Source organism: Apodemus sylvaticus, chromosome 1 (genome assembly GCF_947179515.1).
Source record: "Apodemus sylvaticus chromosome 1, mApoSyl1.1, whole genome shotgun sequence".
Classification (NCBI taxonomy): Eukaryota; Metazoa; Chordata; class Mammalia; order Rodentia; family Muridae; genus Apodemus; species Apodemus sylvaticus.
The window spans coordinates 102996989-103069077 of NC_067472.1; the positions used below are offsets into that span (position 1 = coordinate 102996989).

Sequence of the window (72089 nt, forward strand, 5' to 3'; positions counted from 1 at the left end):
ACAGGATTACAGAGACAGCTTGACTCTGAGGAGTTCTGACACAACCAGGGTAACAGAAAAGATGGGCTCCAGTCAGATGTAGCAAGGGGAGGTAACACTAGAGATAACCAGATGGTAGGAGACAAAAGTAAGAACATAAGCAACAGAAACCAAGGTTACTTGGCATCAACAGAACCCAAGCAAGTCCACCATAGCAAGTCCTGTATACACCATCACACTGGAAAAGCAAGAATCAGATCTAAAATCACTTCTCATGATGATGATAGAGGACTTTAAGAAGGACATAAATAACTCCCTTAAAGAATACAGAAGAACACAGGTAAACCGAGAGAATCCCTTAAAGAGGAAACACAAAAATCCCTTAAAGAAATACAGGAAAACACAAACAGGCAAATGAACAAAACTATCCAGGATCTAAAAATGGAACTAGAAACAATAAAGAAATCAGAGTGAGACAACCCTGGAGCTAGAAAACCTAGAAAAGAGATAAGAAGACATAGATGCAAGCATCGTCAACACAATACAAAAAATAGAAGAGAGAATCTCAGGTGCAGAAGATACCATAGAAAACATTGATACAAAAGTCAAAGAAAACACAAAAAGCAAAAAGCTTCTAACCCAAAACATTCAGGAAATCCAGGACACAATGAGAAGGCCAAACCTAAGGTAAATAGGTATAGAAGAGAGTGAGGATTCCCAACTTAAAGGGCCAGTAAATATCTTCAAATTTTGTAAATTTCTACAAAATTATAGTAGAAAACTTCCCTAACCTAAAGAGAGAGGTGCCCATGAACGTACAAGAAGCCTACAGAAATCCAAATAGACAGGATCAGAAAAGAAATTTCTCCTGTCACATAATAATCAAAGCACCAAATGCACTAAACAAAGAAAGAATATTAAAAGCAGTAAGGGGAAAAGGTCAAGTAACATATAAAAACAGGCCTATCAGAATTGTACAAGACTTCTTTGCAGAGACTATGAAAGCTAGAAGATCCTGGGAAGATGTCATACAGACCCTAAGAGAACGCAAATGCCAGCCCAGACTACTATACCCAGAAAAACTCTCAGACAGAGAAAAACTCACAGACAGAGAAAACAAGATATTCCATGACAAAACCAAATTTACACAGTATCTTTCCACAAATCCAGTCCTACAAAGGATAATAGGTGGAAAGCACAAACACAGGAGGGAAATACAGCCTAGAAAAGGCAAGAAAGTAATCTTATACAAACATAATTCCACTTTTACAACAAAAATAATAGGAAGTAATGATCACTTATTCTTAATATCTCTTTAATATAAAAATTAATATTATCAATATATCCTAATCGATTGAAATTAAAAAATATGAGGAATTAGAAATTTGTTAGCTGTCACCCAGTGGTCTCTCTAATTTGATAATTGGAGACATATGTCCAATATTGTACAATTCATATACATGTTCTGCTTGTTTATATGTGACAGTGTCTTGCTGTGTACTATGTAATGGTCTTGAAATCATGCTTCTCCTATCTTAGCCTCTCTAGTAGTAGGATTGTTTATTTGATGTTTTTACACTATACTATGGCTTTCAAATATGGCTGAAATATTTCAAAATTATTTAGACAGCCAAAACAAATGTAGTCAATTAATTTGGGAGGTGGCTTATAAGAGAACAACAGTGAGACAAAATGTTTTGCATGAAATTTACAATTATTGTATCAATTTTAAGAAATATGACCTTATAAGTTACTCTTTTAAACAAGCAGAAAGTGTATATGAATTGTACAATATTGGGCATATTTCTCCAATTATCAAATTAGAGAGACCACTGGGTGACAACTAACAAATTTCTAACTCCTCATATTTTTGAATTTCAATCGATTAGGATATATTGATAATATTAATTTTCATATTAAAGAGATAAAGAAAAGTGATCACTGTGTTCTTTTTCTGAGATGAATGCTTTTCGAAATCATCACAGCCAATCAACCAGAATCTTACCCTCACTTAATGTCTGTGCCATGTTTCAAGCACAACCATTATTCATTGAAACACTTGATGAATGACTTCACGCACAGACCATCTTAATACACACACCATTTCTTAAATGAATGTAACATGTTACCTCTCGGCTGAGAATGATGACAATCATTCAAGCCAAATAGCTTTGACCACAGCAGGAAATCTGTATCCAAATAATTGTGCCTACAATTCATTTCTTGGAGCCATAGAACTGTCAGCTCTTAGCTTAGTTACTATGGAGGTAAAATCCTTTGGTGATGTGAGAGACATTGAAGTACAGCCTTATTACAATGAACTCTAATGTCTAAAAATTGTTCTTATTCTTGGTTTCTTCCACAGTAAGACCCAAAATATTAGGCTCTACTAAAAATAAAACAAATAAGCAAAAAGACTTCATCTTTTTATGTTCATTTAATAGCATGTCCATTATTTTTATTATTGCTATAAAATATATATTGTGTCGATTATAATAAAAAATAAAAATAACAAAATAACAAAAAAGAGAATACATTTACCTATAAATCGAAAGAAAAAAGAAAAGAAAATGAAGACACAACATACCCGAACATGTGGGACACAATTTAAACCGTGCTAAGAGGAAAGTTCATACCACTAAGTGTCTCCATAAAGAAACTGGAGGAATGCTATGTGAGCAACTTTAACAACACACCTAAAATCTCTAGAGCAAGATGAAGCAAATGCACCCAAGAAGAGTAGACGGCAGGAAATGATCAAACTCAGGGCCAAAATCAATCAATTAGAAACAAAGAGAACTAGACAAAGAATCAACAAAACCAAGAGATGGTTCTTGGAGAAAATCAACAGGATAAACAGATACTTATACAAACTAACTAAAAGACAGAGAAACAGTATCCAAATTAACAAAATCAGAAATTAAAAGGAAGATATAACAACAGACACTGAGGAAATTCAAAAAAAAATCATTAGGTCTTACTTCAAAAGCCTTTATTCTACAAAAAAGCAAACACTCTAAATGAAATGGACTATTTTCTAGATAGAGACAATTTACCAAATTTAAATCAATGACCCCTGTAGTCACTCTGATTACTAAACCACACAAAGACTCAACAAAGAAAGACACTTTCAGACCAGTTTCCCTTATGAACATTGATGCAAAAATACTCAGTAAAATATCCACAAACCAAATTCAAGAACACATCAAAAACATCATCCACATTGGTCAAGTAGGCTTCCGCCCAAGGAAGCAAGAATGGTTCACTATACAAAAAATCATCAATGTAATCCACCATATAAACAAACTGAAAGAAAAAAGCTACATGATCATCTCATTGGGTGCCGACAAGCCTTTGCCAAAATCCAACATCCCTTCATGATAAAAGGTCTTGGAGAGATCAGGGATACAAAGCACATACCTATACATTATACAGCAAGTCAGTAGCCAACATCAGATTAAATGGAGAGAAGATTAAAGCAATTCCACTAAAATCAGGGACAAGGCAAGGCTGTCCATGCTCTTGTATCTCTGCAATAGAGTGCTTGAAATTTTAGCAAGAGTAATAAGACAACTAAAAGAGGTCAAGGAGATGCAAATTGGAAAGGAAAAGTCAAAGTATCATTATTTGCAGATGATATCATAGTATACATGAGCATTCCCAAAAATTCTACCAGAGAATTCCTACAGCTGATTGTAATTTTTAAACCTTGCAAAGTGAAAGAGTTCTGGATGGGGTTTTCATCCATGATCTGCATTTTTGTTGCTTCCCTCTCCCCTCACCGTCCTGGCCTCTTCTTCTGTACCCTTTAGTCTTTCTGCTTTGCTCCACTGTCTTCTCCACTCTGTCCCTTAAAGCAGTTTTTATACAGTCACATGGATTCCCATCACATTTCTTTTCCTTTATCCTTATTTAGATCCACCTGGTTATGCATGCTTAAAAGTTGAAGGCTAGACACACACATGAGGGAGAACGTGCTATTTGTCTTTCTGAGCTGAGGTTACTTCACTTAGTAGGACATTTCCCGATTCCACCCATTTCCTGAAAATTCATAATGTCATTTTTACAGTCTTAAATGTGAAATGAATTAATAACTGTTTATAATTACAGTCTATATTTGTACTAACTATTTTTAATGTTATATTTTAAGTTAACCTAACATATTAACTTCTTCTAGTTTATCCGTTGCTAAGTACTGCTGAGTTTATATTAATCAATTCCTTTAAACTACATAAATTTTTTATAAATAATCTAAAGAATTTACACTGCCTGATGGATTCCTAAAGTCTTCAGTGTTCCTAAACAGTCCCATCAGGCATAGAATTTTCAAAATAGGTCTATGAGGAGAGGAGGAGAGGAGAGGAGAGAAGAAGAGAGGAGAAAGAGACTAATCCCAAAACTTACAGGACAAGAGATTCTTCTAGAAAGGATCAAAACCAGACCTGACTTCTGATACTGGCTCCAAAATGGTTCTGATTTGCTAGAAGCCAAAAAGAAAAATCTTGCACCGGGAACACTATAAGGCTTGAGAAGAGGGGTTTTATGAGGAATCCAGGAGCTGTCTAATGAGAGCACTTCCCAGCAGAAAGCTGAATTCCTAGGAGAGACCTCCACATAGCTGTGTCCTGCTAACCCTTTCTGCTCCAAATGACAAATGGATAATTATATTTGGTTTTAGTTCACTTTATTCTTACTTCTTCCAAGATCCTGTAGGTGAGTTACACTTTCCAGACTCATCAAAACAATGCCATCCCCAAGGAGACAACGGTCTGCATAGGGCCAAAACCTGCAAGAAATGGTTTAATTGACTGTCCATGAGTTTGTTAAGCTTTCATTCACCTGTTTCACAACCATCCTGAGACACAGAACTTGTAAGGGAGAGCAGCTGCTTAGTAACTATGATCACTGAAGCCAAGTGTAGTTATTTGATTCAGATTTCAAATCTCTCCCTGTGTATTCTGTATCCTTTAAAAATTGTGGACCATGTACACAAAGGCAAAGAAGCTAAATATTTACTTAAAAGTAAAAAAACAAAAGAAAACTACAATATTCTGTGAGTTCTTTGTGTATCACTTACCAGTTTATAAAAGATGATCTGATACCTTCTCCTAAACTGTTATTAGGATATTTACCATTATCAATTTGTTGCCCTATATGGCAACAAATACCTCTTATTTAAAAGTGCCTTTGGGGTTTTGTGTTGATAATAAAGCCTCTAACGTTTAATATCAGCTTGTAAATTCAGTAACTTCATAAACTGAAAATATTATTTTGCAAAGACACCTACTATTCAAAAAGATATCTCCATTAAAGTAGTTGCAGATCAGGCATGTTAAATAACCTTCTTCATATCCCCTTTTTGTCTAGATCCCTGGGAAAGACTAGAAAAACATGTTTTATTTATCTAGTTCATCGTGAACCCAAGAAAATATGTTCTCCTTTTTGGGCATCATCTTGACTAGCAGAAACACTCCTTCCCTAGAAAGCACTTCAACAGATGGGAAGGCATTTTCAAGCTTTTGACAAATGTGCCAAGAAATGTATGACACTCCATGGGAAAAATGCACAGTTCAAATAGTTGCTTCCAAGATACCAAAGTAAAAGGAGATGCCTAGACTGTTACAGGCTGTAAATATAAAAATCTTACTGCCCTGCAGGAAGATATTAATCCTGGTCTATTAGCACAGTTGTAGAATATGAGACACAGTTATAAAAATGCCAAGATCTATTTCAATATAAACCACAAAGACAAACTATTTAGAAATTAAAGAAATAACATGAATAGGTACCCAAACAAAGGACACAATGATTAGTATTTATTTTGACAAGATAAGACTCTATTTAACAGCCTGTCTCAGGACTTGAATATTTTTAATATGGCTAGTACATAACAAATTCCTCAGAATCCTTACCTATGGGAAAGTGTAAATCAGAACTAAACTGAGATTCCACCTGACTGTCAGAATGTCTGTCACTTAAAGTCAAACAACAATAAATACTGGCAAGAATACTGAGGAAAATAAAACTTCATACACTGCTAGTGGTGATGTAAATGGGTACAATCAACTATGAAGGTCCTCAAGAAAAATAGAGCTACCACATGATCCAGCTAGCTACATCTCTACAGTGTACACTCAAAGTAACCTAAGTACACATACTGCTGAGACTCCTGCTCTTCCATGATTATCACAGCCCTAAGCACAACAGCTGAGTTGTGCAATTGACTTGGTGTCCTAATTTAACAGAATAAAAGGAACAGAAAATGCTGCATGTATCTATGCACAAAGAAGCTTTATTCTTCCATAAAGAAGAGTGAAATGATGTCCGTTGCTGGAAAATGAATGAAATTGAAGTTTACCTCGTTAAGAAAATAATCTGGGCTAAGAATGATATTCATAGATACAAACTGTATAGAAAGGTGATAAGTAGATAAACAATTAATGGATGGATATGTAGATAAATGATAGATGATAGATGGATAGATAGATAGATAGATAGATAGATAGATAGATAGATAGATAGATAGATAGATAGATGGATAGATAGATAGATAGATAGATGATAGATAGATGGTTGGATGGATAGATAGATAGATAGATAGATAGATAGATAGATAGATAGAATACAGATAAAACATGTAAATAGAAAGGTAGAAGGAAACTGTTTGAGAAATGAAGGAGGACCATTAGAAGGAAGACAGAGACCAGGAGAGGATGGTGGATTAATATGGTCAAAGTTTACAATACCCTTGAACAAAAAAGTCAAGCAATATACAAGATTATAATATGTCATAAACACTGTTTTAAGATAGCAACACAAGCCCCTGGTTCTGGAAAGACTCAGTGTAGCAGTATAAGGCAAAACCAGAACAGGGGAGTGGGAAGGGGTGGGTGGGAGAACAGGGGGAGGGAAGGGGGCTTATATGACTTTCAGGGAGTGGGGGGCCAGAAAAGGGGAAATCATTTGAAATGTAAATAAAAAATATATCGAATAAAAGAAAAAGATAGCAACACAAAATATTTGGAACTAGACAGCCTTTATCTACAATTTATCCCTGGCATCTCTCATATGATTGTGTGCAAACAAGGTATCTTCACTTCTATTTTTATATTCTAATAAAGGGAAATAATTGTATCTGCTTTATAAGTTTCTTTTGTAAAATAAGTGAGATGTTTTAATACTCATGCATGAGAAGGTCGAACACACAGCATATTCAATTCACTCAAAACATTTTACTAAATCACTGTGTATTATTATTTTGTGCCTAAAGCTCTCAATAAGACAATTTAGTAAATTATTATTCATTGCCTATTATGTGCCAGATATTGTGTTCCTGATTTTTGAGGTGAAAGATATAGAATGTACTCTCAAGAGGTACATGATTCCAAGAGATAAAGTCACCATCATATGAAGACAAATAGGGTCTATTCAGGACTGTTTTCAATTCTTTGGCATCCTAGAGTCCTCAAAGTCCTGTCCTTGTAACTTCTCAATCTCTTTTTTGTTTTTGTTTTTGTTTTTGTTTGTTTGTTTGAAACACTGGGGAGGTATCTGTTATGTTCACTTTTATACCCTCTGCATTTTTCAATATAAAACACAAGGAGGGACCAGTATATTTTGGACATCAATAGGGATAAAGTTCAGGGCCCAATAGAAGCTAAGCAAATTCTGTAATGAGAAATAAACTTTGCTACTTGAATACACAAAGTTTGGTCATAAAAGAGAGGAAACAGATGGAAATATTAGGAATACCAATGGAAGGTCATAAGAAGAAGGAAGGCTTTGTTTCTATATACACTAGAATGGCATGGTCACTGCTCAAACAATAAGGTATGATCCTCTAATCATTCATTATGGCCAGACTCAGGAAACAGATACAATGTGGTGCTCTCAGACCATGTATTTAGGAAGGGATATAGAGTTATTAAGTTTTTTTAAATGGCAGACTAAATGGAGAAACTTTTCTTGCAGTAACCATTTTCTATCATTGCTCTTGTTTTAGTCCTATAATCCGGATATGTTAAATTGAGATGGTTCAATTTACTTTAGGAACTCTGAAATATGATCTTTATTTCCTGATCTATCATAGTCATCCACATGAGCAATTACATCCATGAAGCTTAAGGTTGTAAGAGGACTAGCTATAAAGAGTTTATATATCCCATAGACTGAAATTTTTACTTATATTTTACCTACTGTAAATAATACTTCATTCAGTGTTTCTGTGCATAAAATATAGCCTGCAGTTTGGGGTATTTTTCTTTCAATAAATTTTTAGAAATGGAATATATGGGCAATTTAAAACAATAATAAAGACTGGAATATCCCATCTCTTGAAGTTTATACAAGCATTGTAAAACAATGCTTAGCCTACTGTAGCACAGCAACAAAAATATTATGCATTTTAAGTTAAAAATATATATATCACTGACTTGATAGGAAGAATATCTTCCTGCAGGAAAATGTTGACACTAAGTAAATGGGATTTATTTTAGATCCAGACAGAACATTTTTTTCTCATATTAAATTCTGACTTTTCAGTTCAAGTTACCAAATTTAAGAAATACAATATGATGGTGTCTTTTGCTTTTCAGTTTCATGAGGTCCCATTTATCACTTGTTGATCTTAGAGCCTTCTCCACTGGTGTTCTGTTCAGAAAAATGTCCCCTGTGCCAATGAGTTCAAGGCTCTTTCCCATTTTCTCTTCTATGAGATTTAGTGTATCTGGTTTTATGTTGAGGTCCTTGATCCACTAGGTCCTGAACTTTGTGTAAGGTGATAAATATGGATCTATTTTCATTCTCCTACATAAAGACCACCACCGGTTAGACCAGCACCTTTTATTGAAGATGCTTTCTTTTTTCCACTGTTTGTTTTCTGCTTTTTCATCAAAGATCAAGTGTTCATTGGCATATGGGTTTACTGCTGGGTCTTCAGTTCTATTCCATTGATTGACTTATCTCTGTACCAATATCATGCCATTTTTTTATCACTATTTCTTTATAGTACAGTGGTTCCTCGGAAAATTGGAAATAGTTCTACCTGAAGACCCAGGTATACCACTCTTGGGCATATAGCCAAAAGATATCTCACCGTACCACAAGGACATGTGACCCACCACATTTATGGTAGCCTTATTTGTAAGGCAGGCAGAAGCTGAAAACAACCCAGATGTCCCTCAACCAAAGAATGGATGCAGAAAATGTGTTCCATTTACACAATGGAATATGATTCAGCTATTAAAAACGGGGACCTCATGAATTTTGCAGGCAAATGGATGCAACTAGAAAATGTCACCTTGAGGCAACTCAAACTGAAAAGGACATGCATGACTTGTACGCACTGATAAGTGGACATTAGTCAAAAAACACAGAATACCTAGGATACAACATTCAGATTGAAAGAAGTGTAAAAAGCAGGAAGGCCCAAGTGAGGAAGCTTCAACCCCACTTAGAAGTGGGAAGGAAAAAATCGAGGCAGGTAGAGAAAAGGAGAGATCTCAGTGGGAGAAGGAGGGGGAGGGGTAAAAACATGATCAGATATTGGGGAATGGGACAAGAGAGAGGGTCAGAGGGCCAAGAGAATAAATTGTAATAAGCAGTCTCAGAGAGTGGGAAGTGGGGTGGGGGTAGAGAGTAACAGAGACCCAGGAGGTGAGCCACTCTCAAGACTCATTGGCAGTGACCTTAGCCAAAATGTTCAACACTGGAGAAAGGGAACTTGAAGAATCCGTCTCCAGTAGATAGATAGGTCTCAAGTGGAGGGAGAAGGTTACTAACCCACAGTCAAAATTCCTGACCCAGAATTATTCCTTTCTAAAAGAACTGCAGGGACAAAAATGGAGAAGAGATTGAAGGAAAGGCAGTCCAATGACTGGCTCATCTTGAGACCTATCTCATGGGGGACACCAAGGCCTGATACTACTATGCTATGATGTGCTTACAGACAGGAGCCTGGCATGGCTGTCCTCTAAGTGGTTCTTCCAGCAGCTGACTGAGACAGAAGCAGAAACACCAAACCATTGAAGTCAGGGACCACTATAGTTGAATTAGGGAAAGGATTGAAAAAACTGAAAGCAAGAGCAGCCCCAAAGGAAGACTGACAGTCTCAACTAACCCAGATCCCAGGGAGGTCCCCGAAACTGAAACACCAACCAGGAGCATACAGGGGCTGATCTGAGGCCCCTGGTACATATAGCAGAGGTCTACCTGGTCTGTTCTCAGTGGAAGAAGATGGGCTTAATTCTTGAGAGACTTGAGGCCCCAGGTAAAAAGGAGGCTTGGTGGGATAGAGAGCACCCTCTCAGAGGCAAGGGGGAGGAAGAATGGGATTAGGAACTGTGGGAAGGGGGACTGAGGCAGGACAATGACTGGAATGTAAATAAATAAAATAATTTAAATTAAAATAATAGTAATAATAATTATATAAAAAAGAAATACAATATGAAGCCCGAAGATCTTACAGACTTATATGCTTCCCAAATTCAACAATATTGATGCTAATATATTAATAAAATGTTTTCTGGTCATTTTAATTTTTTGATCCATTTTTAGAAATCTTAATAAAATTGCCATTGATGGTTTTGTTAATCTGGTATGAAATTAAGACAAAGAGATGAGCCCTATTTTGAAACCTGTGTACCAAGGTGTGTATGTATATATATTTCCTTTGCCTGTATGTACACCAACGTTCCATGTGGGTGCCACACACTACACTACTATAAGTCCACTGTCCTGGGAGAGAACTTTCAGCCATGAAAACACAAAATAATTTTTCTCAACTTTTTCTGAGACTTGTGGAAAGATAGAGGTCTAGAATCTGCCCAATCTGGTAGAGAAAACATCTTCAAAGTTCCCAAGAAGCTCTCTGTAAGGACACACACACACGCACACACACACACACAATGTGTATATGACACTTTGTTGAGAGAACTAAGAAGGCTACTTAAATAATTTGGTTCTTAGAAACTGATAAATCAAACTAATATTAGATTTTTTCCACCAAATTTGCTATCTTTGGTGTACAGGGAGGGCATAGATTGATAATGAGTGGGTCTCACTGCACTAAAAACAAGGATTCAGCAAGCATCATTCATTCATAAAAGGTATAGGATTTGTCACTACAAAATTGAGTATGGAGGATTCTCAAAAACAAAAACAAAACCAAAAACAAAACCTGGACTTACCGCATGACTCAAATATGCTCCTCCTCCTAAGCTTGTTCCTCACGGATTCTATATCCTACCACAGATACTTTCACACAAATACTCATTGCGCTTCTCTTGAGCGGGTGACAGACATTGATTGGACATTTTGCTATTTACCCTGATGGGGGTTTGATTTTTGCTTTGATGTGATTATGATTGTGCCTTGTTTCTTCTCACTTGAAATATTACAGCATTTAGCTTAATTTTGATTCTTACAAAAGCTCATGGTTGAGAGATTTAGATATTTTAAAGAAACCAGATATTTTAAAGAGAATAAGTTTTTAATGGGTTTGACTTTGTAAAGACTGTGAGACTTTTAATTATTGTTATTTATGTTTTTAATGTAAGATTTTGGGAATGAATAAGAAAGAAAAAGTTTTGGCTTAATGGTGATGTGTTTGTGTGTCAGGTTGACAAGAGGTCAACTGTATTGTATATGTCAACTTCACAGGAGCTAATGTTATCTGAGAATAAGGAAGGTCAATTAAGAAAATGCCTCCAAAAGATTAGGCTGTAGGAAAACCTATAAGGCATTTTCTTAATTAGTGATTGATGCTGGAGGACTCAGTCCATTATTGGTAGTGCCTTTCCTGGGCTGGTGATCCTGGGGTCTGAGCAACACATGGGGCGAAAGCCAGAAAGCACCAACCCTTCATGACTTCTTGATCAGCTCCTACCTCCAGGTTTCTTCCCTGTTCCTGTGTTTTACCACTGTGTTTACAAAGCACCTGCTTCTAAGTTGACTTTGATGTTGATTAGCATGTGAATGTTAGCCTGTCTCTTTTCTAAATTAAAAGTCTAGGCAGTAGGCCTATATTGTGTTCTTTTTTTATTAATCTCTAGCACTTACAGAATAGCTAGAACATAGGGTGTCATTATGAAATGTATATTCGTAGATGAATGTACAAGTTATTTCCTAATCTTAAGAGGTAGCTACTTTGGCATCATTTGATGCCCAAGAAAAAGAAAGAATAAAGTATGGATACTCTGGTCCTTCATAGAAGGAGGAACAAAATACCCACAGAAGGAGATGCAGAAACAAAGTATGGAGCAGAGACTGAGGGAAAGACCATCCAGAGACTGCCCATCTAGTGATCCATCCCATATACAGTTACAAAACCCAGATACTATTATCGATGCCCACAAGTACTTGCTGACCGGGACCAGATACAGCTGTCACCTGGGAGGCTTTGCTACTGCATGATAAATACAGAGGGGGACACTCTCAGTCAGCCATTGAACTGAGCACAGGGTCCCCAATGGGGCAGCTAGAGAAAGGATCCAAGGAGCTGAAGGGGTCTGCAGCACCATAGGAGGAACAATGATATGAGCCACCCAGTACTCCCAGAGCTCCCAAGAACAAAACCATCAACCAGAGAGTACACATGGTGTTACCCATGGCTCCAGAGGCATAGGCAGCAGAGGATGGCCTTGTTGGACATCAAAGAGAGGAGAGGCCCTTGGTCCTGGAAAGGCTCAATGCTGCAGTGTAGGGGAATGCCAGGACAGGGAAGCCGGAGGGGGTTGATTAGGAAACAGGGGGAGGGGAGATGGCTTATGGGATTTTCAGGGGTGGGGGGAACCAGGAAAGGGAAAATCATTTGAAATGTAAATAAAGAATATATCTAATAAAAATAATAATAATAATAAAATAGGTAGCTACTTCACTAGTGCATTCCCAGTAAGGTAATGATGCAGTGTTAATATGAAAAATGCCAAGCTAGGGAGTTAAAACATTACAGAGTGAAGTAAACTTATTATCATATAACAGGAGATGTTTTAAGCATATGGTATTTCATTTTTAAATTCACCGCAAATGGCCTGCTAAAGGTTATAGCATTTTTGAGGTGGTGAAATTTCCCTAAATTGGATTGTGGCGATGGTTCCTGTATAATTCTGTGATTTTTCTCAAAAACTATTAAGTTATACAGTACAAATGAGTCAATTTATAGTATGTGTACTATATCTCAATAAAGCTGTTACTTAAAAAATTTCCAGTGAAATAGCACAAGGACAAAACTTTACATCAGCTCATAAAGCATGTAGGCATAATCACATTCTGGAAGAGATATAAAAAGCTTGTATCAGGCAAGTGAAGTCCTCTGGGAGTGTCCACACCCTAGAGGCACAGTGAATTAGCACTGCCACTGGGAACTGGTCCCTCGGCTCTTGCTTATCTCCAAACAAGCTGAATAAATCTCAACAGAAGCTCGACCCTCCCCTGGAATCTGAAGCTTCCACCACCTTCTGAGTTAGCCTGAGAGGGACTCTTGCTGCTGGATGGGCTCTGTAAGTAAAACTTTGATCAGTGCAAGCCCCTGCCTGCCGCTGGAAGAGCCACACCGTCTTAGCTCTGGGGGAGAATTGCATTGTGGTGTGCAGAATTAGATAAGTTAATGTAATAGAGAACTGAAGAGGATGGGAAATTTTTGAATTATGGATTTCCAGGAAGTCTACAGAGAATGAGCACTTCGTTCTGCCTGCTGGAGGGTTGGGGCAGGGGTGGGGGCAAATCACCTGTCTTTAGTCAAATACTTTAATTGGTGTGCTGATATATTTGTCATGATAAGTTAATTTCATTTCTAATCCAATGATTCACATAAAAGATAAAAGCTTGCAGCTTATCATAGTGATACATGCCTGCAAATACCAGCACTTCGGAGATGAAGGTAGGAAGATTGGAAGCTCAGGGTGACCCTTGGCCACATACTAACCTCAAAGTCAACCTGTGATACATGAGACTCCTGACTCAAAAATGTAAATCAATATACATTTATTTAAAAATAAAAGTAAAAAAGAGAAATTGCTTGTTGTAAACATTTTTTGCATGCCAGAGCTCTATTAGGCAGTTTACATCTAGCCCTATAGATGAGTAAACTATACTGAAAGAAGTTTACATAACTTATAGGTTTCAGTGAAATAAGACATATTTAAGAGTATCAACATTAAAGAAAACTGGGTTTAGAATACTGGCTGCGGTTGTCACTAGCTAGCTGTGATGCTGAGTATGTTTCATAACCTCTCACATTTGGTTGTGATGTTTTTTTCACTAAAAATGTAACTTTAAAGTAAATTTATTAATGCCTGCTATATGTTGTTATAGTGGAAAAAATAAGACTAACACAGTGATACTTGCTGATCTGACAAATGTGTTTTAACAGTATGAATAATTGGTATTACTAACAAGGCTTCCAAAGGATTGTCTGAATACAGATCCAACCCTTGTCTGCTACAAACTATAGACCCTCAGCAATAGCCTGGACCACACTGATGATACCATGTTGGTATAAATCATCAGCTAAAGGCAGACACATGATACAGCTCTCAGTCTTACTGTGAAAAAAACACATTGTCTAAATAAGAGAGTTCACAAAAGAAAGAAGGAAGTTGTCTATGACAAAGAAAGTGAGTCTGACGGTCTGAGAGTAATGGCACACTGAAGAGTGGTCTGAAAAGGGCAGAAATGATGAAGATACTTATAATCTCAGGAGGCCAAGGCAACAGGGTTGTGATTACAGGCCAGCTTGGGCTGTAGTAAAAGCTTGTCTAGATGAAAGGAAAAAAAAGATGCAGAATTATTTCTGGAAAATATCGTGTACTGTTCTCTGATATAAGCATGTAAAAATTTTAATGTAACAAAAAGACGTGATAAACCTCAAGTACCAACTGGCATCTTGGACATTTGAGGACTAGAATAAAGAGTAAAACAAATGAATATTTGACTGGAAAGGCAGATATAAAATGGGGGTGAGAAAGGGGAAATGAGCAATTTTAATTAGAGGATTATTAGAGGATTATTATTAGTTCTGTTGGCAGATAAGAGGGAGAAATGGGGAGGGGAGAAGGAAGTGGGTTATGTCAGGCTCATCTGGAGATTGTAGTGTGTAAGGACTGAGAAAATGCCTCTCAAAAACAGACATTTTATTTGCTTTTTATCACCACTGGACAGAAGGAGCTTTTTATTTGTTCTCCAAACTGTAGCTTGAGTTCCTTTGAATTGTGGATTTTAGCACCTCAGCCTGATCCACGTTTTACTGCTGCCTCCATGTTTAACCCTTCCACCTTTCTGATAACTTTTGAAATACTGAATTAGGAGATGCTGTCATTAAAAGGTAGCTGCACAAGTCATGTGGATGTGTGTTATTTAAAGCTATGGTCATAATGAGGTCATCTCTAGGAGAGGCTATAGACTGCAGGAAGGGATAAGTAAAGTCAAACTTTCTACAATGCCACAATTTAGAAGGCAGAGAACAGTATTCTCTGATAAATAGTGGAAAGGGCTAATCTATCAGAGGAACCACTACTGAAGCAATTGAAAAAGAAAGGATCAAGGAAGAGGTAAGTGGAAGAAACACATCTGGAATTTATACAAAGTATTTAGAAATACATTAGTCACTGAGTTGAAAAAATTTCTGAGAGTTCTCAGTGGGGAAATATCCTGCTTGTTACTAAGGGTGAAGGAAAAATAAACAAAAGCAGATTGTTCTTCAAACTCTTCTTTGCTCACTATAAACTACGCAAAAGGAAACCAAAGAAGAGATGGGATTTATGACTTGTCCCTCTGTTATCTAAGCACTGTGGTTAATAGTAGCAGTGATGGGTCTCAGTTGAGATGAATATGTTGAAAGTCTCTCCACTAAAGTGGGGAAAGCGTTCATTCTTGAGTTGAGGTAGACCTTGTGAATAGGACTCAATGACGCCCAGCAAAATGCTATAGAAAGAAAGGAATTCTGTTAGAGCTAAATTAGAAGAGATGGACAATGGTGTGTTTACTTATTCATAAAATATTAGGAAATGCCTGGGTTTTGATGCTTTGCAACACGAAACCTAACACATTATCCTTTCCAAGAAATTCAAGATTCTTACGTTTTCAATCACTCATTTCTCCCTCAGCTAACAGAGACTCACACTAAGAGCCCATTTTACTTGGTTTTTCTTACACTTATCTGTTCCTCCTATCACCTCTCACGTTATCTATGTCCAGAGCACACTTATCCTGTATTTACTCCTGTAAACTCACATCTAAGTACCAAAAGTTTAGTTACAGTTCATCTCCTTTGTTGCTATTTCCTAGAATTAATTCCTCTCAGCACTTAACCCAGACCCATTCACATACACAGAACACAGATACTTGGCTCTGCACTTTCTATATCCTGTCCCTTAGATATCCCCTACCTTAGTGCACTCTACAATTAGTAGCTCATTTCTTCATCTATGACCCTGTGGTTCTTACTGTGCCTATGCAGTATATAATGTGCCATTCATATTCAAAACTGGTCAGTTTTTGTTGCTGATAAGAGTCACTGGACTCATTACAGAAGATGTTTTGAGACTTACAAGTGTGGGGTATGTGATCTATGGCAATTTCTTTGGCTACCTCAGGCACAAAATCATCTCAGACTTGCTTCATGCCTCAGTCGCTAACAAGATTCTGTAAGCACCCAATATACATCTACTATTGACCGACCTAAAGGTTTTTGATAGATAGTTAATGGTTTATAAAGAGTTCCTGGCTGTGAAAAGGGATGGCAAGTCCCCTCTCAGTCTAGCATAGATGAAGAGAAGTTATAAAAAATCCAGTCCAAGAGTGACAAATGACCCAGAGGAGATGGAGACAAAGCAGGCAACTTGAGTTCTCTGCTGTCAGATCAAATATAGATCAGGTCAAATGGTACTGTACAGTTTGCTTTATCATCTTTCGTTAACAAAGGGAAGAAAGAAATTATGAAGAAAGAAAACTGACCGTGAATAAATTAAATTATTGCTAAATAAGTTACTAAGAAACCAGGATGAAAGAGAAATTATTCACTTAGTAGTTTCATATTTTAAAGTCATGTTTTGTAAAACTTCCCAGGACTTAATGACAGAAATATCAACTTAAGCATTATAGGTGAAATAAAAGACACGGTGGCCAGAATTACCAGACATACATGGTGACACTGCATTCCATAGCCAGTTGTTGTTCACTGGTGTGCAACTATGCTTTGGAGTTACTTCAAAACCTCACTGATATTTGACCCTCTCTTGGTTATGAACTCTTCAAGGGAAGATTTTGTGTTATCCTTTAGTTTCTAATATGAAAGTATGCAAATGATTGTTATTTGAAAAATATCCCTGAGACTGAGAGGCAAGGTCGGGGAGGAGGGTGATATATTGCAAGATAAATGGTCTTTCATATGGCATTTGAAAAGCGTTAGCATTCTTCTCAATGTAGACAATGCATAGAAAATGTTCACTGCTTTTCTATAAGCCTTTCTCCTGTTCTACAGATCTACTGAGTGGCCACATTATGATAATGCTCTTCTTCCTTTCTTGACGTTTTTTTTTTTTTTAACGTTTTTTAAAATTCTTGTTTTTTTCTTAAATAATTCTATTTTAAATGACAAATTATAATTTTATAGGTTTAAAAAATACAATGTGATGTTTCTGGAATGATCAAATCAAATTAATTAGTGTGTCTGACACCTCAATTTGTTAGCATTTTGAGGTAGTTACAGCAGTTAGAATATCCCCTTGTACCTGTTTAGAAGTATTGAATACATCAATATCAATTCTGACATTAATTTCATTATTTCCCTGTGGGCACTCATGACTGAAAACATTAGGGTCCTAAGCTATACTAAATACAAATAACTTTTATCTTTTCCCTATAATACTCCAATAATTTCAGTTGTTTTCCCAATTTATGTTTAGTAAGGTTCTCTAGGATGCCGCTTACAGTGGAACTTTATGTGAGTGTATGTATGTTTGTGTGTGTGCATGTGTACATATGTATGTGCATATGCGTGTGTGCTCTGGAATCATTTAGGTATCCCTCTGTGCCCCTTCACATTCTGTTCTTGCTGTCTGTCACTTGGTACCTTTCTTTTCCACCATAAGACCTGCCAAAGACTGACCACTTCTCATGGAGCCCTCTCCAAACACAGCCTTAGTCTGTTTATCCCCAAACCTCCATTTCAAATTCATGCACCTGTCTGCCTAGTCTAAATTTTCTACTCAGAGGAAAGAGTGATCATTTTCAATGAAGACTTATCTTCCTCTACCAAACAAAACAGAGACATTTCATTATTTGTCCCAGGCAGTATGTTTCCATAAAAACATGCAGAAAGTCTATTGTGAAGAACTAGTCATTCAAAAATTTAAAACATAAAATAGTTGAATATGGTAGCATGTTTTATCAAGTGGATACTAGTATTTCACTAGTGTTCCTGTGTCATCTACAGCTGGAGGAGTGAAAGGCCAGATCACACAGACATAGGCAGCTAGCAGCAAAAAGACTCAGAGACAAAGAATTGTGGGCTGAGACAGTTCTTTCAAGAAAGAAAAAATATTGATGAAGTAGTTGAAATCATACAATTATTTTGCCAATTTAAAGGTGTCATTTCTATTTTTGTATAGATATTCATCCTTGGTCAAATATATGTTAGATAAGATTATTTATAAATAGAATACACAAAAGAAATGCAGGGTTTTGTTTGTTTGTTTTAGCCCTCTTCTGTAATTTTAATCTAGCGTGTCAACCTTCCAGAACACCTCAGCTTCTTCCATCATTTTCCTGCTCACTGGTGTGCCCGGGCTGGAAGCCTTCCACACCTGGATCTCCATTCCCTTTTGCTTTCTCTATGCAACTGCCCTGTCAGGGAACAGCCTGATTCTCTTCACCATTATCAGTCAGCCCAGCCTCCACGAGCCAATGTATTACTTTCTCTCCATGCTGTCCACCACTGACCTTGGGCTCTCCATATCCACTCTGGTCACCATGCTGAGGATATTCTGGTTCAATGCCAGGGAGATCAGCTTCAATGCCTGCCTGTCACAGATGTTCTTCATTAAACTCTTCACTGTCATGGAATCCTCAGTGCTGTTGGCTATGGCTTATGATCGTTATGTGGCCATCTCCAACCCTCTTAGGTATGCCACTATTTTAACTGATTCCAGAATAGCTCACATTGGGGTGGCGATTGTCATCAGAGGGACTGTAATGTTGACACCAATGGTTGCACTTCTTAAGAGACTAACCTTCTGCAGCAGTCATGTGCTCCACCACTCCTACTGTTTCCACCCCGATGTCATGAAGCTCTCATGCACAGACACCAGGATCAACAATGTGATTGGACTGACTGCCATGATCTCTACCGTTGGTGTGGACTCGGTCCTCATTCTTCTTTCCTATGTCATGATCATCAAAACTGTCCTGAGCATTGCTTCCCCAGAGGAGAGGAAGAAAGCTTTCAGCACATGTATCTCCCATATTGGGGCTGTAGCTATATTCTATATTCCATTGATCAGTTTGTCCTTTGTTCACAGATTTGGGAAACGAGCTCCACCCTATGTCCATACCATGATTGCTAACACCTACCTGCTGATCCCTCCTGTCATGAACCCCATCATCTACAGTGTGAAGACCAAGCAGATACGTAAAGCTGTGATAAAAGTTTTCCAAACTAAAGAAATATAGAATCATGAAAGCCTAGAGCTAGATAGATGGTCTGCTTCAGGCCATGTTGTCAATTAATGCTCGACTACATCTCAAATGTCAGTTACTTTAGCCCCTTTATTTCACAGATGAGGAGACACTGATATGTCAATGGGAAGCCTTATGTCTAGAGTTCTCCTTCCTCCACACTGCTTGTTCTAAGCTGCTGCTTTTCTAACTTTGTCAAGCCCTTTTATTCTTATCTCATCACAGCAGTTACATTTTCATATTAATTTCATATTATATCATTCTTTTTTAGAAAATAGGTAGCATTTTTTAACTATCTAACATCTACTATTCAAAGAAACTTCTCTGGTAAGGATTGACAGATCCTATATACGGAGAGATGTGCATTTAGAAGGTAGTTTGATACTATGTCCATTTGGCAAAATAATAGTAATAGTTTAATCCTGGGGCCTATGATCTTCACAACCATGAGTTCTTGGCCAGATTTACAACATCAGATATAAATAAATACTGTGGAGTCAGTTTTAAAGTGCATCTTAAAATAAGTATTTACCCCCAAAACGTTTTAGCATGATTTCACCCATGAATGCATTTTGCCAGTTCTATCATTATTGCAGCTTGAGGTACTCACAGTTAGGTAAGGGGATCAGTACATTCTGCTCCCTAGCAGCCTGGATGGCATCGTCTGGCACTATGAAAACCACCCAGCAGGGGGAAGCTTCCAGGTCATCACCAGCTTTATTTCTCCAAGTTTTATTACCAAAGTATGTGGTATCTTCTTTTTTTTTTTTTTTTTTAGTATGTAGTATCTTCATAAATAGGGTCTTGCCATCAAGTTTTGGTGGTCATCTAAGAGCAGTGACAGTAGCTTGCATTATTTTGAGGCCACTGGGACACCATTTACCAACACCTATGAAAGAGGTATCCTATTCCTAGCACTGAGACTTTTACCACCTATGGCTTCAGGAAGGAGCATCATCCTTTCCCTTAATTATTTCTTGTCTTGATTTCCATGTGTTGAAATATACCAGAGCTTTGTCCTCAGGACTCTTCTTCCTTTCGAGCTTCTTTTCATGGTCATTTCATATTGTATTATCACATTAAATGCCATTGACACTGAACAAACACAAATTAACATTTATAATCAACAATCATCCAATATGTATCAATGTTTGCATCCAGATGTCTCACAATCATCTTAGATAATCTTAATAGCCCCATAATAAAAATACATGCTCATCTACAGGCTTCCATAACCAAAAACTCTGCTTCCCAAATTGCTAGGATGAAATACTTGTAGTTCACTCTTACGCCTTGCTTTTACTCTTGCTCCTCATCTAACTGCTCATCAACAAATCCAGAATCCAACCACCTGCATTGCTACCATCATGATGCTAGCCATCACTCTGCACGCAAAGTCATCTGTGAGGCTTTCTGGAGAGTCTTCCTTCATGTACAGAGTAATTATTCTAGTACCTGTGGTAGGTCATATCACTCCCTGTTAACACACTTTCATTGGCTCCTGTGCGCCCAAAAGGGAAATGTCAGTGATTTTAGTAACATGCAAGGTCTACTATATACTCTGAGTTCTCTTTCTCAGTGTCCTTTGAATCTCCCTAGTAAATTTACATTAGCCTCCTGATATCTTCTTATATCATCAGGCACACTACACAGTGGTTCATTTCACACTCAACATTTTTCTTCCTGTGATGTTTTTCTCCCAGAGATCTACTACTTAGCTTACATCCTGTCTTCATGTAGGTGCTTATTCAAGTGTGCCTTACTGCACGACCCCTAACATTATAAGAATAATAATCATACAAATAATATTCCTCCCTCAGTTTCTGATAGTATATCTACCCCCATCCTTACCTGCTTTGTATTTCATTCCTAGCACTTTCAAAACCTAACCTATTAAATACTGGGGGGTGGGTGTGTTTTATTTGGTTTTGGTTTGGTTTCCCATCACAAGATAAGGGTTTTTGAGGATAAAGAATTTGTGTCTCTGGGTGTTCTGCCTCCATTTACCTCTTTTTTAAATTTTTTTAAACTTTTATTTAATGAATGAGTGCTCTGCTGCATATATATTTGCCTGCCTTAAGAGGGCATCATATCACCCTATAGATGGTTGTGAGCCACCATGTGGTTGCTGGGAATTGAACTCATGACCTCTGGAAGAGCAGCCAGTGCTCTTAACCACTGAGCCATCTCAGCAGCCCCTCCATTTACCTCTTATTTCCATCCCTTTCTGACTCTGAACCTCACAGATCAAGCTCTTCATACAGTAATAACCCATAATGAAGCAAAATAAAAGTCCAAAATAGCTGCAGAAAAATCCAAGAAGGAAAGATGAGGAGATCAAAGAATGTGGGCTTACATGTAAGATTTTTGCCTGCTGCACTATATAAGGTGTGGTACTTGGTAAGCAACGAGACAGAGTAGGAGTGACTTGAGCTAAGAACAAAAGATGACAGTATTCAGTATTAAAAGTGGAGAAGAGTAGCCGGGCAGTGGTGGCGCATGCCTGTAATCCCAGCACTTGGGAGGCAGAGGCAGATGGATTTCTGAGTTCAAGGCCAGCCTGGTCTACAGAGTGAGTTTCAGGACAGCCAGGGCTACACAGAGAAACCCTGTCTCGAAAAAAACAAAAATCCAAAAAAGAAAAAAAAGTGGAGAAGAGCACACCTCTTAGTTAACCAATAACAAATGGCCAGCCCTGAAAACATTCATAGCAAGTAACAGGGTATAGACTGAGCTGGTTGGATTCATGCAATTAGGAATATACATTATATACACATATACATCATATACCTATACCTATACATCACACACTTATAAATGTACATATGCATATGTATGTACATATTTCTTTAATCCTGTACCTATAGTTATTCATCATATGCATATACATCTAGATATTGCAACAATTAATGAAAAATAGGTCATAAATTTGAAAGAAAGCAAAAAAGATTATATGTAGATATAGATATGGATATGGATATGGATATGGATATGGATGTGGATGTGGATGTGGATATAGATGTAGATGTAGATGTAGATATAGATATATGATATAGATATAGATGATATAGATGAGGGTTTGGAGAAATAAAGAAGAAAGAAATGATGTAACTACGTCAAAACATTAAAGAATTATTTTTCTTTTTATTATTTTATTAATTATGGTCAGGTGGAACTCTGCCTCCCCCATTATTTGGTCATTTCATTTATATCACCCTCATATCTGTATATGTTTCAGGAAGTTTCTACTATATTAGATGTCCATACTATCCTTCAAAGCTACCTTAATTTTAGCTATCTCTCCTATATTCTCTCCCATAGCTCTTCTCCCCCTCCACATTTGATCCTCCCATTCTACCCTCCCCTTACAGTCATTTCTATTCATTCCCTCTCCTAATGAGAATCATTTTAATGGAGATAAGAAGGAATCTCAATCTCAAAAGTCAGACCTGATTTTCATGACACTTCTAGAGATATTCTTCCCTACTTACATCTACACACTAACTTGTGAAGAACCCTACTGTCCCAGTCCCTGGAAACTTGTGAACTCCCACAATTATAAATCAACTTGACACTGAGAATTGGTAATTTGCAGAGCAAATGTCATGCTCTGACCAAGTTGATTCCCTAGTTTCCTAGAAACCAGAGTAATAACAGTCCCATGGGCATTATGTTTAGAAGGAAAATTAGACAGGATGGGTTAAAGAGTTAACTATAGAAAACAAGGAAAAAGTATACCACTTAAGTTCAAATTCATAAGCATGTCTAATCTTATCTTCCTATAATGCATCCTTCCAACAACTTTTAGAAATATAAGTTCAAACACATACACAGTTCTGATGTCCTTGAAATAACCTCTTTAGTCTCCTCCTAAGTCCAACTGAATGAAACATATCTTTAAATCACATCAATCTGCCTTCCCATTTTCTCTGTTCTCTTTGTATTGATCCAGCAACACCACTCTACTTAGAAATTTCTATTTCCTTCTGCTATGATTTATCTCTGATTAAAATCCTCTTCTAGGGGTGGGGCATGGAGAGATGGCTCAACAGGTAAGAATACTTGATGCTCTCCAAAGGACTGGGGTTACACATGACAGCTTAAAACCATCTGTAACTCTAGTTCCAGGGGGACCTAATGCCCCGTTCTGGAGTCTGAAGACACAAGGCACACAGACATACAGAAACAGACCCATACTCATTTATTTTAATTATTTTCTACAAACTTCTTTCTTGAACCCACCCCTGATTAGATTAATGTTTCTATTCAAGTCCTCATTAAAAATCACTGATATTTGCTATTATTATTATTATGTCAAGAATGTGCAGATGCTACTTTAACATCTTAGGGCAGTGACCTGATTATATTCATCTCTGTATTCTCTAAGAGTAACGATGTCTACATAAAACCAGTATTAGGAGAACATGCTTGTATGCAATAAGTGAATGAACACATTCTTAAATACAGATGTATCATATCTTGATACATAATTAACAAGAAAGTAATTATGTTTCTGTTTTTAGAATGGCAATAACAAAATAAGACATACTTGGGGAAAACTTAGAAAGAACAAGAGATAAGGCAATATATATATAAAGAACTCAAGAAGTTAGACTCCAGAAAACCAAACAACCCTATTAAAAAATGGGGTACAGAGTTAAACAAAGAATTCTCACCTAAAGAACTACGGATGGTGGAGAAGCATCTTTAAAAAATGCTCAACTTCATTAGTCATTAGGGAAATGCAAATCAAAACAACCCTGAGATTTCACCTTACACCAGTCAGAATGGCTAAGATTAAAAATTCAGGAGACAGCAGGTGTTGGCAAGGATGTGGAGAAAGAGGAACACTCCTCCACTGCTGATGGGGTTGCAAATTGGTACAACCACTCTGGAAATCAGTCTGGCGGTTCCTCAGAAAACTGGGCACCTCACTTTCAGAAGATCCTGCTATACCACTCCTGGGCATATACCCAGAGGATTCCCCAGCATGTAATAAGGATACATGCTCTACTATGTTCATAGCAGCCCTATTTATAATTGCCAGATGCTGGAAAGAACCCAGGTATCCCTCAACAGAAGAGTGGATGCAAAAAATGTGGTATATCTACACAATGGAGTACTATTCAGCCATTAGAAACAATGAATTCATGAAATTCTTAGGCAAATGGATGGAGCTAGAGAATATCATACTAAGTGAGGTAACCCAGAATCAAAAGGTGAATCATGGTATGCACTCACTAATAAGTAGATATTAACCTAGAAAACTGGAATACCCAAAACATAATCCACACATCAAATGAGGTACAAGAAGAAAGGAGGAGTGGCCCCTTGTTCTGGAAAGACTCAGTGAAGCAGTATTCGGCAAAACCAGAACGGGGAAGTGGGAAGGGGTGGGTGGGAGAACAGGGGGAGAGAAGGGGGTTTACGGGACTTTCGGGAGTAGGGGGCTAGAAAAGGGGAAATCATTTGAAATGTAAATAAAAAATATATCGAATAAAAAAAGAGAGAGAGATAAGGCAAGATAAATACCAACCAAAGATAAAGACATACGTGACTAGGTATAAAGGAGGGAACATGTCACTGGAGAGGAAATATTAAAGCACTTAGAAATACTGCTTCTTGGAGAATATGGTGCTTTAGATAGGTTTTAAAGGTTTGAAGTGTGAAATCTCTGAAAAGAAACGGTGAACAAAAGACCAGAATAGACAATAATAGATCAATAAAAACAAGCCCATGTACTAGAGGCTAGTCTGTAGAATTATATCTAGTCTGAGGGAAGAATGTAAAGTGATGATTAACGCTATAAGTTCCTATATGGGCAAGTCACAAAATCTTCCTTATCCAAACCTCTCCCCTTCTCTCTTCCCTCCACTCAGGTACACTGCCTGCCTTGTTCCTAAGCACTGGACATACTTGTTCCTTGAGAAACTTATTTGCCATCTCTGATCCTTCTTACAATCTTTCCCAAATATTTCCAGAGATATGTCTTCCCTTCTCTCTCCAAGTATCTCTCCACCAGGCAGCCTCACATCCCTCCTCCTAATATTAATATGTTCCTTATCCTCTTTGTTGTTTTCTCCTTATGACTATCTAGCATTCTATTTGCCTAATATGTTAATTTAATTTTGTTTCCGTCTATCTCATCAAAAAGTATTCTTCATAACCCTTGGAATTTCCTTTGTTTTGCTTGTAAAATTACAGGCTCTTAGTAAACACCTGTTGAAAGTGAGTAAATAAACAATGCATGAGATTCTCCATCTAATATTATCACTGCATGATATAGACCAAAAACGCTGTCTTTACTCATGTCACAGGCGTAATAAAAGGTGACTTCACCATATCAGGGGCTGTATTCGAACTGAAAGAGAAGTAGGAGAGAGTTATGAAGAAGTGAATGAACCTATTTTGAGTTATGGGGCTACATTTTAGTGTACCTACTTGTTTCTTAAGCCTGATGTGAACTCCAAGAGTTCAATGATCATTACTATTCATACACTTTGCCTGCTGTGTCTAGCAGATCAAGTAATGAGGAAACACTAACCTTGTGGCTGACTGTGGAAATTAGATCAGCTCAGAGGAGTGGGAACACGTGTTTGTTATCAAGAGACTCATGTGTGTCATTGTGGGAATGGTGGCAGGGACCTTGGTCCTTTGAGATTGCTTCCTTAGACATGAAAAGCGGGAAGCCAGTGAGAAAAGCACGCAAGGGGACATGAGCATCTCTCTCCTCTGTCTGGCAGATCCCTGGAGCAGCCGCTGGTATCCCAGCAGCTTGTTCCCTGAGCCTCTGCATTCCGAGTAGCATTATAAAGAGACCTGTTCCAGAAAGCGAAAGCCAGATCCAGCTGCCCTCCTTGAGCAGAACCGCACCATCCCCAGGTGAGTGATCTCTTACCAAGAGTCTGGCAGCACAAGCATCCTGCCACATTGAGGGTCTGTGAAGACCCCACATGCTCCCGCATGCTTCATTCTAAGACGAGCCCAAGAGCCTTAGCTGATGATGTCTAGAAAGGTGGATGGTATGTAACAGAATTATGTTCAACTATAAAGGATGAAATAATACAATCTACAGAAAAGTGGCTAGAACTGGAGATCATTATGTTAAGCAAAGTAAACGAGACTCAGAATGACAAGTGCTCTCATGTGCAGAGTCTAGATGTGATGTGTGTATGTGTGTGTATGTGTGTGTGTGTGTGGTGTTAGAAGTAGAAAGGGGACTATCAGAGGAAAGGAAAAAGATTTTAAAATAAGAAAGAAAAAAGGGAGGGGGAAGACAGGAGAATGGATGGAGAGAAGAGGACATATGGAACATAAGGGGGGACTGGGAAAGGGGAAGGCTTCTAGAATGTAAACAAAGAATATAGAAAATAAATACAAAATAATAAAAAAGAAAGAAAAGGGTTACTCAGTTTATATGACATGAAGCAGAAGGAGAAAATACTTGAGGGTGCTAAGGGGACCAGCAACAGCTTGATGAGGAGCTGAAAAAGAACAATGTATAATTACACATTTCTATGAAAATATCGTACTTTTACTTTGCTAACTTTTTTTTAAAAAAAACTAATGTTTAGACAGCCTGAAAAAGAACAATGTACAATTACACATTTCTATGAAAATATCATACTTTTACTTTGCTAACTTTTTTTAAAAAAAAATAATCTTTAGACAGCCTAAAGAAGCTTCAATAGCAAGTACAGTAAATCTGTATATCATCTTTGAGGAAAGCTGTAATCTTAACACAGTTTTGTGTTCTACTCCACAAGCACTGTGTATCATTCCATTTGTAAAATATTGTCTTTAATTTCCTTAAGTACTGGTTTGAAGATCACAATATATACATTTTCTTCTGATTTTGCCTAAATGCATTATCTTTGATGCTATTGTGAATAAAAAGGTTTTTGGAAACTCAGTTTCTGATATTTCATTATTATCATTAGGGAAATACTGAGTTGGTAGACTGCTATCATAGGCTATAACCTTGCTATTTTGCTGCTTATATAATTGTTTTGTATACTTTTTCAGCTTATGTGGCCTTTTTAAATGGTAGTTCTACCTCCTTTAAAATAACACAAAACAGAACAGAAACTAGTTCTGTGCTCTAAGTGCCAGCAAGACTGGACAGGTGCTCTACGGAGCAGTGGATTAGGAAAGTGTCTGAGTCTGCAGATGAGACAGACCCTTAAATATGTCAGTGACACAAAAGCCCTTGAGAGCATGAAGTGTGACTTTCTGCCTCTTGTTACCCCTCCAGTTTGCCTTCTTCTCATGTTGTCCCCATTTTTCTAGGGCCCAGTGACCACGGAACATGGTCTTCCTCCAGAAAAAGTTGCTTAGCTTTTTCCCATTCCACGTAGTCTTCCATTGGGACATTTGCATTCTTTCCCATGAGTTGTTTATGACAGACACCAAGATTCAAGATAAAAGCTATCTCGCATCTCACTGAAGAGTGCAGTTTTCTCAGACAGCAGCACGTAGCAAGGTTAGGAACTCACTGTGAGAAGAAGCTGTCCTTTTACCTGCACAGGCTGTAAGGGTGGCAAAAATCAAGATCAGTGATATGGATTTTATAACCACTGAATCCTTAATCTGTTTGTCTTTGCTCATCCAAGATAGGGACAATTGAGTTTTAAAAATCTCTCATTTTATTGTGCTCTAGACTCTCTCCATTAAGGTAAAAGGCATGGACAAGCTTTATTAAAGACCTTGGTTAGAAGAGGGGTATAATCCTGGGAGAGAGAAGCAAATTAATCTGGATACCCTGGATACTGTCAACAAAGACACCTGCACCGTTTAGTTCTTCACATCAAAGCTCCTAATGCTCACAGCCAGGGCAGGCACTCCTGATGTTAACCAGCTCTGAAAACAGGACATTAGGGAGCTGGACAGGGAACAGGTTTGATGTGAGAGCTCAGGTGTTTGGGTCGGATATGGGGTTAAAACAAAACAATATTATGCTACACAAAATAAAAAGAAGAAATAAGACCTCGATATGAATGATTTACTGGCACAGGTTCCTAGGAAAACTCTTAGAATATCATTGTAAAAAAATCAGTAATAACTTTTCCCAAATCAGAGTTTACACACACACACACACACACAAACACACACACACACACACACACACACACACTGCAAATTCTATTTGGGACAAAAGAAAACCTTGGAGGTGACTTCCAAGCCTAAAGATGGCTACTGACCAGGAACCAAAAGCTGTCATAAGAAACACGTCTGATAGCTAGGACCTGCTGGAGATGGTGAATCTTGTCACCACCTCAGTCTGCAAAACCATAACTAGACGGAGCTAGTTGATTTTGCTTTCTGAGTTGCTATTGTGTTTCTCCCTCCCCCTTTGCAAACTTAGAACCAAGGACCTAGAATCCTGAATATCTGAAAAAACATTTTCTATTTTCTCTATCTTGGAAGTTCCTTCTTCCCTCTTCTGTCTGCCTACGTCTTCTCACGCTTCAAGACTGAAATGTAAAAGACCATCTTTTCCAGGATGGCTGCTCTGTCTTTGCCATTCCCTGCAGTCAAGCCTTTACCACAGTCATTCCCTCATCAAGTCATTCCCTTTGCAAGCCTTTATCACAGCGCTCTTTGTTCCTTACCCATCTCATACCCTAGGCCAGCTATGTAAGGTCAAAAGGATCCGTTCTCATAGCTGCATCTCACAGAGAGCATTGTGTTTAACTAGTAATGCAAGTAAATATTTCTGAAATTTGAATTAATAAGTGTAAAAAGAGAGGGGGAGGGGGAAGTGTGGAGGAAGAAAAATAGAAATAAAATGGTGTCAGTGCATTTTTATTTGGGTGCAACAGAGAAGAAGGAAGTGGAAGAGAAGGGAAAGGAAGACATCTCTACCTGAAAAAGAGACTTGGTACAGTGATTTCATGCAAAGGGGAGAAGCTAGTATCCAAACAATGAAGACAACCTGAGGAAAGCTGGAGGAAGCCACATTTTGGAGATAAACATTTTTCTCCCAAAGCTTTATTTTGAAAATTTTAAATGTATCTTAGTGGCAGTAAAGAATTTTGAGCATTCACATTTCTTTAGGTGGGAACAGGGAGCCTTGTCGCTTGTGCAGGAGCTGGGGTATGGTCGGAGGAGTGAGAAGGAAAGGAGTGCGGATAACACTAAGTTCCAGGGGACTCTCATTCTGCTCCGTGTCCTTGCAGGCTGTCAGTGTGGCCGCTCCCTCCTGCAGTCTGCCCGCCCCACTTGGTGTCAGAGATGAGCTCCTGCAACTTCACTCATGCCACCTTCGTGCTTATCGGGATTCCAGGACTGGAGGAAGCTCACTTTTGGTTTGGCTTCCCCCTGCTTTCCATGTACGCTGTAGCATTGTTTGGAAACTGCATTGTGGTCTTCATCGTGAGGATGGAGCGGAGCCTGCATGCGCCCATGTACCTTTTTCTCTGCATGCTGGCAGCCATTGATCTGGCTTTGTCCACATCCACAATGCCCAAGATTCTCGCCCTCTTTTGGTTTGACTCCCGGGAGATTACCTTTGATGCCTGTCTTGCCCAGATGTTTTTCATTCATGCTCTCTCAGCAATTGAATCTACCATCCTGCTGGCCATGGCCTTTGATCGTTATGTGGCTATCTGCCACCCCCTGCGTCACGCTGCTGTGCTCAACAATACAGTAACAGTCCAAATCGGCATGGTGGCTCTGGTCCGGGGATCCCTATTCTTTTTTCCGCTCCCACTGCTGATCAAGAGACTGGCCTTCTGTCATTCCAATGTGCTCTCCCACTCCTACTGTGTCCACCAGGATGTGATGAAGTTGGCCTATACGGACACATTGCCCAATGTCGTCTACGGTCTAACTGCCATTCTGCTAGTTATGGGTGTAGATGTCATGTTCATCTCTTTGTCCTATTTCCTGATTATACGAACGGTTCTGCAACTGCCTTCCAAGTCCGAGCGAGCTAAGGCATTTGGGACCTGTGTGTCACACATTGGTGTGGTCCTGGCTTTCTATGTACCACTCATTGGCCTGTCAGTGGTGCACCGTTTTGGAAACAGCCTTGATCCCATTGTGCATGTTCTCATGGGGGATGTCTACCTGCTGCTGCCTCCTGTGATCAATCCCATCATCTATGGTGCTAAAACCAAACAGATCAGAACACGGGTGCTGGCTATGTTCAAGATCAGCTGTGACAAGGACATTGAAGCTGGAGGAAACACATGACCCTTACCATTCTATAACCCTTGTCCTACATGGCTTAATAATTTCATCATACCTGCTTATTTCCAGTCACCCAAAAGCACATTAGTGCTTTTCCCTGAATGGGATACTGAACTAAAGTATGGTTTATCTTCATCATAGATATAATGTGAAATAATCTATATCAATGAATATTATATGTTTTAAAGATTCTACAGTAAAATGAGAGCCACCGATAATACTAAATGAATCAACTAGAATTTTCGATTTATATTGATTATCGGGTTTGTGATTTGGATGAAGTACATTCGCATTACTAACAATCTTTTTATTCCTACTTCCTTTGTTATAAAGTTGTTGTTTAGCTGCGATGTTTGACTTCTGAAATGTGGAACGTGACGCTGGCAGTTTGGTAGCCAAGGGCTTGCTCGCTCATTATCCAGGACCATATCCGAGCTCTAAATAGCGAGGCTTATGAATGTATCATGTATGTGTAACATGTTCCAGATCCTGGGATAAGTGCTTTTCAGCCTTTCTGTGATCTTATGCTTTTCCCAGGAAGGATACCACTTTTGCCGACCACAACATGTGATAGAGGCTTTAATGAGCAAAGAAACTTTCTCGTATGTGCTGTGCCAAGATTTTAAATTAAATTTGGTAATTGAATACATTTGCTTTACTACCATGTTATATTGCTTCCTGTTTAACATCTGCCATCTATTTCCTCTGTCTGTTACAAATCCTGTTTTCTCTCTGCTGTGTGCTAACATGGATGTCTTTGTGTTTGTGGTAAGTGATTAACCCTGTCCTGGCGGAGGGCAACAAACTGTTTTGTTTCATGATAGAGTAGCTGCTTCCTCTCAGATGAACAGAGGAGGTTTAAAATTTCAGTCTCTTACATATCCTTGACTATGTCTTCTTTATGTTGTGTCCTGTAGCTGTCAAATTTCTTGAATGTGTAACATATTGTCTTGACTTAGATATCAAACAACATAATAATTTATCTTAAAATGTTCAGTATTATTTTTACTGTTTTTATGTTCATAAAGTAACATTGGGAGATAGGAGCAACCCTCAAGTCCTCTTTACCAACAGTGCAAAGGGCCTGCTGGGTATGGATTGCACAGCTATAAAGATGTTGAATGAACTTATGTCAGGTAGAATATTCCCTTCGTATTGAGTGGACAATAAAATGTTTCTTAGATTAGATTATTAGTGATACCTACAAAATAATGTTAATATATTCAATGTACATATAGTGCTTAAAATGGTGAGATTTATGTAGTATGTATCTTCCACAATAAAAAAAAATCATTTAAAATGCTGTAAAATATTTTATTGTTGATTAATGTGGTAAGAAGTTGGTTGGATATGTTATGTTAAAGAAAAATATATTATTAAGACTTATAAAAAATAGTTCCAAAAGGATGATATTGGGTCTGAATCGCCATGTTACAGCCCTTTAGAGGTCTCATGAAGGGTGGTGGCTGCACAGTCTCAGGAAAAACAACAAGATGCGTCAGTCATAGTACATGCTCAGGTAAGTTATGGATTTTCTTGGCATTTTTTATCCCTATGGCTTTATAACAGGCTTCATTTCTAAGACCAAAAGCAGAAACAAAAAACTCCAAGCAAATTTTGCCGTTCTTTCTGTGACTATTGTACAAAAACTTAACAACATCTTTCTGATTAGAGTAATAAAATAATAACCATGTGGATGAGGAAAAATCATTTGACATTGTTATGACAATCATTTTAGATAATCTTGGATGGAACATGGCCTCCAGATATTAGAAAACACATTTTTCTAGATGTATCCATGATGATGTATTTTTTGTGATATTAACATTTAAATCAGTAGAATTTGAAAATAAAGAACAGACTGTCATCTATAATGTGGAGACGCCTTGAGCAATCAGATGTAGGATGAATACTGACTTCTTCTCGGCAGAAAGGAATTCTGTAACACTGTGGGGTTGATTCTTCCTTGGACTTCAAGGCTAAAAGCCCACCTGCAGATTTTGGATTGAGAAGCCTCCTGATCACGCAAGCCTATTTCCTAATATAAATTTATTTATTTCTTTCTATTATGTCTATCAGTCTCTCTCTCTCTCTCTCTCTCTTTTTTTTTTTTTTTTTTTTTTTTTTTGATTTTTGGATTTTTGGTTTTTTCGAGACAGGGTTTCTCTGTGTAGCCCTGGCTGTCCTGGAACTCACTCTGTAGACCAGGCTGGCCTCGAACTCAGAAATCCGCCTGCCTCTGCCCCCCAGAGTGCTGGGATTACAGGTGTGTGCCACCACCACTCAGCTTATCAGTCACTTTTATCTATTCATCCATTATCATCTCTGAAATTTATTTTTAATATAAATTACTATAATAATTGATATTATATTATGTAGAATGTTTTGCCTTCATGTGTGTCTATGAACCACATGTACTCAGTGCCCTCTGGTCCCCGGGGCAGGACTCACAGTTAGGGCACATGTAAGTGTCGGTTATTGAACCCCAGTGCTCTGAACTGCTGAGCTCTCTCTCTAGCTCCCATCTGGAGATTCTTACCTAACCAAGACACGAAAAGCTGATACAGTGGGAAAGTGTTCCTGTGGGCAGCTAAACTGTGAAGGGAGGCCAAAACTTGACATCAAAACCATAAACAACACTAGCATGTGAAATATACTGTATTATAAATGTAAATATTCTGAAATTATCTGTAGCAGCCCAATTTTAATTGGCATCTGGATCGGTCTAAGCTCAAAATTTGTAAAAGCGGTTTCTTGAGCCCATGTATCATCACACTGATCTCTAGCTACCCAGACTCCCCGATTCTAAGGATGTGCCACTGAACAACCTCTGCCTTTAAAACCATCAAATGAATAACAGATGAGAACCCACACATTATGAATGCAATCACATCTCTTCTTTTTAATAAACGAATCTTATTTTTTTCCAAGACAGGGTTTCTCTGTGTAGCCCTGGCTGTCTTAGAGCTCACTCTGTAGACCAGGCTGGCCTTGAACTCAGAAATCCGCCTGCCTCTGCCTCCCAGAGTGCTGGGATTAAAGGCACACACCACCACCGCCCACATCTCTTTTGAAACATTGAATTCCTTTAATATGTTCTCCTTAGTTACCTCAAGCTAGTAAGTCTAGCTTTGTGTGACTACAGCTACACTCTGGTAGTTTTTAGCCTATGGTCATCAGCAAAATCTACAAGTATATGAGAATAAATATGAGGCAGTGTCTTACATAAGAAATACTCAGTATCTTGAGCAAAGAACAATCTGAAACAATGACTGAAGAGCAGTAGAGTACAGTGTGGTTCCAGAAAACAAGAGGAATGAGCAAAATGAGTGATGAGAAGGTAGAATATTCCATATAGTTACTGCCAAGGTGATTGTTGTGGATAGGGGGTACTAAACTCTACCTTAGAATATGCCTTGGGGAGTTGCCTAGACAAAGGATGGATTGAAATGCTTAATTAAGATGAAAGTCCTATGTTAATGAAGACTAAACCTGGTTCTTTCAGTGTGTCTTTTGAAGAAAGCCCTAAAGCAGAAAAGTACCAAAAAGTGCCTGCTTAAGATGGGAAATCGAATGAATGAAGGGATCTGTCATTCCTACAGGTGAAGTAAGAGGCGAACCAGTGTGTGAGGCTATGGGACACATAGGGCAGAGTTAAGGAAAAAAGGTGAAAGGTTGACAAACCTGGGGGTTGGGCTTTTTTTATATTACATTTAAAAGTAGCACTTACTGGGGACTTACTGTGCTCCTCTACTAAAATAGGAAGATAGTACCTTACTTATGTAATTGAGAGAAATCAAAAGGGTCATTTCACCAAGGAGAAAATAAGGAGTTAGTTATGGAAACTTCCCCAAGTCACACAGTTGCGGGAGGACGGAGGTGGACTCCAGACTTGAACTCAGATCCTTCTGTAGTCCCTCTCTCTTCTACACTTCCTGCACTGCACCTGAAAACTGGAAAGGCAGGCATGGACTGACCTATGTGTATGATAAAGGGTCCTGAGAGATGACTTCTTTCCGAAGTGTTTACTTAAGCCATTTCCCCTTTCAGACCTCTGTTTTTTCCATCTGAATCATGTGAACGGAATAACACCTGCTTTTCAGACCTAAGTGAGAATTCAGACACAAATACAGGTTTTCAAAGATTCCATGTCTCTTCTGGAAGGAAAAAGAATAGCAGAACGCGATGCTGATCTAACCCGAGGTTAATGGGCTAATTCACCTTTCCCTCATATGTTTTTCAGGAGTGATGATATAACATACCTTTTCTTTACCTATTTCAGATATATATGAGTAAAACACAGAGATACAATAATGCCTACAATGTTATGTCAGCCCCTACTCTAGACATTAGCATCACAATCAAAGTCAATGCAGCAAATGTATCCATCACCTCCAAGAGTTTTCTCCCTGATCCCCTTGATGTTTTCCTGTTGTGGTAACAGCATTTAGCATAGGGTCTACCACTGCAGCACTTGTAAGTATGCATTACCTTAGGAGAAGTGAGTCAGCCTGTCCTGACTAGTGCCTCTCACCCCCCCCACCCTCCACTCCCCAGCCCCCATCCTCCCACACAGCTTCTGCATTAAACCCCAGAACCTGCCTGACACCTGGAGATGAACAAAGACAGAGCATGTGACCACCAAGGCAGCCAATCGGCTGGTGCCAGAGGGCACATGGGCAGAGGACATAAAGGCACTCTCTATTATAACAATATACAAGTCTACTTCTGCTTCTCACCTGGTTCCCAAAATCTGAGTCATTGATTCTGTGCCTTCTTAACCCCTACCCAAAAGGACCATCTGGGGGCATGACTGAGGGCTAGGGCAACACATTCTAATGTTGTCAATCATAGGCTTTGGGGGTGTTTTGAAGAAGTGAAGAGAGGGTAATGGTAACACATGCTATGTAATCCCAGCACTTTGGAGATGGAGGTCAGAATACTAAGAGACCAAGGTCATCCTCAATTACATAGTGAGTATAAATCCACAGATTATATGAGAATCTGTATGAGAGAGAGAGGGAGAGGGAGAGAGAGAGAGAGAGAGAGAGAGAGAGAGAGAGAGAGAGAGAGAGAGAGAGCACAGAGAGAAAGAACTTTCTACTCTTCTGTTCCATATTATGTCCCCTCAGAGGATGACTGTGATGGTTCGAATATGCTTAGCCCATAAGAAGTGCTACTATTAGGAGGTGTGGTCTTGTTAGAGTGTATGTGGCCTTGTTGGAAGAAGTGCATCACTGTGGGATTGGACTTTGAGGTCCTATGCTCAAGCTCCACCCTTCTACTGACTGCTTGTGGAAGAGTCTCCTTCCTGCTGCCCTTGAATCAAGGTATAGAACTCCAGCACCATGTCTGCCTGCAGGCTGCCATGCTTCCTGCCATGATGATCATAGACTGAACCTCATTATAAGCCAGCCCCAATTAAATGCTTTCTTTAAAAGAGTTGCCTTGGTCATGGTGTCTCTTCACAGCTATAAAACCCTAACGAGAACAAAGACAAAGAAGAATGTGGTGAAAAGCACAAGAACAGCCTTACTGAACCCCACACAAAGGTATTACAGAGCCACTGGTTGGAATTTGGTGGCCCTGAGCTCCATTGTCACTCCTACACTAGATGGGTGATCTTCCCTAGTTCATGCAGTCTCTTTGGTGAAGGACTGTGACTGAGTAAGATAAACTCTAAATTCCTGCCACATTTCAAATATGCTGTTCTATTAATATCACTAGCAAGCCTTACAGAATGCCTGAGGGCCACAATATCTCCTCAGGACACTCCATGGAAGTTGCACTCTGGCCTACATGAGAGGTGGGCCCCTTCCCTTTGCCTGTACCTGTTCTTTGCCCAAACATGGCATTTCTCAATCTAAACTACACTCTGTTCCTACCAATTATGGATCTTTCCAAAAAAATCAAAACTGCTCCCAGAGGCAGAATTTCCCACCACGGGAAACATTCAAAGGCTCTCGAAAAGGAAATTGGACCCAATAGAAAGAACAGCTGCTTTATGAGTCATCAAGTCAATTCACTCTTTGGACCGGCTCCTTCTTTCCAGAGTTAATGATCATTCTCACCTGGTAGTGCTTTTGTAAGAATTAGGTCCGATAAGCCTTGATCAACACTTAACACAGTATTCAGTATTTAGTGTGCTCTCAATAAACCCTGTCACATTACAATGGGAGCAGGCAAAAGTGTTGATTCATAAAGGAATAAAAATGAACATTGAAGCCACAGCAAGAAAAGGTCTAAGTACACAACCAACCTCCTGTCTCAGCTGCCTGAGTGCCACTTGGTGATATTAGCCTGAAAGCTTGGAATTTGAAAACAGGACTTGTTGAGGCCATGAGAGGTGGCTGAGCAGTTAAGAGCACTGGTTGCTCTTCCAGAGGACCCAGGTTCAATTACTGACTCCTATATAGCAACTTACAGCTGTCTATTATTACAGTGTTCCAGAGATTCTAATGTTATTTCCTGGGCTCTGCATGCAATAAGCATACATGTACTGAGTGCATAGACAACACTTGTACATACAAAGTGTAAAATAAAATGATTTTTAGTAGATATCTTAGTCAGGGTTTCTATTCCTGCACAAACATTATGACCAAGAAGCAAGTTGGAGAGGAAAGGGTTTATTCTGCTTACACCTTCCACATTGCTGTTGATCACCAAAGGAAGTCAGGACTGGAACTCAAGCAGGTCAGGAAGTAGAAGCTGATGCTGAGGCCATGAAGGGATGTTTCTTACTGGCTTGTTTCCCCAGGCTTTCGTATCTTTCTTTCTTATAGAACCTAAGACTACAAGTCCAGGGATGGTGCCACCCACAAGGGTCCTCCCCACTTGATCACTAACTGAGAAAATGCCCTACAGCTGGATCTCATGGAGGCACTTTCCCAAGTGAAGCTTCTTTCTCTGTGATAACTCCAGCCTGTGTCAAGTTGACACACAAAACCAGCCAGTACAATGGACTTGCAAGTTCTCTATCTCTCCTCTGGATCTCACTTCTCCTTTCTTTCCTCCCAACTCTTTTCCTCACTCCCTCCTTCTTACATACAAACACTAGGTTGGATGAATGGGAAATGGAAGACAGCACAATGGGTGATAGAGATGGGATTTCAGTGAGATAGAGAGGGAATGGAAGTGATTGACAGCTCACTGGAGATGGGATAGCAGGCCAAATTCCAAAACTGGCCCAGGAAATGCAGTTGCATTTCAAAACATGGCAAATTAAAGGGAGAGGCAGGCAGTGACCACTGCTACAGCTTAGCTACACAAATCAGGATCCTGGGAGAGTGTTTGTCTTCCTGTTCCCATTACCTGGAAGGGCTTTTGCATTTGGGAAGCCTAGTCAGCTGGCACGTGGCTCTAGACTGTTCCTTCTGTGAGAGGCCACTGAAACTGGGACTCTCAAGCAAATGGTCACTGTAGTGAGAGTGTCTTTCCCAGCAAACAGGGTCTCCAGGGACAGATAACCATAAAAGCACTGCCCTGTTCCCAGCCATGTTTATGTTGGCTTGATAGAGCAGGGCACTCGTTTAGGTAGCCAGTCCCCTGGAGAGCCGTAGCACAAGTTTGCCTTAGGATAGAGAAGCTCACGTCTCTCCATGATAGCATGTAACCCTCACTTCTGGACTCTGTTATTTATCCTAGTTGGGCTTGATTAGAAATGTGAAGCTATAATGAGCTTATTACTAGAAATAGAGCTTTCCCTGGGTTGTTTTTATTATTTCCGGAGGAGAAGATTTACACTTATTGTACATTTACAACCAGATTTCGCCAACTTCCTATCACATATTAGGAACTCTTTCTGACAATGATCGCCACCAGTTCTTGCAGTCTAAGCATAGTTCATACTAATTATACATACAAATGTGTTTCATTACATTTTAAAACATATATAATATACTTTGTCTACATCTTTAATGCCATTCAAAGATAAATATTCAGAAATCCTTTACCCTTTACAAGGCCTGAAACAAAATGTGAAAACTTGTCACCTTCCTATCACATATTTGGAATTCTTTCTGACAGTAATCACCAATTCTTGTAGCATATACATAGTTCATCTGTAGTATTCATTTCTCATTTTGGCCTTTTTTTAAAAAATAGGGTACGCTAATTATATGTAAAAATGTGTTTCATTACATTTTGAAGCATATAATATACATTGTATACATATTTAATGTCATTCAAAAATAAATCCTATATAATGCATCCTAGCATCCTATGGCCTGAAACATGAAAGTTATGAACATTGAGACCATAATATAATAGTCCATAATGCGTTTTTAAAAGTTCAGCAACAACACCAAGGAAAGAGAAAGCAGTTTGGAGTGTGAAAAAACATTCGTGAACAGATCATAAGAGAATATTTAAGCTGAAACCAGATTAAAGTTAGGAAAAGCAAATGGAAAAAAAGCAAAGGGGCCACTCTGTTCCCATTACAGTAGCCAAACTGACACACTACAAGCTTCAGTCTGTCCCAGTGACCAGCAATGAACCACAGCAAGACTGCAGCAGAGAAAAGAAAGAGCTAAAGAAAATGCAGGGTGGAGCTGCGCACTCGTTAGACAGGAATCGCTAGATCATACAGAACTCCCTAAACTTTGTCACAGAACACGCTGCCTTGTGGATGGAAGGGGATAGTTTTCCCACTTAGATCCTACTAAACAGTAGTTTCAAGTACTGGTAAGCAGTCTCTGCCTGAGTATTCAATGAATCTCCATGGGCCACTCATACTGTATTATCAAAGGAGAAGCCAGGAAAAAGCAGGGGATACAGGACACAGGACTTTAGTAAGAGTGAACTAAGGTGTAACTAAAGCCTGCTATGAACTGGTATCCACAGCAGTGGCTAAATAAAAAAGAAAATCACAGAGATTATAAGTGGCTTAGAAATAAATCAGGAACCTGCCTCTAGAGGCTTTGCAGGTGTGATGCTGTGCTACAAGTGCACCAGTAGGTGGCAGAGAGGAAAGATGCTATGTCTACCTTGAGTGTTCTGCCCTGTGAGCATCTGTAGTAGTCTAACACTCAGAAAATGGTGAGCCCAAGATGTCCCCCCCCCAGTCCAGCAGCACACAGGCTTGCAGGGAGCTAGGAGGGAACCATACCAAAGATGACCCCCTACCTGGTGCCATAATTCACAAATGGGGGCTTGGTACTCCTGAGACCACTCCTGAGATGACCACAGACACTCAGAGGCCACAGGTGTCACTAAGAGGAGCAAATGAGTGGTGGAGAAATGGAAGAGAAAAAGAAACAGAAAGATATGGGCACAATGAAGAGAGGGAGAACTGCAGATTTGAGAGTAGTGAGGAACAGCCTGATGTGAGTAGCCACCTCAGGCTGTCACCCAGGTACCGATGACACCTGGGACAATGGTAGGATCTTGGCCTGTGCTGCCACCAGAGATCATGTCTGGGTCCATCCCTGCAACCGCAGAGGTCTGTTACCACCAAAGGCCAGACAAATGTCCTGGGTCTGGGAATATGTTGATGTCTGAGGACTGTTTGGAACTGGCCCCACCCCTTGCCCAGGCATCATGGGAGAACTAGCCCAGGGGTATGAGAACAAGAAAGCTGACCCCACCCCTAGACAGCTGCAGTACTCTGGAGAGAGGACCCTGGCACACTGCAGGAGTTGTGGGTGAGCTGCCACCCAGAGGGTTTGAGCATTGGAGAGCTAGCCATGCCTCTTCTCTTCTGGGCAGGGACACAGACAAGGGAGAGATCCCTCCCCTTCTTTTTGCCCTCCTCTCCTACAGTGGGCAGGAGAGCTAGTCCCATGGACTCCTGAGAGCAGGACAGCTGTCACTGCCTCTTACCTGCTGCAGCACTCAGGAGAGCAGGCCCTGAACTTCACCAGAGCAGCACAGTAGGCCTGGGCCTGATAACATGGATGAAGATGAACCAACCCCAAGGGCATGAGAGTGGGAGAACTGGCCCTGTCCCTTGCTGGCCTATGGGTCAGCCAGGAAAGGGCAGGAGAGCTTGCCCTGCTGGTGTGGGTGCAGGAGAGCTGGTGGGCTGACCAGATCAAATACCTCTCAGACCCAAATCCAGGGCTTGGAACTATCCCATCCCAACATCTACCACATCAATGAACTGCTGAAGTACATGATGGAGCCAGTCCTACAGGATCTCAATGACACTGAGCAATGACAGGATATCCCAGAGGAGTCCCAGTGAGGTTCCAGGATTTACGGCATAACAGAAGCCAAAGATTGTGTACCAGAACAACTTATTACAATGAATACTTGCAAGCAAAGAAATATGGACTAAAGGGTATACTGTGGGCCACACTTTAACACATTACAGCTTTCACAATGAGATTTCTTTTTCTCTGTTCAGGGGAGATTACATGGGTAGAGGCAAGGTATGAAGGGAAGTGGAGGTGAGTGCGATTGGGGTGCATAACATGAAATTCACAAAGAACAGGCAAAAAGTTAAAGAAATAAAAAACAAAGTAAATCAAGAAATAAGTCTGATAAAACAATATTTTCCAGACTTACTGAGAAATAACTGACAAAAACTGTGTCTGTACAGTGCTAATCCATGTTCTTACAAATGTATCTATTGTGAAATGGCTAACAAAAGCCATTCAAAGGGTACATCATCTTACAGTTGTCACTTTTGTGGTGAGGACATTTAAGGTCTATTCTCTAACAATGTCATGTCTACAATACATTATAATTAACTATTGTCACTGTTGGGTTTTCCCCCTTTCATTGAAAATAGATTCTTTTCTCATACAATATATCCTGATCACAGTTGCCCCTCCTCCTCCTCCCAGATCTCCTCCTCTCACCCCACCCTTTCTTCTCCCATCTGGATGTATTACCTTTCTGTCTCTTTAGAAAACAAAAAAATCCTAAGAGATAGCAAAATTCCAAATGTTCAATTTTACCAAATGAAGACTCAGGAGTCAGATGCTATGGTGAAAGCCTGTTAGCTCAGAGAGGCAGAGAAAGCATCAGATGACCTTCCTACTCTATCAATAACCCAGAAGGAAAAAGTTCCTTCTCCTCCTCCACTCTATCTTGTATATTCTTCAACTCAAAGACTTCCCTTTCTCTTTCCTGGGTTTTCTTATGTTCACTCCCTGTCATCTGGTTGCTTGCCCTGTCTCTTGACCTATGGCTGACTTTATTTAATTCTGTTTACAGAAAGCTCTTGGGTTAAAGGTGTGTGCTAGGCTGAGCCACACCACAACTTGTTCACAATAAACAGAAGGCTCTTGAGTTAAAGGTAAGTGCTAGGGCTGAGCCACAACACAATGAGATGTTTTTCAGTGCACAATTTCAGGATTCACAATGTAATCAAATAACCTGCAAATGTCCCATATTATGAAGTTTACTGGTCCTACATAACCTAAATTTTTATCATTTCAACAGCTCGTTCCCACCCTCAGTATCTTGGAGGACTTGCTATTTTGTTATCAATTTCATCCACTTCTTGAGTTGAACACTTTTATAATACACATGTAAGATCATTCAGTATCTGTGTTTCTATGTCTTACTTATTTCTCTTAGAATTATATTCTATGTTCACCCATGCTATTGCCAATGGCTACACTTTCTCACTTTCAGGCTGAATAATACTCCAGAGAGAGAATTACATTTTTTGCAATCTACTTATCTATTGATGGACACAAAGAATGCTACGGCTATTGTGAATAACCCTGTAAAGAATATAGCCATACAGATAACTCTTCATGAATTGAATTAATTTCCCTTGGATATATGCCCAGTAGTAGGAATAATAGATCATGCAATATTTCTATCTTTAATTTTTGAAGAAAACACCTTACTGCTTTCTATAAAGATTGAATCACTATACATTTGCACCAATATATAAAAAAATCCATTTGTTTCTGTATCCTCATTGACATTTGCCCTTTCTTTTGGAAGAATTTTAATACAACATTGCTTCTCTGATCACATCCAAAGACTTTCTAGATCTGTGTGATCTGGCTGGAATGCAGACGTGCCCTTACTACACATCCTTAAATCCAAACAATGACATCTAATTGAAGGACATTCAAAGTGAAAAATCAGAGAAAGATTTGACAGGATAGGATATTCCTAACTCTCATGAGAACAGTGGAAAGTGGAACTATTTAAGAGAAGGTCAGAAGTTCAGACAGTTGAGAGTCAACTCTCATGAGTTCGGTTGAATGCAAAGCAGTACAGTTAAGTGGAGTTCAGTTTAGTTCCCTGCAGTCCCTGTAGCTCAGTTTGTGGAATTCAGAGGTAGGTTTGCCAAGCAGAGCAATAGAGTGAGAAGCCAGTTTGAATCTGTTATCTTGAAGGGGAGTTTGAGCCAAAATAGCTGAACTGAAACAGCTACCAGAGTTCAGAAAAAACTAATAAGGGTGAGTTTATTCAGCTGTAAGTCTCTGAAATGACAATTATACCAGGCAAATAAAAGTTATACTTTACAATCTCTTCAACTTATCTTTTTATTATTTTTAATTAATCATTCCATTCAATTACATCTCAAATGATATCCCATTTCTGGTTACCCCTCCACAACCCCCCATCCCACATCGACTCTCTCTACCCTCTCCTCCCTCCCCTTTGTCTCTGTGAGGGTGCTCCCCAACCCACCCACCCTCTCCTGCCTCACCCCTCCAACATCCCCCTATGCTGGAGCATCAAACCTCCACTTTAATGGCCATCCTCTGCTACATATATATCTGGAGCCATGGATCCCTCCCTGCATACTCCTTGGTTGGTGGTCTAGTCCCAGGGAGCACTAGGTGGTCTGGCCAGTTGATATTGTTCTTCCTATGGGGTTGCAATCCCCCTCTGCTCCTCTAGTCCTTTTGTCAGCTCCCCCACCAGGGACTCTGAGCTCAGTCTGAGGGTTGAGCAGTGGGGGGTAAGGAATTGGGCATAGCCACTGGAGACTCCCAGGACCCAACAGGGATGACTTTAGCTGAAATACCTCAAACAAGGGAGATAGAACTGTAGAGACTATCTCCAATAGATAGGCACAGCTCCAGGTTGAGGGATGGGGCCACCCACCCATCTCAAAGGTTTTTAACCCAGAAATGTTCCTGCCTAAAGGAAGAATAGGGACAAAAACTGGAACAGAAACTGAAGAAAGGGCCATCCAGGGACTGCCCCCACCTGGAGATCCATCCTGTCTGCAGACACCAAAACCTACACTGTTGTTGTTGCCAAGAGGAGCTTGCTGACAGGAACCTGGTGTGGCTGTTCCTTGGGAGGTTCAGCCAGTAACCGATCAGTGCAGATGTGGATACTTGGATTCAATCATCTTTGTATTATTTTTATAATAACTAACAGATATGAGGTGTCATCTCATTGTGGGTTAAATTTCCCTGATAATTAGTAATACTGAGTATCTTCTCACATACTCATTGTCCATCTGTAGATATTCTTCTGAAAAATGTCTAGTCCAGACTCTCATCCGTTCATTTAACTTGCTTTGTTATTGTTTGTGAGGATTAAAATTTTAGGGACTGAATGAGCACAATTTTGCAATGTGAAGTAGATTATGGCTCTATGTGATTTACAAGGCACTTTGGGATAATGCTGACACAGAGTTTTCTAACTGAGAGAGACTGGGAGGAATCTCACATTCTTCCTGGTGCAAAATTGAGAAAAGGATTTGAATCCAAGTCTGGCAGGCTTGTTAGTCATCCTTTTTGTATTGTCCAAATTTTGTCGTTGTTCCACTTGCTTGATTGGTTAGGTCAATGCTAAGATTGCCATGTTGCAGAATCACTTAAGATTCAAAATCTCACTCCTAGTCATTTCAGAATGAGAGCTAAGAACTCATCACAATCTAGGCTGTTTAGAAAGCCGTCCATACCTACTTCCTTGAAAGCTTTCCCAGACTCCTTTACACCAGGTTTGGTCACACTGGGCTCCAGACCCATTGTTTCTTATGCCTACTCTATGATAATTCAGAAAAATCCTGTAGGACTCATCCTGTACACTGGCCCAGGGGATGCTACTAGTCTCTGAAGACAACTCAAATTTGATCAATTGCTGTAGTCTATGATTCTGAACTCTCTTCCTCTGGATTTAAAAGCCAGCTCCAACTTTCCCACTCCTAGAACACCTGAGTGGAATGATACCTCTGTGACTCCTATCTTCCCTGGAGACAGATGCTGCTGCTACAAATCCCTGTGCAGGGAGATAAATCTCAGTCACTCCACTGCAGACAGAACAGCCTGGAACAATAGCCAGGGAGAGTACCCAGCCGCCAGAATGGCTTTTTCTTCACAGACTATCAACCTCAGATGGTGGTCTGAGTTTGAGTGAGGTATGTACCAAGCAAAGAGAAATCTACTGGAACAAGAAACCATAGAAACTAGGAGACTGATGAGCCAAAGTACTAGAGTTTATAGCTCAAATGCAAATTGGAAACTCACATAGTATTTCTAATATTATCTAAAGAGAGGAATCAGATGAAACGTGTATCCGGTTTTCTTCCCATCTGGGTACTTGTCCATCCTCTCAGCTATCCTTGTCAGCACTGGCATTTTTACATAGACATTTCTAATTATACTCTTCAGTTGAAATGGCCCTCAGCATGCCTAACAGTTGGTACAAACTCAAGCTTACTACTGTGACTCTGATCTAAGTAAGGGAAGAGAGCTAGGTAGTCTCAACTCTTGTCAAGTTGCTCCTTTCAGTGTTGTCCTCTCATTTTTCTGGCCCTTCTGTGTCTTCTGAACCTTCTTTGAAGAACTTCCTGCAAGGGAAGATGACATATATAAGACAGAGACTGCAATTTTCCTATGAAACCCCTCTATTGTCAATCTCCAATGCAAATTTCTTAGTTCTCTTGAATCTGGTGAACTGCTTCAAAAAGTGAAACCATCTGTGCCAGTTTCTTACTTTCTTCTATTTTTACCATAAACTAAATTTCATGATCCTTTTTTTCCTTCCTGTTTTTCCATCATTTTGATGACCTCGTAGTTTGGGAGAAAGTGAGATGAATATTTTATATAAATATCACATTTAAGTGTTTTTATTTATAATTATAGAACAGTATTTTTTCTAATATGTATAATGAAAGTTCATAAATAACTCAATGTTGAGGAGACCATGGATATTTTCAAACCTGACCCAATTGCATAAGTACCAACTCATGGCTACTCTGCACCCTCCAATTATTTTGGAATCAATTTTTATTTTAAGCTAGCTATATTAAAACACAGCTGCATTATTATAATCATATCAAATTAGAGCATCACCACAAAAATGTAACTAGCATTGATTTATATTTCTCCAAGTTTACTCTCTTGTTGCATTTGGTTTCCTCAAAACAAAATCTTAATACAACCTACATATTCTATTTATCTGATTACATAAAATATTTTTCCTTGATTCTATAGGCTTTACAAATATAATTAAAGGGAATAGATGGCACCTATACATTTTTCTGTTTTCTTATCATTTATTTATGGAGTGACCTTTTGAACTTCACTTTGTATATCCTTAACTGAAATTTTTCAGTGTCTGCTAGTGTGTCAACCAGGCTGGATTCCTGTTCTTTATTTTCTCTAAACTGGTAATTGATTACAAATCAGAATAATTTTGCATAATATCATTTTCTTTCAATTTACTAGCCTGATGGCTTCCTGTCATTTCACTGTCTTACAAAAGAAAATCTCTTTAGTTCTATTTTATAAACATCTTTAAAGAGGAATCATTGTTTTTGTTTTATGACACAACAAGATTCAGAGTAAGCAAAAAGGTCAATAGCAAGCACAGATGTGATTTGATTCAATACTCGGTAGTTCTCAATATCACTGATGCCCATTTGCACTCTGTGGCAAATGGCTGACTTGCTTTTATCCTTATGACCCCAGGTGATATTTTTTACTAGTTCCATGTTGTCTAGTAGTGAACAATTTCCAGACGTATTTGTTATATATTCAGTGTAAGTTCCAAAACCCGACAGTTTTCAATGAGCATGTGCCTCCTTCCAGGTGACCATGATATTTGGAGGCCACATCTAGCCACCCAGACACTCCTCACTACTGTATGAGCCTTGTTAGCCTTTGCTTTCTCTCCATGAACGTATACTGTCATTCCTGGATTAGCTTCACAAAGACATTAAGAAGGTACCTCTAGAATTTTTTCTTATTCTTGCAGTATTATATATAACACCTAATATAATATACACCTGCCTTTACATCAGTATTTATGTACTAGTACATGATAAGTATATTCATGTGATCTTTGAATTTTTCATAAAACATTTAATTATACATTAAAGTATTTTTCTGTGCTCCATTTCTACTTAATTCTTCTCAAAAATTGTGTTTATGATTCTACTATTTAAAATATATATTCTCTAGTTCATTATCTCAATTTAACATTGGTTATTCATTTTAATTAATTCATTAACAGTATGCCTTTTGTAACAGGAAGTTTTTCTGTCCCCTCAGTACCACTGCTTTGCTATTTATATCTTCCTCTACATTGATCTGCCATTTTGATTTTTACTTTATCATCCAATTATATTTACTCTCTACTAACACAGATTGATTCTTTCGCTTTCAAATTATTCAGAAACCTTTGATACAGAAATCTCTTCTGTTTCTTTTATAGGCATTTTGGAGAATAATGTTTTTTTTTCCCTTTTAGTTTTTATAGATTTTAACTAAAATATAAATCCATTATCTATCTTTTACTTTTCTCTCTCCAGCACCTCCCAGGCACCTTCCTTTGAATTCCACCCATGCCCCCAATGCTCAAACAAATCATTTTTTATGATTATTGTTTCATATGTATTTATACATATAAGTATACAAAAGTATACAAATACAACTGGCTGAGTCCATTTTTGTTATGTGTGTGCATATGGTTTCAGGCTAACAACTTCAAACCAAAAGACCAATAGGGAGTCCTGTCCCTGGGAGGTGATAATACTTCCACTCTTAATAGTTATTAGGGGCCTGGAGTTCTTGGTCTACAAGTGGGACCACATCAAATGTTCTCCTTCCACATGAACATATCCACTGATTGATGCTGCCATTGTTTCTAGTAAGGTATGCAGCCATTTCTAAGGAAGACTTACTAGCGAACTTGCTGGTATTCTGGCTCTTAGTCCTCACTGCCAGGTTCAATTGTGAAGAGACTACTGTCCTTCACGTTTAACTGTTCCTTTGCTACTTACAGGGTTGAATTTATAGATTCTTTTATTTGACATTTATTAATTTACTTAGTATGAGGGATATAGATGTGTAGATCAGAGGCGAGATTGAGAACTTCAGGCTCTACTTCCACCAAATTAGATCTGGGGACAAGCTAAGTTCATCAAACTTGGCAACAAGCAACGTCATTCTCTGAGTCCTTACCAGTCCTAAGTTCCTTCTTTAGAAGTATTTTTTTTTTCTTTTAGGCACATTACGTTTCTAAATCTGCTTCATATATATCACAATTATGCTTGTACCCATATCAACAGATGTGATAGCCCATGTCTTTGCATAACTTCATAATTTTACTTAGGTTTCTTCAGAGTTTGACCACATCACATCTTCCGAGAGTCCTCAGCAGTCTCCAGGGATGATCCCATCTCAGGCTTTCACCAACATCTCCTTCTTCCAGCCACAGTCTTTCCTAATGACTGGCATCCCAGGACTAGAGTCCATCCATGGCTGGATCTCCATCCCCTTCTCTTTCATGTACACTGTGGCACTCACTGGAAACTGCCTCATCCTCCTGGCTGTGAGGAGGACCCATAGCCTGCACCAGCCCATGTACTACTTCCTATCCATGCTGGCCCTGAGTGATGTGGGTCTCAGCTTGTCCACACTGCCTTCCACCCTGGCTGTGCTCTGGTTTGACTATCGTTCCATCGACTTCAGTGCCTGTCTGATCCAGATGTTCTTCCTGCACTCCTTCTCTGTGGTAGAGTCCTCAGTGCTCTTGGCCATGTCATTTGACCGCTTTGTGGCTATCTCCAACCCACTACGCTATGCATCTGTCCTCACTAACAATGTCATCATCAGGATTGGGGTGGCCATTGTAGCTCGAGCTACCCTTTCACTATTCCCAGTGCCCTTCTTGCTGAAGCGACTGAACTATTGCCCTGGCAAGACCCTCCTGTCTCACTCATTCTGTTTCCATGCTGATGTCATGAAGCTGGCTTGTGCTGACATTACTGTCAACATCCTATATGGTCTCTATGTGGTTCTGTCCACAGTGGGTGTAGACTCCTTGCTTATTGTCATGTCCTATTCCTTGATTCTTTACACAGTGATGGGGCTAGCCTCTCCCAGGGAGCGCATCAGGACCCTCAACACATGTGTTTCCCATATCTTGGCTGTCCTGGTCTTCTATATTCCAGTCATAGGTGTGTCCATGATCCACCGCTTTGGAAAGCACCTGCCTCATCTTGTTCATTCCCTAGTTGCATATGTGTACCTTGTGGTACCTCCTGTGCTCAACCCCATCATCTATAGTGTCAAGTCCAAGCCCATCCGGGGAGCCATGTTCAGAGTGCTGAGAGGAAAAGATTCGACCTGATGACATTGGATGCTTATGAGACTTGGAGCCTGTGAAGGGTTTGGGGAAAGAAAAATAACATATTTGGTTGATCAAGTCATACACATTCCTTTGTTGTGAATATCAACAATGACTGTACAAGTGTAGTGAAAATTAATTTTAATTTTTTAATTACTTATTATGGTGCTAGGGATTATAGCCAAGGCATAGTCAAGGCCTCTAACGTGCTGGGCAAGCACTCTACTACTGAGCTACATACTCTGACCTGAAAATTTTTTCATTTGTGACCTCATTTATGTCACACATATTTTCTTTTTTTGTTTGTTTGTTTTTTTGTTTTTGGGGGTTTTGTTTTTTTGAGACAGGGGTTCTCTGTATAGCCCTGGATGTCCTGGAACTCACTCCATAGACCAGGCTGGCCTCGAAATCAGAAATCTGCCTTCCTCTGCCTCCCAGAGTGCTGGGATTACAGGCATGTGCCAGCACCGCCCAGCACACACATATTTTCTGAAAGCCAATGTTTTCTGTCCGTGTTTTAGATTCCAGGAAGAGAATAGTGGTTTCTACATTACCTTGGCTTTGTAGACATTAAATTTCTAAAAATAAAAACATTACATGTAATTTAATGGGTATGTTGTTAAAAGTATGTACAGAGTCCTGGGTAAGCAGAAAATCAAGATTTTATCTGTTTAACTTTATGTCCTTTCTATGACTAAATGTGAATAAATATTTGATGCAGTATTGCTAAGATCATTACACACTAAGTAATATATGTCACAATATGTTATAAAGTCCAATGCAGATTTTCAATCCTAGTAACTGAACTCTTCATTTATTTATTATAAGCCTTCTTAAAATTATTCTATTCTGATGCATTTTCATCTGAGATATTTTGACACAATCTTGGGCATGCTTTTATACTAAATAAGTATTGAAACCAAATATTTATTGATCAGAAGCCATGGAAATTTTAATGTTAAAATATTCTGTGTTAAATGTAAATTTTTACCACTTACTAAACATGAAAGCAAATTTAGATGTTAATGAAATACTCTTTCACATAAACAATTAAATCTAAGCTGAGTATTTCAAACTGCAGACTATAAAGTATCTTTAAAAGTTTTCTGATCTAAATGACATTTCTATTTTATAATGACCCCTGCTGAAAATATCACTTTATAAATACGTAGGACAAAATGGCACAAGTACACTTAGAGTCACTTAAGAATTAAACTGAAGTCAGTGAGTAGAATAGTAGTACTTTAAATTATAGCATTATACAATCCAAAGATAATACTGAAAAAAATGCTGATAAAAATATCCAAAGGCTTTCTTTTCTGTAATAAAAACATTATGTTTCCATAGGAAGAAATTTTGTGTGCACGGAACAACAAACAAAGAAACAAAAAAACCACAATTGACCCAAAATTGAACCAAATTGTTGCAGGCTGTCTTCACTAACATTTGAGGTGTGGTAGCATATGCAATGACAAGTGTACATGTGGTGCGTTCACATCCAAGCCAGCAATGAAGTCACATGGTTGCAGCATGGGCTGTTGTTTTCAGAAAGCCCTCCAATTCATTATTTGTTTCATTCTGGATAGCATTTTGTTCACTGAGCATTCAGAACCTTAACTACTGTTGCCAAATCTCCAACATCTGGACAGGTCAACCATGGTCATGTAGGTCAGAGGGACCTGACCCACATGTTTAAAAGTTAGGCTTAAAGAAAATATTTTATTTATGTACATTTTTAAGTTTTCTAAATTCTCAGAAGTAGAAACAAGACCTCATTTTTGTCTTCAAGAATCTCACAGTTGCGGGTGGATAAGCAAGGAAGTCTAAGAATTCGTTGTTTCTAATGGCTGAATAGTACTCCATTGTGTAAATATACCACATTTTTTGTATCCATTCCTCCGTTGAAGGACATCTAAGTTCTTTCCAGCTTCTGGCTACTACAAATAGGGCTGCTATGAACATAGTGGAGCATGTGTCCTTATTGCATGCTGAAGAATCCTCTGGATATATACCCAGTAGTGGTATAACAGGGTCCTCAGGAAGTGACATTCCCAGTTTTCTGAGGAACCGCCAGACTGATTTCCAGAGTGGTTGCACCATCTTGCAAGCCCACCAGCAGTGGAGGAGTGTTCCTCTTTCTCCACATCCTCGCCAACACTGGCTGTCTCCTGAGTTTTTGACCTTAGCCATTCTGACTGGTGTGAGGTAAAATCTCAGGGTTGTTTTGATTTGCATTTCCCTAATGATTAACGATGTTGAACATGTCTTAAGGTGTTTCTCAGCTCTCCGAAGTTCTTCATGTGAAAATTCTTTGTTTAGCTCCATACCCCACTTTTTAATGGGGTTATTTGGATCTCTGGGTTCTACTTTCTTTACTTCTTTGTATATATTAGATATTAGCCCTCTGTCGGATTTAGGGTTGGTGAAGATTTTTTCCCAGTCTGTTGGTTGACGTTTTGTCCTTTTGACGGTATCCTTTGCCTTATAGAAACTTTGTAGTTTTATGAGGTCCCATTTGTCAATTCTTGATCTTAGAGCATAAGCTATTGGTGTTCTATTCAGGAACTTTTCCCCTGTGCCCATGTCCTCCAGGGTCTTCCCCAGTTTTTTTTTCAATTAGTTTCAGTGTGTCAGGTTTTATGTGGAGGTCCTTGATCCATTTGGAGTTGAGCTTGGTATAAGGAGATAAAAATGGATCGATGCGCATTCTTCTGCATGCTGACCTCCAATTGAACCAGCACCATTTGTTGAAAAGACTATCTTTTTTCCACTGGATGCTTTCAGCCCCTTTGTCGAAGACCAAGTGACCATAGGTGTGTTGGTTCATTTCTGGGTCTTCAATCCTATTCCATTGATCCACTTGCCTGATATTGTACCAATACCATGCAGTTTTTATCACGATTGCTCTGTAGTAGAGTTTAAAGTCTGGGATATTGAATCCCCCTGAAGTTCTTTAACTGTTGAGAATAGATTTAGCTATCCTGGGTTTTTTGTTATTCCAGATGAATTTGAGAATTGCTCTTTCTAGCTCCATGAGGAACTGGGTTGGGATTTTTATGGGAATAGCATTGAATCTGTAGATTGCCTTTGGCAAGATGGCCATTTTAACTATATTAATCCTGCCAATCCACGAGCATGGAAGGTTTTTCCATTTTCTGAGATCTTCTTCGATTTCCTTCTTCAGAGATCTGAAGTTCTTGTCATATAGGTCTTTCACTTGTTTGGTTAGAGTGACCCCAAGACACTTTATGTTGTTTGTTCCTATTGTGAAGGGGGTCATTTCCCTAATTTCTTTCTCAGTCTGCTTATCCTTTGAATATATAAAGGCTACTGATTTGCTTGCATTGATTTTGTAGCCAGCCACTTTGCTGAAGTTGTTTATCAGCTGTAGGAGTTCTCTAGTAGAGTTTTTAGGGTCACTTAAGTATACGATCATATCATCTGCAAATAGTGATATTTTGACTTCTTCCTTTCCAATTTGTATCCCTTTGACTTCCTTCTGTTGTCTAATTGCTCTAGCTAGGACTTCAAGAACTATATTGAAAAGATATGGAGAGAGGGGGCAGCCTTGTCTAGTCCCTGATTTTAGTGGGATTGCTTCAAGTTTCTCTCCATTTAGTTTGATGTTGGCTACCGGTTTGCTGTATATTGCTTTTACTATGTTTAGATATGGGCCTTGAATTCCTGTCCATGCAAAGACTTTTAGCATGAAAGGATGCTGAATTTTGTCAAATGCTTTTTCAGCATCTAATGAAATGATCATGTGGTTTTTTTTCTTTGAGTTTGTTTATGTAGTGGATAGCATTTATGGATTTCCATATATTGAACCATCCCTGCATCCCTGGGATGAAGCCTACTTAATCATGTTGGATGATCGTTTTGATGTGTTCTTGGATTCGGTGGGCAAGAATTTTATTTAGCATTTTTGCATCAATATTCATAAGGGAAATTGGCCTGAAATTCTCTTTCTTAGTTGGATCTTTGTGTGGTTTTGATATCAGCGTAATAGTGGCTTCGAAGAAGGAGTTGGGTAGTGTTCCTTCTGTTTCTATTTGGTGGAAGAGTTTGAAGAGTATTGGTGTTAAGTCTTCTTTGAAGGTCTGATAGAATTCTGCACTGAAACCATCTGGTCCTGTGCTTTTTTTGGTTGGAAGCCTATCTATGACCCCTTCTATTTCTTTAGGGGTTATGGGTCTGTTTAGATGGTCTATTTGATCCTGGTTTAATTTTGGTAATTGGTATCTGTCTAAGAAAATGTCCATTTCCTCCACATTCTCCAGTTGTGTTGAGTACAGGTTTTTGTAGTAGGATCTGATGATTTTTTGAATTTCCTCGGTTTCTGTTGTGATATCTCTGTTTTCATTTCTAATTTTGTTAATTTGGATACTGTCTCTGTGCCCTTTGGTTAGTCTGGCTAAGGGTTTATCTATCTTGTTGATTTTTTCAAAGAACCAGCTTTTAGTCTTGTTGATTCTTTGTATGGTTCTCTTGGTTTCTACTTGATTGATTTCAGCCCTGAGTTTGATGATTTCCTGTCTCTCCTCCTCCTGGGTGAATTAGCTTCTTCTTGTTCCAGGGTTTTCAGTTGTTCTGTTAATCTTCTAGTGTAAGCTCTCTCGAATTTCTTTTTGAAGGCACTCAAAGCTATGAGTTTTCCTCTTAGCATGCTTTCATTGTGTCCCATAGATTTGTGTATGTTGTGCCTTCATTTTCATTAAATTCTAAGAAATCTTTGATTTCTTTCTTTATTTCTTCCTTGACCAAGGTATCATTGAGTAGAGTTTTATTCAGTTTCAATGTGTATGTGGGCTTTCTGTTGCTTTTACTGTTACTAAAGACCACTTTTACTCCATAGTGATCTGATAGGAGGCATGGGATTATTTCAGTCTTCTTATATTTGTTGAGGTCTGTCTTGTGACCAACTATATGATCTATTTTGGAGAAGGTACCATGAGGTGCTGAGAAAAAGGTATATTCTTTTGCTTTGGGATGAAAAGTTCTATATATATCTGCTAAATTTAATTGGTTCAAAGCTTCAATTAGTTTCATTGTCTCCTTGTTTAGTTTCTGTTTTCCTGATCGGTCCATTGGTGAAAGTGGAGTGTTGAAGTCACCCACAGTTATTGTGTTAGGTGCAATGTGTACTTTGAACTTTAGTAACATTTCTTTTATGAATGAGGGCGCCCTTATATTTGGGGCATAGATGTTCAGGATTGAGAATTCTTCTTGTTGGATTTTTCCTTTGACCAGCAAGTAGTGACCTTCCATGTCTCTTTTGATGACATTAGGTTGAAAGTCAATTTTATCTGAAATTAGAATGGCAACTCCGGCTTGTTTCCTGGGACCATTTGCTTGTATAATTGTCTTCCAGACTTTTACTCTAAGGTAGTTTTTGTCTTTGACATTGAGGTGTGTTTCCTGTAAGCAGCAAAATGTAGGGTCCTGTTTACGTAACCAGTCTGTTAGTCTCTGTCTTTTTATTGGGGAATTGAGTCCATTGATGTTAAGAGATATCAATGAGTAGTGGTTATTGCTTCCTAACATTTTTTATTTTAATTTTATACGTGTGTGGTTATTCTCTTTGGGTTTGATGAAAGAAGCTTAATATCCTGCTCTTGCCAGGGTATAGTTTCCCTCGTTGTACTGGTGCTTTCCCCCTATTAACCTTTGTAGGGCTGGGTTTGTAGAAAGATATTGTGTAAATTTGGTTTTGTCGTGGAATGTCTTGGTTTCTCCATCTAGAGTAATTGAGAGTTTCGCTGGGTATAGTAGTCTCGGGTGACATTTGTGTTCTCTTAGAGTCTGCATGAGCTCCACCCAGTATCTTCTAGCTTTCATGGTCTCTGGTGAGAAATCTGGTGTAATTCTGATAGGTCTTACTTTATATGTTACTTGCCCTTTTTCTCTTACTGCCCAAAGTATTCTTTCTTTGTTTAGTACATTTGGGGTTTTGATTATTATGTGACAGGAGGTATTTCTGTTCTGGTCCAGTCTGTTTGGAGTTCTGTAGGCTTCTTGTATATTCATGGGCATCTCTCTCTTTAGGTTAGGGAAGTTTTCTTCCATAATTTTGTTGAAGATATTTGCTGGCCCTTTAAGTTGTAAATCTTCACTCTCATCAATACCTATGATCCTTAGATTTGGCTTTCTCATTGTGTCCTGGATTTCCTGGATATTTTGGGTTACAAGCTTTTTGCATTTTGCATTTTCTTTAACTGTTGAGTCCATGGTTTCTATGGTATCTTCGGCATCTGAGATTCTTTCTTCTATCTCTTGTATTCTGTTGTTGATATTTGCATCTATGGTCCCTGATTTCTTCCCAAGGTTTTCTATCTCCAAAGTTGTCTCCCTTTGTGCTTTCTTAGTTGTTTCTACTTCTGTTTTTAGATCCTGGAAATTTTTGCTCAGTTCTGTCATTTGCTTGTTTGTGTTTTCCTCTAATTCTTTAAGCGATTTTTGTGTTTCCTCTTTCATGACTTCTGCCTGTTGATCAAGGTTCTCCTGTATTTCTTTAAGTGATTTTTGCGTTTCCTCCTTATTGGCTTTTGTATTCTCCTGAATTTCTTTCAATGATTTTTGTGTTTCCCTTGTAAGGGCTTCTAATTTTTGATCCATTTCCTCCTGAATTTCTTTAAGTATGTCCTTCATGTGTTCCTGTACTAGCATCATGACCAGTGATTTTAAATCCAAATCTTGTTTTTCTGGTGTGTTGGGGTATCCAGGACTTGCTAATGTTGGAGAATTGGGTTCAAATGCTGCCATAATGCCTTGGTTTCTGTTAGTAACGTTCCTAAGTTTGCCTTTAGCCATCTGGTTCTCCCAGGAGTTAGATGGTCTTATTGTCACTGGCTGGAGCTTCAACCTACTGTAGATCTTTAAGGTTATTTCTGCAACACTGAAAGACTGGGTTTCTTCTGGCACAGATTACTGATATGCTGGCTTCCTCTTTTGTGCCTTTGGAGCCCTTCTCAATCTTGCCTCAAGCAATACTATACTTAGGTTGTCAAGGTCAACCAGGTGTTCTATGTCTGCTCTATTATGGAGGGAAGAAGTTGTGGTGGGTGTCACTCCCTCTGTTGATTCTCACATAGGACACAGGTCCTACGATGGACTGGCTTGCAGATGAACTGCCTATGTGCTCAGTTCCTGAGTGCAGGCAGACCCCTGGTGGTTTGCACCACCAGAATTCTAAGGCTCAGGGTGTTACAGTACCTAGTAATCCTTTTGTGTCCCTGCAGACAGCAAATATGGCTGCGGGGCTTCTCTCCTTCCACAACTTCCTGGGCAGGACGCGAGCCCTGAGCCCGGTGGGCTGACAGACAAAAGCTACCTACGTGCTCAGTTCCTGAGTGCAGGCAGACACCTGGCGGTTTGCACCACCAGAAATCTAAGGCTTGGGGTGTTACAGTACCTAGTGATCCCTTTGTGTCCCTGCAGACAGCAAATATGGCTGCCCCTGCTACATTTTTCTAAATCAGAATAAAATGATATCTTCTCTGAAGAAGGTTCTGTAGAAGGATGTGGTACAGCAGACTTGACACCACAGCCAAGGTGAGTAATCAGGACTTGCAGTTGAGCTTTCCTCTATTTGTAGAGTGATGAGAGAATCCTTTTCCCCCCTTTCCCACCAAAGCTCAAGGAAAAGAAATAACAAAAGGTAGAGACTAAAAAGAAATAATAAAGAGTCCCAAGTAGTGGGTTTTAAAAGAGCCCAGAAATTGCAACTAAGTTCTAAAACAGGAAGTCTAGATGGTTGATCCGAAAAAAAAAAAGTGATGCTTGAAAGAACCACTTAAAAGCCGTATAGACTGAAATGTTATTTTAAAAATTAAATATTCATACCAAAATGTACCCCAGACTCATCAGGAGAATTGTTCATTTGTTCATCAAAATGACTGAATTTCTAGTATGTACATTATATGTTAGTCAAAGCTGCATGGAAAAGCAGAACTGGGGGAAGAAATTGGCCCCTGAAGTAGGGAGGACTAGTATGTGAATTATTCAGGGCAGGCTGGAGACTCAGTGAAGAGAATGCATCTCAAGGACAGCTGGAACAGAATCACTTGTCCTAGGAAAACCTCAGTTTAACCTCTCCCCTGTTTAAATGAGGCCACACACAGATCAGAGAGTAATAATTATTCCTCAACATCTAATAATTCAAAGGGTAATGTTTATATAAAAACATTTATTCCTAGAAATATCTAGACCACCCTTTGGCCAAAAGTTGTACTACTATGATTTATCAAGTTAACAGAAGAAATTAGTGTTACCATACACTGAAATGTAACTTTATCAAAGAGAATCAGACTTCAAGTTTTGGTAATGTATTGAGACCAGAAAGTGATGTGTAAGTGGAAATTTTACATAAATCAGGCATGAATCAGTATTAGAAGAAAGAAAATTCTTGGAAGTTAGTGTAGGAAAAAATAATAAGATAAATCTTAAAATCAAAGATATAAAATAAAAACAATATGGAGAGATGGCAAAAAAGATTTATTAATGATTTGTTGATGATTGCATAACTGGTTGGCTGGTTGGCTGGTTTGCTGGCTGGCTGGTTGGTTGGTTGGTTGGTTGGTTGGTTGATTTTTACAAACAGTATATTTAAAATCACCAAATTCCAGTTAAAGTGACAGATAATCTGGCTTATGCCTCTGTGTTTTACAAAGAGGAAGAATGAGGAGAAGGAGAGGGAAATGAGGCTGGGATCAAACACAGCCTGAGAAGCAGTATAGCATAGTAAAAAAATAAATAAATAAAAGTGGGGGCAGGGGTATAGCCGCCCGCAGCCACATGCGAACCGGATTACCTGGAAGAGAATTCTGGGGGTAACTGGAAGGGGGCAAAAGAGAAATGAGTCAAGACGACAGTTGCCGATAGAGACTGACTGTACTATTATTTAGCCAATATTTATAGTCTTTGGAAAAACCACCCTGCCCCCCAAATGGCCTCGAATTCCTAGGATCTTCTTCTCGGTGGGTTGCCTGCTTCCAGTCATGCAGTTTTCTGCTGGTCTCCAGGTGGAACTGCCCTGAGGCAGCCTTGGTAGTTAAGGTGAAAGTGGCTGTATTGTTCCCAATGGAACAAGATAACACCAGGGGAAGGGTGGAGGCTGTAGGCCAGGAATGTCGCAGCTTGAATAGGCCGGAGATAACGCCAGGGGAAGAGTGGGGGTTGCCAGCCAGGAGGGTCACAGCTAAATGCTGTGGGGGGAAGGGACGGGGGGGGGGGGGGGGAAGGCATTTAAAATCAAACAGCACCAAGAATGAGTATTTCTTTCACCACAATAGGCATTTGATTATGTAAATAGTAGTAGCACTGTTGAATTTATTTTTTGCTCAGAGCTGAATAAATTCTTAAAATGCCCTGTTTATACCAGCATAATACAATAATACAGCAGAATGGCTGAAGCCCAAAAACTTTTTCCTACATTTCTCCATTTAAAATGAGTTAAACCTTACTTTCACATACTTAGAGTTGTGTGTTGCTGTTACTTCAACAAGTGAAAAAGATACATAGCTAAATTTATCTCCCATATTCCAACTCCAGAGGCATCTACTCAAATGTTGATACCATGTTCCAGCTAAAGCACTGATGGACAAATAGAGAAAATGATAGTGAACTCAGTTTACAGGGAAATACCAATTTCAAGGTGGAGACTTATGAGGATTAGTGAATTGAGACACTTGAGACATCTGTAAGGAAAGTTAGAGGGAAAGAGGAATGAGGGATGAGGCATGGGAAGGAACAGGACCAGCAGTTTCCCTAAATGACTGTGTGAAAAACAAAAGTATGAGCTATTTACTTTAGATTGAATAATGGGAAGAAAAGCACAGATGAAAGGCACAATGAGCTAAAAAGAAAAGGAAAGAAATCAATTAGAAGATATTCAACAGACCTACCTCTGGGGAGACTGTCTGAAGGTACACTATGTCACATACATCTTTTGTTAACTGAATCAGGCTTCTTAAAATAGGACACAGATAAAATATTTGAAAATCTTAGCTGGCATACTAATCATACATCTTTACAGAATTTAGCTAGACCTTTATTGGAGATTTCTTCTCTGTGAAATTAACTGTAAAGCTAAGATGTTTTGTCTACCCCATTGGTACAATGCATGATTTCCTGAGATAGAGTCCTAATCCCTTCTTCTTCAAAACCCACCATCAGTTCTATTACCTGATACCTAGAGGAGCGCAAATTACTGTTTGTTACGTGTTATGGTTGACACATACAAAGAATTTGGAATCTAGTAAAAGACACAGAAAATCAACAAGGAAGGAAGTAATCATGAAATGTAAAAATCAATTTCATGGCTGAGACCAATATAAGGATGTATCCTGTGAGAATGAAAAAAAAGGGGATATCAGTCAGGGCATCATTGAGGTGAGTCACCCAAAGGGCTCTTTGAGAAAATGATGCTTACTCTCTAAAGGAATGAGGACCTCAGCCGTGTAAAAATCAAAGGAGGAACACAGACAGAACACAAAATCCCCAAAATAAATAACACACAAATTTTTTAGAAACTTAAATATAATCTGCTTGACTGAAGAATACTGAACAGGACAAAGTCTACCCTTCAAGGAATGGTTGGGAACGGGCTTCATCACAAGACTACCAAGTCAGGTAGGTATTCAAAGGCTTTCCTTTCTGTAATAAAAACATTATGTTTCTAGGGGCTAAAATGGGTCCTCACTTTGGAGCAAAAGTACACAGTGGTAAGACCAGTAGAGCCCCTACTCTGGATACTGCTTCATAGCATATGGACTCTCAGTCCACCAACTCAGACTGAATAGCCACATTAATAAGAAGCTTTGCAATAGGCATGAGAAAACTCAAACTCCAACTGTCCAAACCTATGTTTAAAAGAAGCTAGATCTTCAAAGGTACCTATAATTTTCATGTAGATATGAGAAAGATATAGGCAAAATATCATCATGCTAAGTAGAATATAACATATACACTATGAATTGATTTTCTTATCAATATTATTACTTTATAAATAAAAGGAAACAATGAATTAATGACACTTGATTGTAAAGACTTTTGACTCGACACTGTGCCACTCTCCCGTCTCATCCTAGGTATGTTCAGTATCTGTCCAAAATGACAACATCACAGCTCCTGGGAATGCTTGGTGCTCTCCAAGGATGATCTCCTCACAGGCTTTTGTCAACATCTCCTTCTTCCAGCCACAGTCTTTCCTAATGACTGGCATCCCAGGACTAGAGGCTGTCCATGGCTGGATCTCCATCCCCTTCTTTTTCATATACACCGTGGCACTCACTGGAAACTGCCTCATCCTCCTGGCTGTGAGGAGGACCCATAGCCTGCACCAGCCCATGTACTACTTCCTATCCATGCTGGCCCTGAGTGATGTGGGTCTCAGCTTGTCCACACTGCCCTCCACCCTGGCTGTGCTCTGGTTTGACTATCGTTCCATTGACTTCGATGCCTGTCTGATCCAGATGTTCTTTCTTCATTTCTTCTCTGTGGTAGAGTCCTCAGTGCTCTTGGCCATGTCATTTGACCGCTTTGTGGCTATCTCCAACCCACTACGCTATGCATCTGTCCTCACTAACAATGTCATCATCAGGATCGGGGTGGCCATTACAACCAGAGCTACTTTGTCCCTCTTGCCATTGCCTTTCTTGCTGAAGCGACTGAACTACTGCCCTGGCAAGATCCTCCTGTCTCACTCCTTCTGTTTCCATGCTGATGTCATGAAGTTGGCCTGTGCTGACATTACTGTCAACATCCTATATGGACTCTATGTGGTTCTGTCCACAGTGGGTGTAGACTCCTTGCTTATTGTCATGTCCTGTTCCTTGATTCTTTACACAGTGATGGGGCTAGCCTCTCCCAGGGAACGCATCAGGACCCTCAACACACGTGTTTCCCATATCTTGGCTGTCCTGGTCTTCTACATTCCAGTCATAGGTGTGTCCATGATCCACCGTTTTGGAAAGCACCTGCCTCACCTTGTTCATGCCCTGATTGCATATGTGTACCTTGTGGTACCTCCTGTGCTCAACCCCATCATCTATAGTGTCAAGTCCAAGCCCATCCGGGGAGCCATGTTCAGAGTGCTGAGAGGAACAGACTCAAGCTGATGACATTGGATGCTTATGAGACTTGAAGCCCATGAAGTATATACAGAAAGAAAAATAACATATTTGGTGGATCAAGTCATACACATTGCTTTATTGTTGGTATCAACAATAAGTGTAGTAATGTAGTGAAAACTAATTTTATAATTGTTTATTACAGTGCTAGGGATCATAGCCAAGGTCTCTATCATGCTATGCAAGCACTCTACTACTGAGCTACATTCTTTGACCTGAAAATTAGTTCATTTGTTGCCTCACTTATTTCACACATATTTTCTTAAAACCAGTGTTTAGTGGCCCTGTTTTAGATTCCAGGAACATAATAATGGTTTCAACATAGCCTTTGCTTTATAGACATTAAATTTCTAAAAATGAAAGCATTTCATATAATGTAATGGATATGTTATTGAAAGTATGTATAGAGTCCTGGGTAAGCAGAAAATCAAGTTTTTATCTGTTGATCTTTGTGTCCTTTCTATGATGAAATGTGAATAATTATTTGATGCAGTATTGCTAAGAAGATCACTCAGGTGGCAGGTATTAAGTTTGTAAGTTCATCAAAATGTGCTATATTGCAGGATACGGAACATCACATTTTCCTGGTTTCCAACATTTTGGCACATGATCTCAATGTTCATCTTTAAGTTTCATGTTTCTTCAGTTTTGAATCTATCTTGAACCAAGATTTCTTTCTAAAACATGCCGATACTACTTCATCAAGACATATGAAATTATTGACCCATTAGTTTCAAGTCCACTCATAGAACAAGGAAACACCTTCCACCAAAGAAAAAGAAAGAGCCTTAGAGATAGTTCAGATAGAGGTATGATCTGATTGGCCATTTCTATAATCTCTCTGAGATTCCCCCAACCAACTTAACTCTCAACAATTATTCCCATCCCAGGGGTGGAGTTGAACACAGATAAGTTTCCCTATGACTCAAATGCCATTTTCCCTCAAGTCCTGCTACATTTTTCTAAATCAGAATAAAATGATATCTTCTCTGAAGAAGGTTCTGTGTGAAGGATGTGGTACAGCAGACGTGACTAACACCATAGTCAAGGTGAGTAATCAGGGCTTACAATTGAGCTTTCCTCTATTTGTAGAGTGACGAGAGAATCCTTTCCCCCCTTTCCCACCAAAGCTCAAGGAAAAGAAATAACAAAAGGTAGAGACTAAAAAGAAATAATAAAAAGTCCCAGGTACTGGGTTTAAAAAGAGCCCAGAAATTGCAACTAAGTTCTAAAAACAGGAAGTCTAGATGGTTGATCCAAAAAAAAAAAAAAAGTGATGGTTAAAAGAACCACTTAAGAGCCGTATAGACTGAAAGGTTATGTTAAAATTTAAATATTCATGCTTGACAGCATACCAACATGTACCCCAGACTCATCAGGAGAATTGTTCATTTGTTCATCAAAATGACTGATTTTCTAGTATGTATATTATGTATTAGTCCAAGTTTCATGGAAAAGGAGAACTGGAGGAAGTAACAAGAAATTGTCCCCTGAAGTAGTGAGGACTAGTATGTGAATGTAGTGAGGACAGGCTTGAGACTCACTGAAAAGCCGGTGTGTGCTCTGCATCCCAAGGACAGCTGGAAAAGAATCCCTATGTCCCAGGAAAATTTCAGTTTACCCTCTTGTCTATTTAAATGTGGCCATATGCAGATCAGAGTGATAATCATTCCTCAATGTCAAATAATTCAAAAGATAATTGTTTATATAAAAACATTTATTCATAGACACATCTAGAACACTCGTTGGCCAAAAGCTGTACTATTATTGATCAAGTTAACACAAGAAACTGTTACCTTACACTGGAATGGAGCTCTATCAAAGAGAATCAGACTTCCAGTTTTGGTAATTGTCAAACTTACTGAAACCAGAAAGTGCTGTGTAAGTGGGTGTATGGCACTTTGACAGACATGAATTAGTATTAGAAGAAAAAATGTTTGGGAGTTAGTACAGGAAAAAATAATAAGAAAAATCTTAAATTTAAAGATATAAAATAAAAACAATGTGGAGAGATGGCAAAGAAAGATTGGTTAATGATTTATTGATGATTGGCTGATTGATTGGTTGATTGATTGATTGATTGATTGATTGATTGATTTTTAGGAACAGTATATTTACAGTCACCAAGTGCCAGAGTTCAAGTGACAGACAATCTGGCTTATGCCTCTGTGCTTTACAAAGAAGAACATTGAGGAAAAGGAGGAGGAAATGAGGCTGGCATCAAACACAACCTGAAAAGTAGTACAGCTTAGTTTACAAAAAAATCAGAGAGTGGGGGGAGGGATTTAATACCAAGCAGCACCAAGAATGAGTATTTTGTTCACCTCAATAGGCATTTGGTAGTAGCACTCTTGAATTCATTTTATGCTCAGAGCTGAATAAATTCTTAAAATTCCCTGTATATACCAGCATAATACAATAATACAGCAGAATGGCTGAAGCCCAAAACTTTATCCCTAAATCTTTCCAGTTAAAAGGTATTAAAACCTACTTTCACATACTTAAAGTTGTGTGTTGCTGTTACTTCAACAAGTGAAAGATATATGCAGCTGAATTTATCTCCCATATTCCAACTCCGGAGGCATCTACTCAAAGGTTGATACCATGTTCCAGCTAAAGCACTGATGGAAAAATAGAAAAAAATGATAGTGAAACTCAGTTTACAAGGGAATACCAACTTAAAGGTGGTGACTTATGAGAATTAGTAGGTTGAGACACTTGAGACATCTGTAAGGAAAATTAGAGGGAAAGCGGGATAAGGAATGAGGCAAGGGAAAGGAACGGGGTCAACAGTTTCTCTAAATGGCTGTAAGAAAAAATAAGAGTATGAGCTATTTACTTTAGATTGAATGATGGGAAGAAAAGCACAGATGAAAGGCACAATGAGCTAAAAAGGAAAGAAAACAAATCAATTAGAAGATATTCAATAGACCTACCTCTGGGGAGACTGTCTGAAGATATACTATGTCACATACGTCTTTTGGTAACTGATTCAGGCTTCTTAAAATAGGACGCATAAAATATTTGAAAATCTTAGCTGACATTTTAATCATGCATCTTTATGAAATTTAGCTAGAACTTTATTGGAGATTTCTTCTCTGTGTAATCAACTGTAAAGCTAACATATTATGTCCACCCCATGGGTACAATGTATGATTTCCTGAGATAGGGTCCCACTCCCTTTTTCAAAACCCACCATCAGTTCTATTGCCTGATGCCTGGAGGAGCACAAATTACTGTTTACTTGCATTTCTTCCATGTATGTAAAACTTGACCAACATTTCATTATTCATTCACGCAAATGTTGACTGTGGTTTTACTGTTTACCAGGAACTGCACTAGGTAAGAGTTAACGGTTAACAGACAAAACCTTATGGTTGACACATCCATAGAATTTGGAATCTAGTAAAAGACAGAAAATCTACAAGGAAAGAAGTAATCATGAAATGTAAAAAAACAGGTTCGTGGCTTGCATGAAAATAAGAATGTGTCCTGTGAAAATAAAAAAAGGGGAATGTAGGTCAGGGCATCATTGAGGTGAGTCATCCAAATAGCTTTTTGAGAAAATGATGCTTACTCTCTAAAGGAATGAGGACCTCAGCCATGTGAAAATCAAAGGAAGAACACACAGAGAACACAAAATCCCCAAAATAAATAACTCAGACTTTTTTTAGAAACCAAAATATCATCTGTTTGGCTGAAGAATACTGAACAGGACAAAGTCCACCCTTCAAGGAATGAAGAGTTGGGAACGGGTTTCACCACAAGACTACCAAGCCATATCACAAGCATCCTGCTAGCCTGCATAGGGAACCACTGAAAGAGTTTTAAAAGAGGAACAACATGAAGTCCCATTCCTGAACATCAATTACCACCCACGATGTAGGAAGGGCAACTCCCTAAAGTCTACATTTCACACAAGATGCAGGGATCAAATAAGTCGCAACTAATGAAAGTCTTGAGAATCACAATGTGTCACTAACACAATAATCATACATGCAATCTTTGTAACATTATCTTCTGCAGAATAGTGATTAAGTACAGGACAGGCTGCAGGAGACAGTACTGGTTCTGGAATCAGACTTACAAAGATGCAAGACAACAGTCCATGGGCCATCCATCAGAGTGAGGCCACTTAAAGCTCTCTACTGCTGCACTTCTCATCTGTACAACTTGTGGGGAAACAAGACCAAGGTCTCTTGATTCTTTGTCTAAATAAATTTGGTCCAAAATGTTAAGTAAGAATCACAAATTTTTTTTGCATATGTCAAAATGTGTCATTAAAAAAAACCCAAGGGCAAGATAAACAGATGAGCTTTGGAAAAACTCAGATTTAAAAGTGTAAAACTGTGGGGAAAGCACAGTAATTTCTCATGCAGTCAGATTCTTTATACAGTTCCTTGAGTGCTATAAAAATAAACTTCCTTTATTTCTTCTGCCTGGTTTAATTTTCCTTATCACTTACCAAGTGGGAATTCTCATTTCCTTCTACACATGGGGATATAATGGGTCCTCAATTTGGACCAAAAGTAGACACTGGTAAGACCAGTAGAGCCCCTACTCTGGATACTGCTTCATAGCATATGGACTCTCAGTCCACCAACTCAGACTGAATAGCCACATTAATGATAAGAAGCTTTGCAATAGGCATGAGAAAATTCAAACTCCAACTGTCCAGACCTATGTTTAAAAGAAGCCAGATCTTCAAAGGTACCTATAATTTTCATGTAGATATGAGAAAGATATAGGCAAAATATCATCATGCTAAGTAGAATATAACATATATACTCTGAACTGATTTTCTTATCAATATTATTACTTTATACATAAAAGGAAACAGTGAATTAATGACACTTGATTGTAAAGACTTTTGACTCGACACTGTGCCACTCTCCCGTCTCATCCTAGGTATGTTCAGTATCTGTCCAAAATGACAACATCACAGCTCCTGGGAATGCTTGGTGCTCTCCAAGGATGATCTCCTCACAGGCTTTTGTCAACATCTCCTTCTTCCAGCCACAGTCTTTCCTAATGACTGGCATCCCAGGACTAGAGGCCATCCATGGCTGGATCTCCATCCCCTTCTCTTCCATGTACACTGTGGCACTCACTGGAAACTGCCTCATCCTCCTGGCTGTGAGGAGGACCCATAGCCTGCACCAGCCCATGTACTACTTCCTATCCATGCTGGCCCTGAGTGATGTGGGTCTCAGCTTGTCCACACTGCCCTCCACCCTGGCTGTGCTCTGGTTTGACTATCGTTCCATTGACTTCAATGCCTGTCTGATCCAGATGTTCTTTCTTCATTTCTTCTCTGTGGTAGAATCCTCAGTGCTCTTGGCCATGTCATTTGACCGCTTTGTGGCTATCTCCAACCCACTACGCTATGCATCTGTCCTCACTAACAATGTCATCATCAGGATCGGGGTGGCCATTACAACCAGAGCTACTTTGTCCCTCTTGCCATTGCCTTTCTTGCTGAAGCGACTGAACTACTGCCCTGGCAAGATCCTCCTGTCTCACTCATTCTGTTTCCATGCTGATGTCATGAAGCTGGCTTGTGCTGACATTACTGTCAACATCCTATATGGACTCTATGTGGTTCTGTCCACAGTGGGTGTAGACTCCTTGCTTATTGTCATGTCCTATTCCTTGATTCTTTACACAGTGATGGGGCTAGCCTCGCCTAGGGAGCGCATCAGGACCCTCAACACATGTGTTTCCCATATCTTGGCTGTTCTGGTCTTCTACATTCCAGTCATAGGTGTGTCCATGATCCACCGCTTTGGAAAGCACCTGCCTCACCTTGTTCATGCCCTGGTTGCATATGTGTACCTTGTGATACCTCCTGTGCTCAACCCCATCATCTATAGTGTCAAGTCCAAGCCCATCCGGGGAGCCATGTTCAGAGTGCTGAGTGGGAAAGGCTAAGGCTAATGAAGATTAAATGCATCCCAAATTGTATAAAATAGAAAATATGCTATAACAAGCACTAAAAATTTCTAGTTGTGAAAACACCATCTTCCTTATTCCTGTTACATATCTGTTTATTATTTGCTGTGTAAAGATGGAATTGTACAGATTAAGCACTAATAAGTACGTGAGATGCTTTCTTTTGTTTCCATAATTTTACACTTAGTACCAGGAAAAAAGCATATGAGACAACCATTCTGTAGAGCAAGAAGATTCATAATAAATCTTTGTGAAAGAGATTACTAGAAAGCATAAATCAGTAGTTTAAAGAACATACCTGAAAAGATTGAAAAAAGGATAATTTATTTCCATCTAAAAATCAATTTTTTTAGCTTATGCAGGAATTGTGGGAGATAAAATTGAACCATATGAAAAAAGTTACACTTTTTATGTAAATACATTCATGGGAAAGATGTTTTTCATTCCATGTTCGACCATTGATTTATACATGTGATTTTATGTATACATATACATATTTGTGTATACACATATGTATAATATAGATGGCACTGTGAATTATATATGATAGAACTATTGCAGTGTTTGAAATAAAAATGGAGATAATAAAGCCAGTTTGTACATGACTTCACATAATATTCTAAGTTTATTTATACCTAGTAAATAAAGATTATTTATTTTTAAAAATATTTTGTTAGATAATTTATTACACAATATCTTCTAGTATTAATTACAGATTGGAGGTGTGTTAAGTACATGCCCCAGACTGAAGTAACCTGAAATCTTTACTGAAATCTAAAGTACTAATTCTGTCCCTAAAAAAAAAAAAAAAAAGAATTGACCAGCGTAGTTAATCCGTTCATCAAACATTACATATGAATGACTCCAAAGGGACTGCAAATACAAAGCATACAGAGAGTGAGATGGAATGGAAGCATACACCTGTGATTCCAACACTTGAGAGGTGCACGCCAGGGAATCATGAGTTTATGATAATCCTTAGCTACAGGGTGAATTTCAGACCAAGATCATGAGAATCTCTCTCTCAAAAAAAAAACAAATCATCAAAATGAACACACACACATGCCCTCTAAACACACACACACACACACACACACACAAACTCATCTTATGTCCAAGCAAAGGCATACATGCAAGCTCACACCAAAACCTTGGAAGAATAAATACAATAGCTTTTAAATTCTTTTGATTAATATATTAAAGATTTTTATTATGTTTTAATTAATTTGTATTTTTTGAATATCTGTGATTTTTGTTTACAGTGATCACATTTCACTTTGCAAATAATAAGATCATGTCTTTTTCTCAACTGCAGTGTCAGAGCACTCCTGGGCAATGAATGACCATCCACCCTCCTCCCCTCAGTTCAAATGACCAAATCTTGCATTTCACACTATTTTCTTTGGCCGCTCCTCACATTGGTCTAGTCAATTTTATCATCTACACAGTTCTTATATTCTGGAGTATAGTCCAAGAAGTTGAATGTGCAAGTGGGTCTCTGTGCTAGCGATGTCTAAGAAATACAACCCCGCCCCCTCTTTGCTGCCTGCCACTCATACTCACCAGTCACACCCTGTGTCTGAATACGACTTTTCTGTGTATGATAATCCCAAACCCTGATCAATCCTACTCTGCCTCTACAATGCCCTGCCCACTCCTGTAAATGCTGTAGCTAGATAATAGGATTCCTACGTAGGACTGTCAGCTATATTCATGATAAGTACATCTGGTAGGAATGCAGTCCTTATTTCCCTCATTGCAACACAGCTTCCGACCCTGGGTATCTGTGGCACTTGCTTGTATATGTCCTCCTCATTTTCTATGGACCCGCCTTTCCCTAGCCTTACATCCTTGTCAGTCTCATTCATTTTCTATGGACCCACCTTTCCCTAGCCTTACATCCTTGTCAGTCTCATTCATTTTCTATGGACCCGCCTTTCCCTAGCCTTACATCCTTGTCAGTCTCATTCATTTTCTATGGACCCACCTTTCCCTAGCCTTACATCCTTGTCAGTCTCATTCAGCCTATTTAGTCTCATGCCTCTTCCTTTTGACTCTCTACTCCGGTGGCTAGCCCTCTCTTTTCGACAAGGCACTGGATATTCTCAACTGCTTCTCCTAAATCATCCCTCAGATACCCATGGAATCTGCAGCTAACCACATTGTTTCTCGAATAAACCCATCTGGAGACACTCTAGTTTCCATTGTGCAGACACTGTAATGATTGGGTGAGGCACAGAGCAATATTTATTGGAATGATTAGAACCATGAGTTCTACTGATAGAAAATTACTCAAAACAGCACTAGGTAGGTGGAAATAAATGACCAAATGCCTCCTCCAAAAACAGTGTAAGACTCTGATAATTCAACATTTTGCCAGTTTGTCTAACAATTCTTCTACACAACATAGGATTGGACATGAAAATCTTCTTTTTCTCTTCTATTTTTAAGCTTCTGTGATCCTATATAATTCACTGACTCCCATGAAATATTAATTTCCCCATTGGTGCAGTCACAATACAAATAAAAAGTTGATAAACTTAAATAAGTAAAAGTGTCTTCATGGCTGTGACAACCATCACACATTTTGTGTCATCTCACAATGTAGGCAAGTGTATTTGTTCTGGCCTGAGGCCCAGGAGAAAAACATTTCTTTGGAGATTGTTTTGAATGAGGAATCCAGTTCTAACTTCTTAGAAATCCAAAATCATTGTGAATTCTGATGAGGAAATTGGGTTTTAAATGGATTATATAATTTTAGTATAGTCTTGTGTTTATTTTTCTTTTGTCATGCCTTTGGTGAACATTTTAGATGTGTTGCTCCATCTCCAAATGCTGTGAACCATCATCAGTGAAATGAATTGAAATTTGGAAGTAGTGATAAAATTGGGGGTAATAACTTTCAAAATACAAGTCTTGGTCTTAATAATTATCTAGAAAAAAAAACAAAAGAATGAATGTGATATTAGGAAACAGAGATTGCAGGTGTTCTTCCATTCCACATAGAATTTCCACAAGTTTCATCCTCAAAAGATCAGAGCTTTGTTTTTATGAAGAAAGATTTATTTTCTTAATATTGTCTTCCAAGATCTCATACTAAAGTATGAGTTACAGAATTTTGAATGGAGGAAGGTTTCATGATGGTTTCCTAGTGATCTGAAGTGTGTGTGGTCATGAGAAAAAGACGAAGGATGCGCTGTCGTATCTCCTTTGTCTTTACTCCATAGACAATGGGGTTTAGCACAGGAGGAACCAGCAGATAGATGTTCGCCATAATGACAGGCAGGAGAGAGTCGCGCCTCTTGCTAAAACGGTGCACCATTGACAATCCAATGAAAGGCACGTAGAAGATGAAAACAGCACACACATGAGAGACACAAGTACCAAAAGCCTTTGCCTGGGCTTCACGTGTCAAGCCCAGCACAGTCTTAAGGATGAGCAAATATGAGAAGGAAATGAGAAGTGAGTCCAAACCTATGGCTGAGATGATGACAATGAGTCCGTAGATGACATTGACACGGATGTCAGCACAGGCCAGCTTCATGACGTCTTGGTGTAGGCAGTAGGAATGAGAAAGGATATTGGAACGACAGAAAGGCAACCTTTTGATGAAAACGGGTAAGGGTGCCATTAGTGCTGCACCCCGGACCACAGCAGCCATGCCAATCTTGGCAACACGAGGCAATGTGAGCACTGTGGCATGCCTTAGAGGATGACAAATGGCCACATAGCGGTCAAAGGCCATGGCCAGCAGCACTGTAGACTCCATGCCAGATAAGGAATGGATGGCAAACATCTGTACCAGACAAGCATCAAACTGGATGGTAGTGGAATTGAACCAAAATATGGCCATCATTTTTGGCATGGATGAGGTAGAAATGAGGATATCTAGGCCAGAAAGCATGCAAAGAAAGATATACATGGGCTCATGTAGGCTGTGCTCTGTCCTCACAATGTAGATAATTGTCAAGTTACCTAGCACAGCAATAAGGTAGAGGGAACACAATGGGAAAGCCAACCAAAACTGGACCTCTTCCAATCCTGGGAGGCCTATTAAGATGAAATATGTGGCACTGGATTCACTGCTATTGAGGCCCACCATATTGAAGGAATCAGGATGTAGCCAGTACCAGGAAGATTGAAGCTGAAATACAAAGACAAGTCGTTGTCAAGTCCTCTAGAATCTCAGTACCATACCACCCTTGATCCCAGTTTCTAGTTCTCTAACAAAACTAATTCCATTGCCTATTAAAACTCTGAACCTACCCTAAATTTCATCCAACATAAATCAAGTACCAGGCAAAAAGCCAATTACTTCTACTTGTATATTATGTGAAATGGTAAGATGACATCTGATATAATTAGTCATTTATTTTCTCAAACCAAAAAAACAATTATATCCTCTGTGGTATCTTAAACTCATACTTCCTATTTTTTAACATTAATTACATTAACCATCTTAGTTATTGTAAAACTCTGGAAAATGAAATCATAGATGGAGAAATATTAAATGAAAAATTTTAATACTGTAATTATGACCACCTCATCGGTCCATTCTAAGGTGATTATCATGCAAATCCATCAGTGGTAATAATAACATAAGCTGACATTGAAATCTAACTAGATCCCTAATCTAATAATCTAATTTAGCCTTAATTC

At 39.0% G+C, this 72089-nt stretch overlaps 6 protein-coding genes and 1 pseudogene across 6 annotated transcripts; 6 read left to right on the forward strand and 1 right to left on the reverse strand.

Moving 5' to 3' along the window:
• Positions 1-13466: 13466 nt before the first annotated feature.
• On the forward strand, positions 13467-22588 carry LOC127681153 (olfactory receptor 51F2-like; the record flags this gene model as incomplete). The annotated part of the gene is made up of 3 exons (XM_052177139.1): positions 13467-13475; positions 18715-19620; positions 22571-22588. Coding segments are annotated over exons 1-3 (933 nt in total), but the record flags the coding sequence as incomplete, so codon positions are not given.
• Positions 22589-29883: 7295 nt separating this feature from the next.
• Positions 29884-30846, forward strand: LOC127681160 (olfactory receptor 51E2). The gene has a single exon (XM_052177150.1). It carries the CDS (start codon positions 29884-29886, stop codon positions 30844-30846), a length of 963 nt encoding a protein of 320 aa, XP_052033110.1.
• Positions 30847-39745: 8899 nt separating this feature from the next.
• On the forward strand, positions 39746-39870 carry LOC127676579 (uncharacterized; annotated as a pseudogene).
• An 8520-nt stretch (positions 39871-48390) lies between these two features.
• LOC127681164 (olfactory receptor 51I2-like) lies at positions 48391-49353 on the forward strand. Its single transcript, XM_052177161.1, has one exon. It carries the CDS (start codon positions 48391-48393, stop codon positions 49351-49353), a length of 963 nt encoding a protein of 320 aa, XP_052033121.1.
• Positions 49354-60503: 11150 nt separating this feature from the next.
• Positions 60504-61466, forward strand: LOC127681172 (olfactory receptor 51I2-like). Its single transcript, XM_052177173.1, has one exon. It carries the CDS (start codon positions 60504-60506, stop codon positions 61464-61466), a length of 963 nt encoding a protein of 320 aa, XP_052033133.1.
• A 4986-nt stretch (positions 61467-66452) lies between these two features.
• Positions 66453-67409, forward strand: LOC127681179 (olfactory receptor 51I2-like). The gene has a single exon (XM_052177185.1). The coding sequence runs from the start codon at positions 66453-66455 to the stop codon at positions 67407-67409; it is 957 nt and encodes a 318-aa protein (XP_052033145.1).
• A 3169-nt stretch (positions 67410-70578) lies between these two features.
• Positions 70579-71532, reverse strand: LOC127681187 (olfactory receptor 51E1). The gene has a single exon (XM_052177198.1). It carries the CDS (start codon positions 71530-71532, stop codon positions 70579-70581), a length of 954 nt encoding a protein of 317 aa, XP_052033158.1.
• Between the last annotated feature and the right edge of the window lie 557 nt (positions 71533-72089).

Bases quoted from the DNA above. Each gene is read 5' to 3' on its own strand.
- LOC127681160 (XM_052177150.1), top strand. From the start codon at position 29,884: ATGAGCTCCTGCAACTTCACTCATGCCACCTTCGTGCTTATCGGGATT.
- LOC127681164 (XM_052177161.1), top strand. From the start codon at position 48,391: ATGATCCCATCTCAGGCTTTCACCAACATCTCCTTCTTCCAGCCACAG.
- LOC127681179 (XM_052177185.1), top strand. From the start codon at position 66,453: ATGATCTCCTCACAGGCTTTTGTCAACATCTCCTTCTTCCAGCCACAG.
- LOC127681172 (XM_052177173.1), top strand. From the start codon at position 60,504: ATGATCTCCTCACAGGCTTTTGTCAACATCTCCTTCTTCCAGCCACAG.
- LOC127681187 (XM_052177198.1), bottom strand. From the start codon at position 71,532: ATGGTGGGCCTCAATAGCAGTGAATCCAGTGCCACATATTTCATCTTA.